Source organism: Lactuca serriola, chromosome 4 (genome assembly GCF_051521515.1).
Source record: "Lactuca serriola cultivar US96UC23 chromosome 4, Lser_US96UC23_V15, whole genome shotgun sequence".
NCBI classification, from domain to species: Eukaryota; Viridiplantae; Streptophyta; class Magnoliopsida; order Asterales; family Asteraceae; genus Lactuca; species Lactuca serriola.
Window position 1 is genome coordinate 265,026,767 of NC_136411.1, and position 72,089 is coordinate 265,098,855.

The 72,089-nt window shown below is 38.8% G+C and overlaps 1 pseudogene; it reads left to right on the plus strand.

Annotated features, from left to right (window-relative positions):
* Positions 1-40,906: 40,906 nt before the first annotated feature.
* On the plus strand, positions 40,907-41,024 carry LOC145049174 (5S ribosomal RNA; annotated as a pseudogene).
* Positions 41,025-72,089: the final 31,065 nt, after the last annotated feature.

The window sequence follows — 72,089 nt, forward strand, 5'->3', positions numbered from 1 at the left end:
TCAACCTGGATGGAGAATGTCGGATAGCAAGAACTTTGCATACTATCCCTAGATGTATGAAGGATCACGATAAAACACGAGCATATGAGTAAAATAAATACTCTCCGGTCATAAGTAGTCGGTTGATTCTGTTGCTGAAAACTGCTCGAACAAGTACCATAGTAACAAATAAGAACTCCACGTGAAAAATCTCCGCTTTGCTGAGAAATACTAATGTACCCAAACTACGGTGCTGGAACTCTAGAAGCGACTTCAATAAAAAAAAAGTCCACTTGCTCAAGACACATGGTTCGTCAACCGAAGATCAAGAGCAACAAGTCATAAAAGGTCTTCGTAGAGTGAATATTGCAAAACAATTTTTTTTGATCAGACGCAACTGCGGTGCCAAGTTCGCGAAGAGAAATATGATGTCCGACTGCGGATGGAGGGTCATTGTTTCTAAGACACTGATCCAAGGAATGCTGGTTAACGAACCTTGATTAAAGGGAAATCCTCATGGAAAGAATAATAAAATTCTTCCAATATACTCAACAAAAAGTAATCCATCGTTATGATCGGAGCTTGAATAAATATCCAATAATAAACACTTTTTGTAGTGGTAAAAATTGGTGTTAACAAAAATAATTGGTTTAAAAAAATAATTGGTACTAATAAAAATAATTGGTGTTTAAAAAAATAATGGTTTTAAATAAAAGAAACGAGTGTAAAAAAACATAATAAAAAGGCTGAAGAAAAATTGTGGAGAAAAAAAACGAATGAGAAAAAAAAATGGTTACAAAAATAAGGGTTGAAAAAAATTAGGCTGAGGAGGGCTAATGATAGGAGGGTTGAGAGGAGGTGGTGAGGAGTGCTACAGTGAGAGGAGGAAGGATAAGGTGGGCCGCGGTGAGAGGGTTGGATGAGAAGAGGTCTGGTTGGGGTAGCGAGGAGTATGAGGCGAAGAGAGGGTAGGTTGCAGTGGGGATGGAGTTGAGACTGAAGACCGAAGTCTTTGGTGAGTTAGGCGGAATTAAGGAAGGTGTGAGGTCTGCAATGAAGGTGGGTAGATTGTGAAGTCAGGGTAGAGAGGATGGTAAAGATGCGAGGAGGCGGGTATGTGGCATGCTTGGTAAGGACAAACACGGAAAGCTGGTTTGCGGTATGTGAGGGACCATAGTGTTATGTGAGGCTAGCAGTTAGTAGTCTAGTATGTACCATAACTACTTGGTTTGGCATAGTCTTCAGTCGGATCTTGGTCCTCGGTACTGAGCTCCGAGGATGAGAGGGGTGACGACGAAAAAGGCCATTTTTCATGAAATTTTGATACCGTAGAGGCTATATCTTCGTGTTAATTTATGGAAATGATTTCTAAATCATGTGGGGATCAGGTGGGGTGTTGGGAAGAGGAAAAAGTGGCAGAAAGTATGAGAGAGAATGCAAAAATTAAGGATAAGGTGTGGGTTTCAAGTAAAAGTATGAGTGTAGATTGCTTGTCACATGGGAATTGTCAGGAAAGTATGGGTAAAGTAATAGATGGTGGAGTACCCTTTGATTAAAAAATAATAAAAGGACATAGCTTCTTTTTAAAAGGTCCTCGAAGATATCTATCATTCATTAACCAACTTCAAAGAAACAACATGAATATCATACCTTCGGTGATTTCTCATGTGAAGATAATGAATTCAAAAGAATAAGTTGATGATCTCTTCAAGAAAAATCTTCTCCATCTTCATAATACCCAAGATATTGTGTCTTTTCCATAACATAAATATGCTTGGACCAAAATTTCTTCAACTGATTTAGACCACAAATATCATCTTTCTTCTTCTTTTTCTTCAACAACAAAATAAGATCTTCTTAAACCCGAATTTTTAGCAGAAATATGAACGAGACAGCAACAACATTTATTCTTGAAAGCTTGAAAAAGCTTTGAATCAACACTTCAAAAATCGAAAACTCATCATAAAAAAATTTCTGGTTGCGAACCCACAAATTCTTGTATGAAAATCGAAAAGTACAAGATGAAAGTAGTTGATAGGGAGTCGTTCCATTAAAATAATCGCTTAGATCTTCAATCTAGTTCTGATACCAATTGTTGAGTAAAAATAGGTTTTAATCTTTGAATGATAATAAGATAAGTGTGAAATTAATGGATCTTTTTAATAAAAATTAACAATAACTAGATTGTGGAATAATAAGGAAGAGATATAACAACAAGTTTACTTAAAATATAAGAAAGTAAATAACACTTTAGTTGAATCATAACAAGGATTACATTCAGGTTAGAAAGTGATGAACAACTAAATATGAAAGATAATCTTGATAAAGAGACTTCTGTATTAATTTAACAATTTACACAAAGAAAAGATATCGGAAGTGGAGAGCCCTAATAGATTGATCAACACGATCATCTATTTATAGGAAAAAACAGTACACATTAAATAATAAAATAAGAGTAGCTTGGGCGGCCCTATTGCCCATGACTGATTTGTACAGTCTACTAAGAAATGTCAGTATAAAGTTGATCATTTTTTTATCACTGAAAAGACAGAACAAAATCTTTAGGCTCAAGTGGACTTTTCCTCTTCAGTATACAACAACATACAAGGCACTTCGGTAAGCCTAAGATGTCGCATCTGAATGCAGTCAAACAAATATTCAGATACCACAAAGGATCTAAAGCTTTAAGGATCTGATATCAACTATAGGAACCCATTTGTACGAAAGACTAGGTGCGGAATAAAAGGATCTTGATATTTAATGATTACAAAAATATAAATGAAGAACATAAGATGAGTAATTGAATGATATAATAGAAAGATAGGTTACAATATGAAGAACGAAGAACACCTTGGTGGGAGAGAGCCCAACCGAGAGTTTCTATCTGACTAAACAAAAGACTACATATTTGGTGCACACTAAATAAAATGACCACTCCTTCACTATTTATAGAGAGAGGCAAGTTACAATACAATAAAGGGTAATAAAATAACCTAACTTATCACTCATAATTTGTAGAGCATTTCCATACTCCAACAAAAACTATCACATCTAAGATCATAAAGGGTATGAATTCTCAAACTTGGTACCCCAATCAACTTTCAAGAAGTTAATCAAAGAAATCCTCAAGATATAAACAAAAACAGTTAAAGATATTAAATTCGAAGGAAAAAATCTAAGTCAAATTTCAATAAAGTCTTGCGCCACCAAAGATTTAAATTTGGCACAAGAGAAGAACCTATATGATGTGATATATGATACTTTCAAAATAGTGAAAGCATAGGTGTCGTGCCCTTTGGGTGAGCTAACTATTTCAACTATAGTTGATTTGCCATGTAAGAGTCTATAAGGATGGGTTGAGCTCGATAATTATGGTAAACTTAAAAAGAAATAAAATTTTAAAATATGATATATCTATGAAAAATGTAAATTAAGTATACTATTTATTTAATTTTATGGCTGGTTTACCGGTCTACACCGTTAAACACTTCTCCGACTTTGTGTTCTATGATTACACTAGAGGTATTTATATTGGTGTTCAGGTCCATGATTCCATTGGAGCTTCATAGATGTGTATTCTGATCATGAGAAAGAAAAGAGTGACATGATTGTAGAGCTTGGAACTTTGATTTTAATTCGTTTGAAAAAAAAATCGACGGGAAGTCTAATAATTACATATATATTCTAAAGATTGTAACTTTAACTTAAACGCTTATTGGTTAAAAAAAAATTAAAATTTCGATTCTTTTTTCAATTAAGCATCACATTAATCCCTATTAAATACCCTACACTTAGGTTTTGCTTGCCCTCAAGCAAACATAGAGTCATAAAAGTTCAAAACCTCAACGTATTTTAGCAAAACTCCAAGAAACTAGACTCAATTTTTTAAACATAAAAATCCTAAAATACTCGAAATTGTAATGAATACAATCTTTTGGCTAAAGCCTTATTTCTTCATGAATATTTTTTATACTTTTAGTTTTCACTTGTTTTTAGACATAGTACTATTATGAAACCCATGACCTTCGATGAAGTCCACGTAACAATTTTTTTTCCAATTGATCCCGAACTAGTTGGCGTGTCGTCGCTAGATGTAAACATCTCATGGGGGTATTGACCGAAGTTCAAAGGTCACATATTGGTTTCGTTCCTACTAATAACATATATTTTAAAGCTTGGAACTTTAACTTTAACCCTTATTGGTTCGAAAAAACATAAAAAATTTGACTATTTTTTCAATTAAGCATCACATCAGTACCTATACCCTATAATTCAATTATACAATGCCTTGATTGTGTAAATAAACATTTAAGCATAAAATAAAAGAGAGAATAAGAATGAACTCCTTTTCGGTATGTAGTAGTGAGATCGAAACCGTGTTGATATGTTGTTGTCTGTTTTGTAAACCGGAACTCGAACTTCATTGTTGAATTGATTTAATCGGCATATGCTTTTCTTTAAAGCTTATAGTATGTTGGGGCAGACTCTTCATTGCATCGTGAAATGGTAGTTATTGTGTTATGATAAGTCTTTATTTGGACTTCTTTATCACAATTTTAAGTAAGCATTGCAGTGCGGGTTTTCAAGTCTCATGTCACAAAATCGAACAATGCAATTTCTTTATTGCGAATGTTGAATCAATCTGGAATATCATCATCTTCACGAATTCCAGTCTCTTGAATAATCCTTGTCCCTAAAATAATTATGCAACAAATTTTCCACCAACTCCACACTTAAAATTTTGACATGCCTTTAACCTTAAATGTCTTAGCATCAAAGGAATAGTCGAAAAACATGAATGCAATGCAGAGAAATATAAAGTAAAGGCTCCATAATCATAAATAAATACACTTGAGAAAAATAGATTACTTACAAATACTGGAAAATACTAATAAAAAGAAATTTCAAAAATAAAGGTCGGGTTGCCTCCTACCAAGCACTTATTTTTTGCTTGAGTCATGAGTCGGACTCCTCCCTCTATTTTTCTTTCTTCACTTTATAGGGTGCTTTCTTCCATTCCAATCTCTTCCTCTTGCAACTAGCTACTCTTTTCTTGTAACCTTCCCTAGCACTTTCTTTTCTCGAGTTCAACTTGGATTCAGTTACCTCTTTCCTCTTCCGTTTCTCTTTCTCTTTTCCAATGTTTTTTTTCTTTCAAGACTTGAGTGCTTTCAACTTATGGCATTTGGATATAGAATCCATAATCTTGTGTACGTGGTTCATCAATTCCGGGTGAAAAAATTTAACTTTAAGGATTCTTTTTGATTTCGTCCTTCATGACCTTTTCAAGTACTAGCAAATCTCGTTTGCTATCTGTAGTGACTTGAAGTTCTTCATCTACCCACTTGGTTTCTTCTTGATATTCTTCTTCTAAATAAAATGGGATGATTTCAACATCCAAAAATTGATCATCCCCTTTGTTTAAGCAGTAAGTGAAAAATACTCATGCTTTTTTCTATGTCTACTCCGTTATTTCATCAACTTGAAAGATAAGCATCACTCAAGAAATATTCCATTAGGTGTTCATCTGGTTTGTCTATATGCTCATCTTGTGTATTTTCCTTCTTTGGGATTTCCTTGATTCAATTTCCTCTTCTATTTTAACTTCAAAATCAAAAAATTGATTTTCGATATTAAATTCAAAATCGTTACTGCTCGCGAAGCTATACGCCTTTAGATCGCGACACGAGTTATCCTCATGTTCGATTGAAACTTTCAGATTGTCAATGACTTGCAGCACAGTATTGATAGCATTATAACATGATTTATCGTTGCCCCATTGTTCCACAAATTTATTGTATTCTTTATCCATTAACCGTATTAGTTCTTCAAATCTTTCATTGTCCTATAGCTCTTCATCTTCAAAGGTATCAACATGAAAAAATTCATGTTTTCTTTTCACAATCTTTGAATCATCCACACCAAAAGTAATCTCCTTGGTATCAAATCAGAGTGTAAGTTTGGATTCATAATATAATTGACACTTCTAAGTCCTCCTCCATCTCTATGATCACGAAATCAATAAGAACAATAAAAGATCCTATCTTGACCAACACATTTTTTTTGATATTACCCTTTTTATATGTAATAGTCTTGTTTGTTATATGACTTGACATTTTTGTATGCTCCAACTCCAATACTCCCAATTTTGAAAAGAAAGAGTATGACATTAAATTCACCCTAGCTCCCGAATCAGTTAATTCATGCACTTTCATGTCTCCAAACTCGCATGGAAGCAAAAGGCTAGCTAGATGATTAGATCTTCCATCTTTTTTGGAATTTCATTCGATACATCAACCAAATTTTGCTTGTTAACCACCTTAACTGACAACTTTTCCAAAATATTTTGATTATTTTTCAAAACTTTGAGGAATTTGGCATAATTCGACATTTTTATGAGTACTTCTAGAAGAGGAATATAGCTTGATTTCAGACCAATTTGCTCCATGAACTTCTTTTGTTCTTATTCCAACTTATTTTTTACTTTTCTCTTAGGATAAGGAAAAGGTGGGAGGAAATTATTCACTTATCTTTTTCCTATGCTAGGTGTTTTGCGGTGCATTTATGTGATGTTTATTTATGTTCAAAATATTATTTGTGTGTGAAAACTACATTTAACAATCAAAACAAAATATCAACATAAATGTTAAACAACACAAACATGTTATAAACATATGTGCATAAACAAACCGTCCAGTGACATTTTTGTAAGCCATTCCAAAAATAAAAAGTCCATTCCTAAGTGGAAATTAAGGGACCAAAACTTCTAGTGATATTATTTTTGAAGCTCCCACTTGCGAAAACATCCAATGCTTGGAAGAAGTTTAAAAACTCATTCAAACGTATTATTCCAGTAGCTTGCAACACTTCCCAAAAAAAGGTTGCCTTAAGACCTGCACCTTCAAGGATTCTGATGCAACACTTCCCAATAGCTACACTTTATCAAAAAGGCTGCATTGTCCATGACTATTTTATATAGCAAAAATCACCCATTTCTGATCTTCAGTATGGCTCTATCTTCATTTTTTGTTACATTTTATAAAAAGTAAATTATTTCTAAAACTATTATGTTACTTAAAAAAATACACAAAATGAAAACTATCCATTTAATTATTAGATGCCACATTAATAAATAAATATTACAACTATTTTAACAAATCAATACAAACATATCCATAAAATGTGACAACCCAAAAATTTCCTTTCGGTAAAACCATCAACTACAATTGAAGTCAAATCTGTATCAACTAACTATTAAACTTTTGGGATAAGTTTTGAGTGTTTTAAGGTTAGTGCTCCAGAGGATATCAGGAGAGAGGATACACTAGGGTTTAATATGTTGCAATAAGTGCCCAAACCTTCAAGAGTTTGGAATATTACAGTCCAAAAATGGTATTCGGACCAAAAACCCTCAAGGCTATATAAAGAAAATTTAGCCATTTTGGATTCATTTGTTACATTTCTAGCTAGAGAAAAGTCGATTTTCTCTCTCAAGGATCTTCACCCGATCACCCCCAACTGTGAGTACTTCAACCTAGAGTGTATATAAGTGTGTTATATGCTTTCATAACATGAAAATCAAGCCAAAACAACAAGATTTGGGAGTCTACCGCCCAAGAACATCTTGGAGAGTAAACTCCTTTATAAGTGCCAAAGTGTGCCCAATGTCCCTCCAAGCCTTGGGACTAAACCTAGAGACTACCATTACTTGTTTTAGACCCCCACAAAATTAAGCAACAAGGCAAGAAGTGAGTTCACGGCCAAGGAAGTTCTTGGGCCGTGAACTCCATTTTAGGGTGCCAAAATGCCCTAAATGCCTTCCATAAGCCAAGAGACAAGCATAGCCCTTTACCATGATGTGTATAGGACCCAAAAAAATCAAAATATCATCACCCATAAGTGTTTACGGCCGCAAACACATGACCAAATGGCCCATGGGCCGTAAACTCAAGATAGAGGTGTTTTGATGCGCAAACACTTCCAAGGGCTTAGGCATGAATTTAGAATGCTTCTTTATGACCTTTAGGACCCTCATAAGTATATTTGGCCATGAGTTTATGTTAGTAAACTCATTTGGGCCGTGAACACCCCAAAAGTGCCAAAAGAAGTGGTCTTTCTCATCCTAGGGTAGAGCTAATGTCCCTAAATCACCCCCTAGACTTCAAACTAGCACTAACCCATGAGTAACCATGAGTTTACGGCCGTAAACTCACTTGGGCCGTGAACTCATGGTAGTAAACTCATGTGAGTGCCTTTATACCTTCCTATGTTGAATCACATGTGATTCCAACACTTGGTCAAGGTGTTTCCTAGTCCCGGAAGGTGTTTCCTTTCATATAGTTGTTATAAACACTATATTCATGTCAATATGTGTCCTTATATGTCATTTAGGACTATTGTGTCTCGGGACTTCATTCGTGGAACTTCTCATCCTTACATGCATACCCGTTTGAATCACCCACATCAGGTGAGTTCATACCCCGTAATGAATCTTTTAACTATTTTAATTGTTTTAAGGGGGGGGGGGATACAAGTTGAACACAATGATAATTGTGTAAATGTTTATTATAAACATCTTTCAAAATGTTACTTATGTTATTTATAAGTTGTTAAAACATTTCAAAACTCTTTTAAAGGTTATGTTACTTTATAGTTATACAATACTCCATTTATAAAGTATAAGCATAACGTTGTAGATAAATGAGTCTTTTCAATAACAGTCCAGTTAGAGCATTAGTAAACTATTATAGGTATAGTTTAAGAGAATGCTATTCATTACTTCTAGTACAATGAAGCATATACAGAACAGAACAGAACAGAACAAACAGTGAAGAGAATCAAACAATACCAGAACAGAACATAACAAACAATTAAATTGCTATAGCATGATAACACGCAGACAGGATCTAACTTTAATGTGAAATACACGGCTTGCATGGATTTGCTCGGGTCGCGTATGGTTCCCTCAATCTCCATACATGAGAACGGGTTAGTAGGGGTTCCAGCTTTCACATTGTTATCGTAATAAAACACACATATGTTTTTAGGTTGATAGTACCTCCGTATGTCATTATAAACGACATCAGGGTACTCATTTCTCCCATTACTTTCATAAAGTGCCGGTAACACTTGAAGGTTAATCTATTCTCTATTCATTATAGGTTATAAACTAGGGAGAATGTACTTTACAGTTGACAAAGGAACAGTAGAGTCTTGGTAGAAGACTGCTTTCATAACAGTAGATTCTTGGTAGAAGACTGCTTTCATAACAGTAGAGTCTTGGTAGAAGACTGCTTTCAAAACAGTAGGGTCTTGGTAGAAGACTGCTTTCAAAACAATCGAGTCTTGGTAGAAGGCTACTTTTAAAAAGTTAGAACCATGATGCTAACCTTATGATTTCGTAATGTATACACTATAGGATACATATATGTTAAGTAGATTCCGACAGCTAATAGGATGTGTGTTCTTCGTTGTACGTCCTGTTCCCATTGGATGTGGGTTTACACCGAGGTCACCCAATCTATTATCTACCCAAATCTATATATATTTATGCTTAGTATACATTAAGTCATCATAAGGGTACCAGGTATGGATCAGGTCATAGGACCCAGAGTCAATGCACAGTTTTTCTAGTACAAAACTTTCGTGTCAAAGTCAGTACTTTTGATATACAAAACTAGCGATTTCCCAGTTAAGGGATTAATCCATTTTATTAAGCCAGTACAGTTTTAAAGACTTTAAGTGAGTTAACTCTATAATACCTTAGTTTATACACCATGTTTATATATAAGACTAGTATCCGATAGCTAGTAGGATGTGTGCCCTTCACTGTACGTCCTGTTCCCGTTGGATGTGGGCTTACACCGAGGTCACCCAATCTACTATCTACCCGATATCAAATTATATATAGCAGTATAAACAAAGCTATTATAAAAGTAACCACCATAGTCAATATTTTATTATAAGAAATATAGATTTTCTTAAAAGGAACTCTCCATTAGATATAAAGGAACCATTACAAATAACTCCATGAGTAACAAGTGAATACACCAAGGTTATATATGACAACGATCTAACAACCAATGGAATATGTGTTATCCGCCTTACTTACTGTACCTCGTCGGGTTGTAGGTTGAGGGCAGATGCGCATAATCGATTGTTTGTTTACTCCAAGTATATATAACTTGTACCCACTTATTACGCATAGAAAGGCTTGTAGTGTCATTTTACTCAACTCCCATTTTAAGTAGGAAATATATGATTTTCTAGAGGAACAGGCAAACTTTACAAAACAACACCTTACAACTTGCAATACTTTACATATACATTTTCAACCACATTTTTACAGCTTACTCACATCACTAAAATCTTATGAACTCACTAGCTTAATTGCTGATCAACTCCTTCAAATAACTTGTATTCTCAGGAGACTATTAGACAGGTGCTCGTGTTGGGGATTCAGAAGATGGAGCATTATAGCTTCAAGTCTTGTTTTGTTATTTGTTTAACTTCTAAGTTTTGTGAATACATAGATTGTAAACACTTTCTTTCTAAATGAAATGGTTGTTCATTACTTGCTTACCATATACATATCTTGTGATACTTGACATGACGTCCTCCACCCCCGAACGTTTCCGCCGTTCCGGTTTTGGGGTGTGACATAAAAGGTCTATGGCGAGTTTATGCACATCATACACACACACACACACACACACACACATATATATATATATATATATATATATATATATATATATATATATATACATACATATATATATATATATATATATATACACACACACACACACAAACACTTAAAATTATATAAAAAATGCTTTATTTTTCTAAGAGAACTTTTATTACTAAAAAGATGCATGTATGCTTGTAGCCATAAAAATAACAATTATAAACATTTTAAATTTTTCATAGAAAATATATATGATTTTTCTTGCAAAAAGAAAACCATGTTTTCTAGAAACAAAGATAATATAAACTTATCAAATAGTCTAACCACACTTACAAAAATGGCTATGATACCAATTATTGTGTTTTTATTAAAATATAGTCTAATTTTAGTGACAAAACTGACATAATTAACAATGAAAGCATTTTAGAGTTTGAATAAACTAAAATCATTTTAACCAACCAAGGATCGTGTAACGCCCCGATCCTCAGGTATTAATTAATTAAGAATTTTTGGACGAAGCTCTACTCGACGAGTTGGTCGACCTACTCGTCGAGTAGGAGCGGGGTGAGAACACGTGTTTAGTGACCTACTCGGCGAGTCCACTATTGGGACTCGGCGAGTAGGAGCTGGCAGATGAAACCCTAAATCCCGGGGTTTTCACCCCTATTTAAAGGAGCCTCAGCCTCCTTTGGGCCTCCTTACAGTCTTTGAGAGCCCTTAAAACCCTAATTCGTGTGTGTGTGCCTTGGTGTGGGTTTGAAGCTTGGAAAAGAGGATCTTGGAGGAAGGAAACTAAGAGTGCAAAGGAAATTGAAGCAAGAAAGGAGTGGGAAGTGGGTTTTGCCTCAGCTAGCATCGTTTGAAGGTATCAAAGTGCCATTCTTACTTCCTTTTCTTCCTTTTTGTTGAGTTCTAGGGCTTTTTATGGATTTTCAAGTTGGGATGTTGAGCTATGGGCTAGATCTGAAGTTGTAACTTCAGATCTGGACCCTCCTTGGATGCTAGAGTCATAAAGTTGCTGTATTGGTTGTGGTTGAAGTCCCTCTTGGACTAGAAGCTCCATTAAGAACTTAAAATAGACATTTGGAGCCTTTATAGCCATGCATGCACATAAAGTTTGCAACTTTACGTAGTAAGTATGCCCTAGAAGCCTGGATCTGTGATTTGGAGCCGCTGCATGGCTCAAAACAAGTCTGTATGGAAAGAGGACTGGATGGGCTCGACGAGTCGCAAGTATGACTCGACGAGTTACATGAAGATGGTCATTGAACTCGGCGAGTTGGATGAACAACTCGGCGAGTCCGATGAAGATCGCCATAAAACTCGACGAGTTGAAGAACAACTCGGCGAGTCGGATGGCTTTTCCCTAGGATATGCATGCATGTGTACCCATCGAGTGGCAAGGAGGAAACTCGACGGGTGGCCTTAAGGATTGATCAGGATTTGAAGGAACTCGATGAGTCACTCCGATGACTCAGTGAGTTGGAATGTGTTCCATGGACTCGGCGAGTTAAGGTCAACATGGACTGTTGACCTTGACTAAGGATTTTGTCCTTGATCAGGAATCACTAAGAGGTTATGGGTGTCTCATAAGAGTAAGACTTATGAGTATATTGTGCTATGGTTATAGGTGGTGGAACCGGTGTCAAGTGATCCGATAGTTCGAGTTTGCATTTCGAATCGACATCTGCAAGGTGAGTTATCCTCACTATATCGATAGGGTCTACGGCACCAAGGCCGGCCCTTTATGATTTACATCCTGGTTTAGGATGGTTGCTTTGTTATTGCCATGTTAGATTTCATCCTGGTTTGGGATGGGTGTTATGTGATTTCTATGTTAGAATTCATCCTATTTAGGATGGTTGTTTTGCTAGAGATCAGTTAGATCGGTTGTCATGGTATGCTACATATGATTCTGATCTGTTAGATCGAAATTAGGATAGATAATATGTTATGCTTTTATGATATGTAAGGATTGGTATGTTAGTGACCTGTTAGGTCGATTCTCTAGTTATGAGTGAAACTCTATGATTGATGGTAAATGAGATAGATATGTTTGCTATGTGTATGTGCTAGTATATGATAGTATGCGTACATGAATAGTTGCTGGTTGGTTGGGTTGAGGTGGTCCTGCTTTTTGCTGAAGGCCAACACACCCTCTGAGTGGTCCGGGGAGACTGTAGGCCCACGCGGCGGACCATTCATGCCAAAGGCTCGGGATAGATTCAGATAGACTGTAGGCCCAGTAGGGAGGAGCAGTCTGGCCGATGGCCCAATATGTATGTTGTTTGATTGATCGTTATGGCTATGGTTTCTGCCAGTGTGCTATTGGTATTTTGGGGGTAGCTCATTAAGCCCTCGGGCTTATAGTTTTTAGTTTATTGTTTCAGGTACTTCAGGAGAGCGAGGGAAGGCAAAGGTGTGACCGTACCGCTCCTCATCCTCATGATCTATTTTGGGACACTCTGATGATAAATGAATTGGAAATGTTTTGTAAAAACAATTACTATTTGACTCTTTTGTTAGTATTATAAGTTTAAATTTTGCGTAAATTTTATGGGTGTTACAGATCGTGTTGTAAAACTTAGAAATATTAAAACAAAAAACAAAGGAAAGAAGAAGTTTACAACCTTTGAAGGCTTTGGTTCCTTTTGATAATTTGGAAGTTGATGAGGATGGCATTGAAAATCCAAGTAGAAGTCCTCTATAATGTATCCATCAAAGCAAGAGTAGAAATACTAGTTGATGCTAATCTGTCACTTGTAAAATGTTGTTCTTCAGCTTTAAGACATATCCTAAATATGATTAAAGAGAAGAAACATTTAGGCCATTATCCTGCATCGAATTACAAGAAAGGAGAATGGAAGAATGAAGCCAAAAGCTACGGTTTTCGCAGAACTAAATGAGAAAAGAAAGCAATCAAAAAAATCCACATAGATCACTTGTAAGTCCCACTTTATATTCCATCCAATGTATAAAAATGTGAAGACCATAAAGCGAAGGCGTAATGCTTTCTTACAAGCATGAGACTAAGTAATAAAAAAAATACAAAAGCAATCCCGCCCCATACTGTAAAACCCCATTTTCACCTTAGAGTATAAACAACCAATCACACAAATAGGTGTCTTTAATAGAAGACTATTTAGGATAAATAATCTTGAAGAAAGTCGTAGTAATCGCAAAACCGAGAGTGTGCGTATATATAACGTCCAAATATGAAATCGTCAGAGGAAGTTATGATTTTTAGAAGATTCAAAAGTGTACGACGCAGAAACCGAAATTGAGATCGATCGATTGTCAGGAAAAACAATTTAAACGGGAGTTGAAGATCTCGTCTATATGATTACGTTGATATAAAGACAGTCGGGAATGTAATTATATGAGAGAGTTATGATTTTTATTTAGGCTTTAACAGTCTAAGCCTGTTAAAAATATAACTTCAAAAATAAAGTCAAAATTAGTCGACGGAGTCTAAATGAAAGCTATAAATCTCGTCGACAGCTACACGTGGATATAAAGCCTATAGAAAATAGAGCTCGTACGGAGAAGATATGAATTTTTGAAGAAATTGGAAACTCTCGTGAGTAATACAAAAAATATGTGTGGCATGCACTGACACTCCCCCGGATATCTGCTACGTGTCACCACCCAGACGACGCCATATCAGCACTTCCGACCAATTACACGGCACACACTCAACCTTGTGTGCGGCTTCACACGACCATGTGCGCGGCGCAAACCGTAAAATTAGCTATAAATAAGCGACGAATTTCATTCATTTCTTTCATTCCTTTCCTCTTGAACCTCTCTGGAACTACTTTGTATCTCTCGATCTTTTTCTCTCTAATTTTACCGAATACATTAGCAGATGCTCTAAGGTAAAAAGCCGAGCACATAGAAGTGCTTGTTATCGGGGTCCTGCCCGCGACTTTTCAGTTTTTTTCGTCAGAAACTCTTTGTAAGTTAGGCTACACTTACTCTACTTTATGTGTAACTTATAGTATCATTCATAGTCATTGTTATGAATGTTGAAATAATATTTATCAGTAATTCTAGATATAATTTTTATTGATCTACTTAGAAGAGAGGTGTCTAGAATGGTCACATTGGCTTGGTTGGGTTTCAAAAAGGCTATATGCAGAAATGGTTCCGCCTCCCACCTGTCCATCCTGGCTAATCCTTATTTGATAAAATTTTTGGTATTTCATTGGGATTAGTGAAAGATCTAGCTTTCATTACTAGACCATCATAGAATTTAATAGAATAAAGTATTATAGGTTAATACTTGTTAAACGCGTTACCGATTCACCAAATTGTCAATAAGACTCACCCATATAACTTTCAATCTTCTGAGTCATTGTCATGGTGAGTTATCTTAAAATAACATGTAGCATAATATATATATATATATATATATATATATATATATATATATATATCAATGTATTTTAGGATAGAGAACGAGTACAATAGAGCTAGTAGTACAATCTCTATGATTAAGTGTGAACAACTAGAGCGGTAAGTATAAATATGCATGTATTAGTAGAATTGTAACATCCCAAGTTCCAAAGCAAGAGATCGGGGGTGTAATGTGTAAATGGAGGTTTGGACTCGGCGAGTTGGAAAGGAAACTCGGCGAGTCGATTCGCGTGTGGATCGCGTGAATAAGTGACCCGACTCGGCGAGTCGGCAGCTAGACTCGGCGAGTCGGTGCTGGAATAAAAAACCCTAATTTTTAGGGTTTGCACCCTATATAAGGAACCTTAAGCCCCACCCCAGCCTCTTTAGCATTCCCTTTGTAACGCCCCAATTCTTAGGTATTGTTTAAAGAAGATTTATGGGGTAAAGCTCTACTCGACGAGTTGGTTGACCTACTCGTCGAGTAGGTGCGGGGTGGGAACGCGTATTAAGTGACCTACTCGACGAGTCCATATTAGGACTCGGCGCGTAGGAGCTGGCAATTGAAACCCTAAACTCTGGGGTTTACACCCCTATTTAAGGGAAACTTAACCTCCCTTGGGCCTCTTTACAGTTTTAGAGAGTCCTTAAAACCCTAATACGTGTGTGTGTGCCATTGGGTGATTGAAGCTTGAAAAGAGGATTTTTGAGGGGGAAGGCTTAGAAGAGAAGGATATTGGAGTAAGTGGAGTGTGGGAATCAGCTCTTATCTCAATTGCCATCTTCTGGAGGTAACTAAACCGACTTTTTCCTTGTGAATCCCTTCTATTGGTTGAGTTCTAGGGTTCCTGGTGAAATATTAAGTTGAAAGGATGAGCTATGGGCTAGATCCGAGGTTGTAACTTCAGATCTGGACCCTCCTTGGATTCTAGAATCATAAAGTTGTTGTATTGGTTGTGATTGAGGTCCCTCTTGGACTTGAAGCTCCATTAAGAACTTGAAATAGACATTTAGAGCTTTTATAGCCATACATGCACGTAATTTGCAACTTTACGTGATAAGTATGTCCTAGAAGCTTGGATCTGTGATTTGGAGCCGCTGCATGGCTGAAATCAAGTCTGTATGGAAAAAGGACTGAATGTACTCGGTGAGTCGCAAGGTTGACTTGGCGAGTCACATGAAGATGGTCGTGACCTCGACGAGTTGGATGAACATCACCATAAAACTCGGCGAGTCCGATGAAGATCACCATAAAACTCGACGAGTTGAAGAACAACTCGACGAGTCGGATGAGTTTTCCCTAGGATATGTATGTGTGCATATCCGTCGAGTTGCAAGGAGGGAACTCAACAGATGGCTTGAAAGTTTGATCAGAAATCGATGGAACTCGACAAGTCACCCAATGGCTCGGCGAGTGGGATGTGCTTCAAGGCACTCGGCGAGTAGCCGAGGGTACTCGACGAGTTGGGGTCAACATGGACTGTTGACCTTGACTGAGGACTTTGACTTTGACCAGGGGTTGACTGGTGGGTTATGGAGTACCTTAGAAGGTTAAGGACTTATGGATATATTGTATTATGGTGTTAGGTGGTGGAGCCTATGTCAAGTGATCCGATAGTTGAAGTTTATCTTCCGAGTCGACATCTGCGAGGTGAGTTATCCTCACTATATCGATGGGGTCTACGGCGCCAACGCCGGCCCTTTATGATTTACATCTTGGTTTAGGATGGTTGCTATGTTAGATTTCATCCTAGTTTAGGATGCTTGCTATGCTAGAGACCTGTTAGATCGAGATCAGGATAGATATGATGTTATGCTTTTATGATCCATAAGGATTGGTATGTAGTGACCTGCTAGGTCGGTACTCTAGTTATGAGAGGATTCTATAGTTGATGATCAGTGTGACAGATATGTTGATGTTTGTATATGCCAGTATCTGATAGTTATGCGCACATGGTTAATTGCTTGTTGGTTGGGTTGAGGTGGTCCTGCTTTGTGCTGAAGGCCAACATACCCTACGAGTGGTCCGGGGAGACTACAGGCCCACGAGGCGGACCAGTCATGCCGAAGGCTCGGGATAGATTTAGATAGACTGCAGGCCCGGTAGGGCGGTCCAGTCAGGCCGATGGCCCAGTATGCACGATTGTTTGATCGATTATTACTGATATGGTATTGTCAGTGTGGTATTGGTATTTTGGGGGTAGCTCACTATGCCCTTGGGCTTACAGTTTCCAGTTATTGTTTCAGGTACTTCTGGAGATCATGGCAAGGAAAAGGCGTGACCGTACCACTCCTCATCCTTATGTTATGATTTTGGGACACTCTGATGGATATTGATTTGAAAACATTTTGTAAACAATACTATTTGAATTTTATTTATGATTTAAATGTTTGAATTTGGCGTGAAATTTATGGATGTTACAAGTTGGTATCAGAGCCTTGGTTTGAGTGAATTGGAGGAGCACTCGTATGAATCCAGTCTCAAATCAAGGAGATTTTTGGAAGTAAGTTTTAAAAATGGTTTTCAAAAGAAAGGATGGAGGATGTAGAGGGTACGATCAGCCGGAGCCTGTAAGTAAACCCCAAAATGCCATACAGTTATTTGATATTCTGATACGTTATAACAACATGCTAGTGCTAGGCTAGGGATCTTCAGGAATCGCATGATAGATTTGCCTGATTGTATGATCCCTAATAGCCTAGGGTTTCTTGTATATGGGATTGACATCATAACTGTAGATGTTTAGTGTATGCATCATGGCTAGCTATTTATAGTTAAGATCTTATAGCCTGAGAATGTCTGATTCGACCTTAGGGTGGGATTGGATATTTGAAAGTGTATCGGGTCCAGTGTTATGTGCGGCTAGCATACACTAGCGCTGCAGGGGCTGATGGAATTCCATGGAGGTGTGAGTTGTGCAGAGCCGTGGGATCAGATGTGAGATAGACGATGTCCCCTAGTAGTGAGGGTTGAGTGCGCATTATGTTGAGTATAGTTTTAGGGCGTTGTGGTGATACTTGAGACAAATATGGGTAGGTGTGGAAGGTAGTATGGGCCCGTACTACTGGAAGCACAAGGCCCATACACGTAGCAAGGAAGTCACAACCCCTAGGATTTGTGGGTTTTGGTCTCCCGATACTATGTTATTCATCTAATGATTTATATATTTTAGTATGGTGGTGACGAGACGTGTTGCTTCTGGATCCGGATCAGGATCAAGATCGGGGTCGGGAGACGGAGGGTTGGAGGTGTCGGTAGCACCTGAGCCCATGGTACATATAGGTACCGATGAGTTAGATGCCAGGATCCGGGAGATCATGCACGACGAGGTCGCTACGGCTTTCCGAGCGCAGCTACCAGAGATGTTTGGGTCAATCAAGACCATGATGGTCGAGTATTTTGATGAGCGATATGCAGCTCTAGCAAAGACAGCAGCCGCTGCAGCCACTTCGGCTGTAACAGCAGCAGGGGCTGGAGGAGGAGCGGACAGGGCTTTCCATTACCGGGACTTCGATAATACGAAGCCCTGACATTTGATGGTACCCAAGATGCGATCAGGGCTATGCGGTGGTTGTCTGACGTGGAGGTCTGTTTCTTCACGTGCTCATGTCCTGTTGACCAGAAGGTCAGGTGTGCCCTGAACCTGCTTAGGCTCGGGGCAAAGGATTGGTGGAGGTTGACAACAGGTTCATATACTGATGATCAGTGGGCCGCTATTACTTGTGAGCAGTTCTGGGATATGTTTCGTACCCGCTACGTTCCACGCATGGAACGGGAGCGGCTTGCTCAGGAGTTTTTGACATTGAGGCAGGATGTGGAGACTGTGATGGAGATTACTCGGATGTTCACTGAGAGGGCTATGTTTTGACCGGAGTTTGCGTCAGAGCAGTCTCAGATGAACCGTTATCTGAGTATACTTAAGACGGATATACGACAGTTTGTGGCTACACATCGTTGTGAGACCCTCCTGGATCTACAGGAAGCCGCGAGGCGGCGTGAGCTAGTGATAGAGCTGCAACTGAAGGAGCAAAGTTAGGAACCGGCACAGTCTCAGTCGGTGCCTAAGCGGTCTAAGACCGCTGATACTTGGTTTGGGAGTCAATAGAGCCGCACTTGTGGAAAGTGTGGCAGGGGTCATTCGGGAGTTTGTCGAGCAGGAGGTAGATGCCACAAATGTGGCAAGGAGGGGCACTATGCCAGGGACTGCCGTCAGTCTGCCCCTCCAGCAGATATGAGGATTTGTTACCATTGTTATCAGGTTGGTCATGTGAAGACCAACTGTTCGCAGCTCGTTGCCAAGCCGGCGTTAGGTTCCGCGCCAGCTACTGTGAGGATTGGAGATGGGAGGCCAGTTAAGGTGGAGCCTCCGAAGGCTCAGGGTCGCGCCTTCCAGCTCACGGCCAAGGAGGCCAAGGCAGCACCAGATGTGGTTACTGGTACGTTTCTTTTCTCTGTCTCATTTATTGTATTGGTGTTGTGCTTATTGATTGTACCTGTGGTTAGGTATGCTCTTAGTGAATACTTTGCCCGCTTTGGTATTATTTGACTCGGGGGCGAGTCGGTCATTTGTATCCCAGACCTTCTCTAAAGGGTTCAGTGTGCTGATAGATGATCTTGAGTGTCCATTGCGAGTTTTGATCGTCAACGAGCACGGGGTTTCTGCTTCTTCGGTCTACCGGGGGTGCGAGTTGGAGATTTTCGGGGTGTCTTTCCCGATAAATTTGATTCCTATCCCCACGGGGGATGTATGCGTGATTGTAGGGATACATTGGCTTAGCCATTATGGCGCCATGATCGACTGTGAGGGACAGCGGGTGGTGGTTCGAACCCCAAATTGGGGAGAACTGGTAGTATATGGCGAGGGCACTAGGTCGGGATCAGGGTTTTGTTCGGCGGCCAGAGCTCGACAGTATATTCAGCACAGGTGTGTCGGTTATTTGGTGTATGTGGTAGATACACGGGTCAGAGAATAGCTCTCAGTTTCAGAGGTACCTGTGGTTAGAGAGTTTGCTGATGTGTTTCCGGAGGAGTTACCTGGAGTGCCTCCGTTGAGGCAGGTTGAGTTTAGGATTGATCTAGTGCCAGGTGCGACCCCTATCGCCAAGGCGCCGTACCGTTTGGCACCGCCAGAGATGCAGGAGCTGTTATCTCAGTTGCAGGAGCTGCTGGGTAAGAAGTTTATTCGTCCGAGTAGCTTACCCTGGGGAGTACCGATCCTTTTCGTCAGGAAGAAGGACGGTTCGCACAGGATGTGCATTGACTATAGGGAGTTGAACAAGTTAACGGTGAAGAACCGTTATCCGTTCCTGAGGATAGACAATCTTTTCAATCAGCTGCAGGGTGCATCTTGGTTTTCCAAGATTGATTTGAGATCAGGATACCACGAGGTCAGGGTGAGGGAGGAAGATGTGGAGAAGACCGCGTTCCGGACTCGTTATGGTCATTACGAGTTCCTGGTGATGCCGTTTGGGCTCACCAACACGCGAACGGTGTTCATGGATCTGATGAACCGAGTCTGCGTATCAATGCCCGATCGCTTGGTCATTGTGTTTATAGATGATATCTTGGTATATTCCAAGACCCGAGAGCAGCATGAGGAGCATATCAGGGAGTTGTTGGAGGTTTTGCGACGAGAACGACTTTATGCCAAGTTCTCGAAGTGTGAGTTTTGGTTGCGAGAGATTCAGTTCCTCGAACATCTCGTTAACCAGGATGGGATTTTGGTCGATCCGGCCAAGGTGGAGGCGGTTATGCAGTGGGAGACTCCGAGATCTCCCTTAGACATCAGGAGTTTCTTGGGTTTAGCAGGGTATTATTGGAGATTCATTCGTGATTTCTCCAAGGTTTTCGTACCCCTAACTCGTCTAACGAGGAAGGGAGTGGATTTCTGGTGGGGCCCTGAGCAGCAGAGGGAGTTTGAGACCCTCCGACAACGGTTATGCGAGGCGCCAATGTTGACACTCCCCGAGGGAGTGGAGGATTTCGTGGTATATTGTGATGCGTCCATCACAGGCTTAAGGGCAGTCCTCATGCAGAGGGGACGAGTGATAGCTTATGCATTACGACAGTTAAAGCCGCATGAGACGAGATACCCCACGCACGATCTTGAGTTGGGAGCGGTGGTCTTCGCTCTCAAGATTTGGAGGCACTATCTGTACGGGGTCTGTTGTACCATATACACGGATCACAAGAGTTTGAGGCACATTATGGATCAGCCAAACCTGAATATGAGGCAACGCAGGTGGCTGGATGTATTCAAGGACTATGATTGTGAGATCGTTTACCATCCTGGTAAAGCGAACGTGGTTGTGGATACTCTGAGCCGCAAGTCAGGTGGGTCCTCGACCCCAGCCAGGTGTATGAGGATAGCAGTGGATTCCCCGCTGGTGGGTCTGGTTAGGGATGCTCAGATTGAGGGTATGAGGCCAGAGAACTGGAAGTTGGAGAAGATTAAGGGCGAAAGCACCCAGTTTGTTCAGGATAGCTGCGGTTTGTTGACCTGTTACGGTTGGGTTTGGGTTCCGATGACCGGAGGGGTCCGACAGACAGTGATGGCGGAGGCTCATAAGTCTCGCTTCTCTATTCATCTGGGAGCCACCAAGATGTACCATGATCTGAGTTCGAGTTATTGGTTGCCTGGCATGAAGCGAGATATCGCTTGGTTTGTTGAGAGGTGCTTGACCTGTAGGATGGTCAACGTCGAGCACCAGAGACCGCATGGTAAGTTGCAGCCCCTGGAGATTCCCATGTGGAAATGGGAACGGATCACGATGGATTTCATCACGAAGTTGCCAAAGACGGAAAAGGGTTTCGATGCTATATGGGTCATCGTGGATCGATTGACCAAGAGTGCCCATTTCCTAGCTATACGAGAGAGCTCGTCGGCGGAGAAGTTGGCCGACCTATATGTCCGCGAGTTTGTCTCTCTCCATGGGGTTCCAGTTTCCATAGTTTCCGATCGGGATGTCCGATCTACTTCCCGTTTTTGGCAGATGTTCCACAAGGAACTAGGTATGAGGCTGCATTTCAGTACATCGTTCCATCCGCAGATTGATGGGCAGAGCGAGCGGACCATTCAGAACGTCAAAGATATGTTGAGGGTGTGCGTCATTGATTTCGGTGGGAGTTGGGATTCCCACCTACCGCTTGTAGAGTTTGCCTACAACAACAGCTTTCATTCCATTATTGGCGCTCCGCCTTTCAAGCTGTTGTATGGGCGGAAGTGTAGGACCCCAGTCTGCTTAGGCGAGATTGGGCACGGGGTGATGGGTCGGACAGAGGTAGTTCTGCAAACTACCGAGATGACACAGCAGATTAGACAGCGACTGCAGACCGCTCAGAGTTGGCAGAAAAGTTATGCCGACCGACATCGATCTGAGCTGGAATTTCAGGTGGGTGACATGGTTCTCCTGAAGGTCTCACCCTGGAAGGGAGTGATCCGCTTCAGGAAGAGGGGAAAATTGGGTCCTCGTTACCTCGGGCCATTCAGGATTGTTGCCAGGGTTGGCAAGGTGGCTTATAGGCTAGAGCTTCCGGAGGAGCTCAGCCGGATCCACAACACATTCCATGTTTCGCAATTGAGAAAATGCGTTATGGACCAGGAGGCAGTGGTAGCATTGGATGACATTTAGATCGATGAGCGCCTGAACTATGTGGAGAAGCCTGTGGCTATCTTAGAAAGGAAGAGGAAGATTCTACGGAAAAAGGAAATACCTTTGGTAAAGGTACAGTGGGAACATCGGAGGGGATCCGAGTAGACATGGGAGCCGGAAGCGGAGATGCACGAGCATTACCCGACATTGTTTATTCCAGCAGACTTCGGGGGCGAAGTCTAGTTCAAGTGGGGGAGAGTTGTGATGCCCTAATTCTCAGGTATTGTTTAAAGAAGATTTATGGGTTAAAGCTCTACTCAATGAGTTTGTTGACCTACTCGTCGAGTAGGTGCGGGGTGGGAACGCGTATTAAGTGACCTACTCGACGAGTCCATATTGGGACTCGACGAGTAGGAGCTGGCAGTTGAAACCCTAAACTCTGGGGTTTGCACCCCTATTTAAGGGAAACTTAGTCTCCCTTGGGCCTCTTTACAGTTTTAGAGAGTCCTTAAAACCCTAATACGTCTGTGTGTGTGTGCAATTGGATGATTGAAGCTTGAAAAGAGGATTTTGGAGGGGGAAGGCTTACAAGAGAAGGATATTGGAGTAAGTGGAGTGCGGGAATCAAATCTTATCTCAGTTGCCATCTTCTGGAGGTAACCAAACCGACTTTTTCCTTGTGAATCCCTTCTATTGGTTGAGTTCTAGGGTTTTTGGTGAAATATTACGTTGAAAGGATGAGCTATGGGCTATATCTGAGGTTGTAACTTAAGATCTGGACCCTCCTTGGATTCTAGAATCATAAAGTTGTTGTATTGGTTGTGATTGAGGTCCCTCTTGGACTTGAAGCTCCATTAAAAACTTGAAATAGACATTTAGAGCCTTTATAGCCATACATGCATGTAAAGTTTGCAACTTTACGTGATAAGTATGTCCTAGAAGCTTGGATCTGTGATTTGGAGTCGCGACATGGATCAAATCAAGTCTGTATGGAAAGAGGACTGAATGGACTTGGTGAGTCGCAAGGTTGACTTGGCGAGTCACATGAAGATGGTCGTGAACTCGACGATTTGGATGAACAAATCGGCGAGTCCGATGAAGATCACCATAAAACTCGACGAGTTGAAGAACAACTCGGTGAGTCGGATGAGTTTTCCCTAGGATATGTATGCGTGCGTATCCGTCGAGTTGCAAGGAGGGAACTAGACAGATGGCCTGAAAGTTTGATCGGAAATTGATGGAACTCGACGAGTCACCCAATGACTCGGCGAGTGGTATGTGCTTCAAGGCACTCGGCGAGTAGCCGAGGGTACTCAACGAGTTAGGGTCAACATGGACTGTTGACCTTAACTGAGGACTTTGACTTTGACCAGGGGTTGACTGGTGGGTTATGGAGTACCTTAGAAGGTTAAGGACTTATGGATATATTGTATTATGGTCATAGGTGGTGGAGCCTATGTCAAGTGATCCGATAGTTGAAGTTTATCTTCCGAGTCGACATCTGCGAGGTGAGTTATCCTCACTATATCGATGGGGTCTACGGCGCCAAGGCCGGCCCTTTATGAGTTACATCCTGGTTTAGGATGGTTGCTATGTTATTGCTAAATGTTAGATTTCATCCTGGTTTAGGATGGTTGCTATGCTAGAGACCTGTTAGATCGGGATCAGGATAGATAGGATGTTATTTTTTTATGATCCGTAAGGATTGGTATGTAGTGACCTGCTAGGTCGGTACTCTAGTTACGAGAGGATTCTATAGTTGATGATCAGTGTGACAGATATGTTGATGTTTGTATATGCCAGTATGTGATAGTTATGCACACATGGTTAATTGCTTGTTGGTTGGGTTGAGGGGGTCCTGCTTTGTGCTGAAGGCCAACATACCCTACGAGCGGTCCGGGGAGACTACAGGCCCACGAGGCGGACTAGTCATGCCAAAGTCTCGGGATAGATTTAGATAGACTGCAGGCCTAGTAGGGCGGTCTAGTCAGGCCGATGGCCCAGTATGCATGATTGTTTGATCGATTATTACTGATATGGTATTGTCAGTGTGGTATTGGTATTTTGGGGGTAGCTCACTAAGCCCTTGGGCCTACAGTTTCCAGTTATTGTTTCAGGTACTTCGGGAGATCGTGGCAAGGCAAAGGCATGACCGTACCGCTCCTCATCCTTATGTTATGATTTTGGGACACGCTTATGGATATTGATTTGAAAACATTTTGTAAACAATACTATTTGACTTTTATTTGTGATTTAAAAGTTTGAATTTGGCGTGAAATTTATGGATGTTACACCCTTTGACGTCCATATGATTTCCCCATCGATTTCAAACCCTAATTTGAGAGTGACAAGGATTTAAATGTGTCTTGGTGCTTGGAGAAGAAGGATACTTGAAGCAAGAGTTGGTGGGATCATAGAGGAGCGAAGTGGATCTGATTTCCTTGCTTGTTGGCATCGGATTGAAGGTAAAAAGTTGTTGCCTTGACTTTGTTGTGCTTAGATTGTTCATGGATGAAGTTTTAGGGCCAAATTTTCATATATATGAGTCTCTTTTTGAGTATTGGGTTCAGATCTGAGGTTGCTACTACAGATCTAGGCTGGTCTTGACTCATGAATCTGGAAAGTGATAGCTTTGGGGCTTGATTGAGAGTGTCGTTGACTTAAACCTTCATTTTAGCTTGATTAGAGCTTGTTGAGCCTTGCATGCAAGTAAAGTTGGAAACTTTACGTGTGAATCTGGCCCTAGGAGTCCAGATCTATATATTGGAAGCAATGGAATGGCCTGTGATCGTCTGAATGAAGATGTCACATGTGGACTCGGCGAGTTTGTTGAAGATTTCCTTGTACTCAGCGAGTTTGTTCTTAGACTCGGCAAGTCTGGTCATGGAACCCTAACCTTTTCTGGTTAAGCCGTGAATCGGTGAGTCGAGGGACGACTCGGTGAGTTAAGCAAGATGGGACGCAAAGATTGTTGAAATCGACGAGTCTTGGGGCGACTCGGCGAGTTGAGTCGTGATAGGGGAGTTTCTGAGTATGGGAACTTGACGAGTCAACGGGTTGACTCGGCGAGTAAGGTCAAGTAGGAAGGTTGACTTTGACTGAGGACTTTGACTTTGACCAAGGGTTGACCAGTTTAACTTCGAAGGGTATTTTGGTAATTATTGGTATTTATTGGATTTGGTTAATTGGTAGTGTTCAGTGGTGGAGTTCGTGTCGGTGGTCGGAGCAGCGAGATCTTATCTCTTCAGTCAGCTATAGCAGGTGAGTTATCCTCACTATATCGACAGGGTCTAAGGCACCAAGGCCGGCCCTTTATCGGATGGGAATCCGGGTAGTTGTTTGTTATGTTATTGCTTTGCTATGTCCGCATCCTGGTAGCTAGGATAGTATATGTTAGAGACCTGGTTAAGGTCAGTATCCTGGTATATAGGATGATGCTATGTTAGTGACCGGTTAGGTTGGTATCCTGGTTAGGATGATGTTATGATATGTAATCTTCTAGATCGGTTGATTAGGTGTGAATTGCTATATGATTATATGTTTATGTGCACATGGTTGTTGGACTGGGGTTGGGTTGAGGCGGGTCCTGCTTTGTGCTGTAGGCCAACATTCCCAGGGTGGACCGGTTAGACCGAAGGCCAGACGAGCGGTCCGGATTGGCTGAAGGCCCCAAGAGGGCGGACCAGACGTGTCGAGGCTCGGAGAGTGGACCAGACAGGCTGAAGGCCCGGTGCGGGCGGACCAATCATACTGTAGACTCAGAGAGTGGACCAGGTGGACTGAAGGCCCGGTGCGGGCGGACCAGTCATACTATAGACTCAGAGAGAGAGTGGACCGGGTGGACTGAAGGCCTGGTGCAGGCGGACCAGTCACACTGTAGACTCGATATGCATGGTTGTTCTGTTATGTTCACGATATGATATGATATGTGTATGGTATTGTGGTTGGTATTTTGGGGGTAACTCACTAAGCTTTCGCACTTACAGTTTCAGTGTATTGTTTCAGGTACTTCAGGAGATGGTGGCAAGGCGAAGGCGTGATCGTACTGCTCCTCAGTTTTATGTTGACGTTGGGATACTCTGATAATAAATGAATTGAAAACCTTTTTGTACTAACTTACTGAATATGGGTTGTTTTGAAAAGTTTAAATTGGTTGTAAATTTTTGGATGTTACAAGTTGGTATCAGAGCCTTGGTTTGAGTGAATTGGAGGAACATTCATGTGAATCCAGTCTCAAATGATTAAGGAAGGTTTATTAATTTTAGTTCTGAACATTTCTGGTTTTTGTATGTTAACGGAAACTTTCAGAAGAAAACAAGCGTATGATTAATGGGATACTCAAGGAAGTAATTAATGCATGTCAATTTAATTGATATTAGAGTATGATACAACGATCAGGAAAATTTGACCTTTTATAGGTCTAGGGTAGATCAATGAAAATGAGAAAATTTGACAGCATTCCGGCCTCCGAATTGTGTACTCATAATTCGTCGGGTTTACATTTATACAAGAAAAGGTAACACCAACACTTAGCCGATAGATATAAATATAGCATCAGAAGTATGCGTTCTACTCCGGGCGGGTAGGATGTTGCGGACCATGGAAGGTAGTTGTGGAAGTCTTACCTCGGGCTACCTGACGTTCAGCCTCGATGATACGCCTCTCCATTGCGGCTTGTTGCTCACGGAACTCCCTTACTTCAGCTCTAGCAGCAGTAATGTCTTTCTGAAGGGAAAATGTGTGCTCTATTTTCCGATCGTGTTCTTCATCCAGACGTCGAAGACGTACTGCAGTGACAGCAGCGGTGGCCCCAATGTCCAGGAGTTGGCTGGCATTTGCTCTTGTTTGCTCGCTTTGGTTGGCAACGCAACAAACCATGACAGGGAGTGCCCTGTCAGCTGAACCCCTGTTGCGGAGGTTATAAAATCTTCACGTCATGTCGTAGGGTGGGCATTGCCCTTGTTCCCTGGTCCATTGCTTCGGATCCATAGCCCAACGGGGCGTCGGGCCCTGAAAGTCTCGTTGGGGAATTGCTGCTTCTCGGGGAGGGTTGTAGACCTCAGGCTCCGAGTCTGTGCTCCCACCATCTCCTTCCTCTTCTGGTCCTTTGTTTGGGTCTTCCTCAGGATCCTCTTCGTATTCCTCTTCTGGTTCTTCCTCAGGAATTTCCTCTTCGGAATCCTCTTCTGGGTCGTCCTCAATCCAACCACCATTTCCTTGGTTGGGATAGTAGGGGTCCCCGAGAATGTGAAATCCTGCCATTTTGTCTGGTCGAGAAGTAGAGGTAAGAAAACTTGGGAGAAAAAAAGTAATTTTTGATAAGAAAATATTTATTTGACGATTTCCTAATTTGAACTAAATATTGAGGTTTGCACGATTTCTATAGCTCTTATGGTTCTATAAAATACTCCTATAGTATTTCAAATTTGTAAGTTTGATTTTAATAATTTCTTTGGTAAGTTTTCGACTTGTTACTCACTACGACCATTCCTCGACATATGCTGGTCACATCCAGGATAATAATAGTTGATCAGGCTATATTTATTCTCGATTTGATTACATATCCCGAGGCCTAGTCATAGTGTCGCAACTTGCCTTAATACTTTTATAAAATTTTGCTATGATACGAGACCGATGCATGTGTGTACTTATACTTTTATAAAAAAATGCATATCACTTTAATTTATTAAAAGTATCGTTTATGAAAACGTTTTGTCAGAGGGTTTTTGGTCCCTTTGCATTTATAGTTTGTATATCTTATGTGGTTCGATATACTTAGTTCACTATAAACAATGCTCTGATACCAATCTGTCACACCCCCAAACCAGAATGGCGGAAACATTCGGGGGTGGGTGACTTCACATAGTATCATAACAGTTGAATATTGTAAAGAAAGTAAACACAACCATCATATATATAACAAAAACTTACATTGTTGCGTGTAATACATGTTTCAAAAGGATATTACAAATATGATGATTTAAAATGTTTTGATAATAGACGCCTTAGCGTTCCTTCTCCAAAAGTTGATGGTTACCTGTATTACTGATTCCCTGAGAAATACAAGTAGTTTTGAAAAATGTCAACAATTAAGTTGGTGAGTTCATAAGTGTTTTTGTACTGAAATTTGTATGTATTTTAGTAAAAATAACTGAACGTGTTTTCCAAAAAATCAAATATTTTATTTCCATAGTTTGAAAAAGTTCCAAAGGCTGGAGTGCAATAGTATCTTTCGTGCTCAAATGATGAAAGTAAATTTATACTCAAAATAATGTATTTACTGAACGCATTCAAGATTCTCATAAATCAAACTTATTTAATACTTTCGTGTGACTTTTATAACCATGCTATTCACCCAGACTACATGTAACAACGTTCTTCAGGCGTTGTAGTGTTATGATGTTTGTCACCCCAGACCTGTCGGTCTAACTGTAGCTAACAGTTTAAGTGCGAGATTGTCAGTCCCGTATAGATCTATACACAAGTATCACGGTCTCCCTCCAAGAGATTATGGTTTATAATACAGGGCTTGAAATGCGTACTTGAGAGTACGTTGAAGCTGAATGTCTCACAACACTTAGTATTAATAGATTTATGAAAGAAAAGTCTATATTTCATGTAGATGAAAGTATTTCATTTTCACAATATTTACGTAAAGATGTAATGAATAACTTGTAAACTATACCCATTATAGTTTTTCTGAAAGTGTGTACCATTTGATGATAAAAACTCGATGTAATAATAACTCTGTATATAGATTATATGTTGATATTGAAGTTATTTAACATTTATAAAAAAATGTAGGTGGTGTATTTGGATCTGTATAAAATGATAAGTTTTTCTCGTATTGCACTTGTATTTCCCCCGCTAAAATATGAAAAGATGTGTAAAGAAAGTAGGGGTATGAACTCACTTGGAAAGTGTGACGATTCGAAGAAAGCGAGCTTTTTCTTGAGCGGCACTTCGACCGGAAAGTGGCGAGATTCTCGGGAATCTCGGGGCTTCGGACCTTCGTCGGGGCTGAGGTATGAAACCGGGGTGTCGGGGTCGTCTCGGGATGCTAAACGGGAAGTAAAAGTGAGAGAGAAGAGAGAAATGGGCAAGGAAAGTCGGAGGTCTCGCAAGGTATTTATAGGTGGGCTGCCAGGCTTCGTACGCTGGGCGTACTCCTCGTACGTTGGGTGTACCTCGTACGCCAGGCGTACCCTCGTACGCGGGGCGTATGTCAGCGATGACGTCTCCGGTCTCTTGTCTTCGGATGGGACTGCCGTAGAGGGTGTAGGGGCGACGTGGCCAGTCTGAGTCCATGCATCACGTACGCTGGGCGTACTCCTTCAGATAAGCCTCGAAGTGTGTGCCAAAAACTTCAAAAATGCGTAACTTTCGCATACGAGCTCCATTTTTGACGTTCTTTATATCCACGTGTAGGTGAGAATATACTCTACAACTTTCATTTAGACTTTGTCGACTGATTTTGACTTTAATATTTAATATTTTATTTTAAATAGGCCAGGACAGGATAATCTCATTAAAATTCCATAATTTCTTTATCTGATGTCTGTTTTTGTCTGTCTTTTTACCAATGTACTAGTATTGTAGAGACCTTCCACTCTCGTTTAGGTTGCATCGGCTAAAAATCGCTCAATCTTTATCCCGAGTTTTTAGCTGTCTACTGCTGTTCCGAAACTTAGAAAAATCGTAACTTCTTCATACGAAGTCAGATTTGAGCGTTCTTTTTATGCATGCTCACGGTTTAACGTAATCTACGACTTTCATTTAGGTGTCTAGGGCTAAAAGGTATTTTATTGAGGTTTCACTTTTTACGTTTATCAGTGTTTTACTAGGTGTGTCGTGGATTTTTGATTGGTCATAACTTCTTCGTTATAACTCGGATTTGAGTGTTCTTTATATTTTTGGAAACCTTGGCACGATATCTAACACATTATGCATCCCAATTTAGATTTTAGAACACTTCATTTTGACGTTGATTTCTTTGATTCTAAATAGTTCAATATATTTGACTTTTTGAATGTTACATTGGTTTGAAAAATATCGGGTTGTCACACATACTCTTGTAAATTCGGCCATGATGTCAGAAGACAAAAGTTGGAGTGTTTTACACTTAACCCATAACTAACTAGTTACATTTTAAGAAAATGGTTACTCTAAGTGCCTAAAAAGTTGTACACAACATTTATATTCATACCATATGATATTATGATAGTTTTTGGTCTATTTTATTATTATATAATAATTCGATTTTAGCTCTATGAAATCCTTTGAGTTTAGTTTTTTGGTTCAAACAAGTAAATTCTTATTAAATTATAGGGATAATGACTTAAAAAGGTAATATATTTTTTGATTTGTTAAACTTATTAAACTGTACACATTTTGTCATTATGACCTGTTACTCTAGGTTAGTCGTGGAAAATAACTTAATAGGGTAATATATTTATCATTTTGTACACATTTAGTCCTTATTATTTTTGTGCACATTTAGTTCTTAATATTTTTTGTTTCAAAATAAGTTTTTATTGTTTTTGTACTCATTCAATACTTATGAATGATTTCTTTAGGTTTTTCTCACGACATCTTACGTGGGACAATCATTGATGAGACGTTTCAGGTTGTTAATATAAATTTCCATCGCGATCTCGACTGCTTGGTTGCGTAGGTCTTGTGGTTTGGTTTAGGTCTTTTGTTCTGAACGTTGAAACTTCTTTATACGATATCAAATTTTAACGATCTTTATATCCGCATGGTCATTTTTTTAGTCTATCACAACTTTCGTTAAGATTACTCTCGTTCAAATGTAATATATTTATACTTACGATTTTATAAAAAAAATATTAATACATGCATTGAAAAAAAACGTATGGATATAAAGATCGTAAGTAAAAATATATTACTTTTTGACGAGAGTAATCTAAACGAAAGTTGTACTAGACTAAAATACGAAGACATGGATATAAAGATCGTTAACATCTGAGATTGTATGAAGAAGTTATGACGTTCATAACACATAACCTAAGCAACCAAATAGTTGAGATCACGATGGACATAAGCATCAAAAGCCTCAAACACCTCATTAATGATTGTCTCACGTAAGATGTCTTGAGAAAAAACATAAGAAATTATTCATAAGTACTAAATGAGTACAAAAACAAGAATGACTTATTTTGCAATATATATATATATATATATATATATATATATATATATATATATATATATATATATATATATATATATATATATATATATATATATATATATATTAAGGACTACACGTGTACAAAAATATTAAGGACTAAATGTGTACAAAAGTGAGAAATATATTAACTTATTAAGTCATTTTTACTGGATAACCTGGAGTAGCCGTTCATAAGGACTGAATGTGTACAGTTTAAAAAGTTGAAGAGGTAAATGTGGACGAAAAATAAACCTAATGATCAAATGTAATAAAATCGAAAAATATATTACATTTTCAATTCATTATCCCTAAATGATACACGAGGTTATATTTGTCTTCCTTTTTTGGCTTTAAACTAATTCATATCGAATTTTGTCTTCTTAACCAAATTAATATCCAAACAATGTTCTTGTAGTTTGCTTTCTTTGTTATTATATTATGTTTTGAATCTGTTTTCTGATTATTATTTGTTTTGTCCACTCATCCTATTGCTAGCCGTTCATGCTAATGTAATATCCTAAAAAGTAATATTTCTAGCAACATGATACTGGACAAATGAAGAATGAGACTAACCTATCAACATCCATTTTACGTATTATCTAAACGGTTGGTAGGATTACATTAAGCAACCTTAATATAAAATATTACTAAAAATTGATAAAAAAAAAATGTATAAAAAAGACTAAACTGCACAAATGGTGCCTATGGTTTGCTTAAAATTGTCATTTTTGTCCAAAAATGCTTGGACTCGCACCAGAGGTCTAAAGTTTTCCTTTTTGTTGCTTGTTTAGTCCAATATATTCTGATTTTTTTCAAAATGACGGATTTGCATCTGTTAATATGATTTTTTTCCTTAATTGTTTTTTCTGATTTTCAGATTTGAAAAAAAATAAAAAATAAAATTAAATCTCTCTCTCTCTCTCTCTCTCTCTCTCTCTCTCTCTCTCTCTCTCTCTCTCTCTCTCTCTCTCCAAAACAAAACACCAAGAATAAAAAAACACCTAGAACAAATTGTTGAACTCGTCGATTTTTGATGGAGATGGAGAAAAGAGAATAAAAAATCATATCTACGGTTAGTCTTCTCCATCTGTTATCAGATATCTTCGTCTTCTCCATCTGTTTTCATATCTGTTTGTATTCTTCATCATTGTTAGGATCGGGTTACAGCATGTGACAACCCGAAATTTTCCATCCAGTACAGTCAAATACTTCAATAAATGTCAAACTTAGTGCTATTATCTTTATCACAATTAGGGGTTTATTTGCGTGTTCTGAGCCTTGTACACTTAAGGAATAAGTGTCGGGGTTTATCTGCTAAATCGATAGCTCAAAGATCAAGTCTGGAACACCTTGGCTAGGAGTTGATGGCCACCACATAGGAGTTTATGGCCGTAAACTCCATGTAGGCCGTAAACTCCTCCTATAAGGTCAAGTTTTGGCCACTTTGTTCATTCCTTTCCTCCTCTTGGCCCAAATCCTCTCAAGTAGCATCCCGATCTTTGTCCCCGATCTTCAAAACTCGTAAGCTTATTGTCTTAACTAGTTTTTATCTTGCTTAAACTAGTAATCTTACATGATTTCATCCGTGAAATCATTCCATTTTGTAGATCTACAAGTTCCACCAAAAACACCAAGAACACACACTCGTGTTCTTGGCCAAAACCGACCATTCAAGCTCCTAGATCGTAAGTACTCTTGATGCAACTCATTGTACACTAGGTTTATCATACTTAGAGCTTAGAAAACATAAGAAATCATGGGATTCAAGGAGTTTACGGCCAAAGCAAGTTCTTGGGCCGTAAACCCCTTTTAAGGGTGCAAATGACACCCTAACACTTTAGTGAGCCTTGGATATTAGCATAGAACCTTACACCATTGAGTTAAGGACTTCATTTCACGAAATGGTACTCCTTACAATGAGTTTATGGCCGGAAACTCATGGGGGAGTGGTCCCGGGGCCGTAAACACCATACAAGGTCATTTTAGGACCTTAAACCCACCCAAACACTTGTTTAAAGCTTTGGAGCACTTAACCACTTAAGGCCTTGGAGTTTTAAGCCCCTTTTGGTGACCAATTGAGAGTTTACGGCCAGCAGTAAACTCCCCTTGGCCGTAAACTCCAACAAACATGGTCATTGGACCATAAACTCCCGTATGAGGCTTTGCACTCCTTCGTTGCAACCCGATAGCCTCCTAACACTTGACCAAAGTGTTGTCCTCGCATTAGGATGTTTATACATGTTTAATTAGTGTTATAATCACCAATTGTTTATATACATATGCCTTCATATGTAATTAGGATCATTGTGTGTGTCTAAGTCTTCACTTGACACCAAGCACTTGTCAGACACTTCCTTCCGATCGGCTCACTGTAGGTGAGTTCATACCCCTTGAATTGACCTTTTAAATATTTCTAAATGGTTTTAAATGCTTTATGGTGGGATACAAGTTGAAACATGCTAGTTATTATATCAATCACCTGTGATTAATAACTAACATGCAAATGGATTTACTATGCGTTAACTGTTTTACCAAATCGATTGCTTCAAATGTTTTTCTTAAACATTTGTATATGTTTAAAACTCTTTGTTAAACTGTTTATTATACGTTGTATGTTTCCTTTCAAACTCTTTTACAATTGTGTTTCAAACAAAGGTTTCTTTATACTTAAACTGTTCTATCAAACAAATAATTTCAAACTGTTTTATAAACTGACAGGAAGTCGATCTTTTCTTAGATATTAATCTTTTTCAAAGGTTTTACAAAACTTGTTTTATGACTTTAGATTATCAAATGCATGCCCATATATGTATAGTTATATAAGTAATGTTTAAAGGACTTAGGAAGGCTAACTCACTCTGTTTCCTTTTCCTCGTTGGGATGTGGCTATGTGGTATCGGTTATCCATCCGAATGTCATCTAAATATTAGTTATATATCATGTATACATATATAGACATAAAAGTTTTCCTTTCAGTCAGTTCAGTACCTTTGGGTAGCAAAGGTATACTTCAGGTTATACACGTACATTATTAGTAACTATTATAGGTATAGTTAGGAGATACTACTTACCATTCCAAGTACAAGGAATCATCACAAGAGTCAGTTCATTCATGAGTCTATACTAATATATTACATGTTACATGAGTACTTTTACATAGATTTGCTTACATGAGTACATTTACATAGATACGTTTACATGAGCACGTTTACATAGATACGCTTACATGAGTTCGTTTACATAAATACGCTTACATAGATACCTTGTTAAAAGCATGCCTGTATATGTATAGTTACATAAGTAATGTTTAAAGGACTTAGGAAGGCTAACCCATTTTATTTCCTTTTCCTCGTTGGGATGTGGTCTGGTAGGGTATCGGGTATATGTCCGAAGGTCGTCTAAATATTAGTTATATATCATGTGTACATATACGGACATAATAGTTCTAGTCAGTCATTCCAGTACCTTTGGGTAGCAAAGGTATACGTTCATATATCCCTAGTAAGCTATTATAGGTATAGTTTGGGCTTATATATGATTTGGTAATAAATATGGATTTCGACCTAACGATTCGTTGCGGAAGTCACCTTTAGTTCCAAATGTAGAATAGGGACTACCAATCATATTATTATTTACTTATAGCGGGTCTCGTGAGAAGACTACTTACTTACTAAGACGGGACTAACCATTCCGACACCCAACTGTTAGCAACAGAGGTAATGAACATCTACGGATGTCTACGGTTGATACCATTATAGGTATACTTTAAGGGACTAACTATTCCTACACCCAGCTGTTAGCTATAGAGGTAAATGTACATCTACGGATGTCTTTAGTTAACACTGTTAGTTATCCTAGTACGAAAGGATAATACTTAGGTTATTTATATTATTATTACCTTTATCTTGTGAGTCATTCACATAACCTATGAGGTGAATTATATTTGATTATCCTACTACCTAAGGATACAATGTCTTATATTAATAATAATAGTAGTACGGTCAGGTCTTGGTAGAAAACTACTTTCAAAACAATCGAGTCTTGGTAGAAGACTACTTTCAAAACAATCGAGTCTTGGTAGAAGGCTACTTTCAAAACAGTTAGGTCTTGGTAGAAGATTACATCTATACTAATAGGAATCATAGTGTAACACCCAAAGTTTGGAAAGCCAAGAAAAGAAAGAAAACCCCAATTTTAAGGGGAGACTCGGCGAGTCCAAGGAGGGACTCGGCGAGTCCGAGCGGGATCCGGGTTGAGGTGTAAGCGACCGACTCGGCGAGTCGGCCAAGGTGACTCGGCGAGTCAGGTCTGAGCAAGGAAAACCCTAAATCCGGGACTTAGAGCTTATTTAAACGTCTCATTCTCTCCCCTAGGGTTCCTTTATTTCCTCTCTAGCACATATCACTAAACCCTAGCCGCCATAATCGTTTTGGAGCAAGATCTACCTTTAGTGAAGCTTTTGGAGCTTGAGAGAGAAGTTAGTCTTTGTGGAGCAAGATGGGAGCCTTGGATCCAGAGTTGGTGGAACATTTCTGAGCATTTAAAGGTAATAAATCGTTACCTTCCCTCTTTTGTTTAATAGATCAACCTTGGCTATGTGATTTGGGGATTTTATGCTATGCTTAAGAACTATTTCGAGTTAGAAGCCTAGATCTGAAGTTGCTACTTCAGATCTAAGTGTATCTTGGCCTAGAAAGTCATGAAGCATCTGTTCTTGGGTTGATAGTGAAGCCTCTTTGTCTTAAACCCTAGTTTGGATTGTTTTAAGCCTAGATCTCTTGATCTACACGTAAAGTTTGCCACTTTACGTGGGGGATAGGCCTTAGAAGTATGGATCTATGAGTTGGAAGCCCTGTGTGGCTCGAAAAGTCACTGCATGGATTAAGGACTGAATAGACTCGGCGAGTCCTTCGAGTGGACTCGGCGAGTAGCTTGAAGATGAGGAGGAACTCGACGAGTGGGATGAACAGCTCGTCGAGTCGGATGAAGTTAGGCATGAACTCGGCGAGTTGGAAGAACAACTCGACGAGTTGGTTGATGATTGCCTTGGGCTTGGCGAGTCTATTCTTGGACTCGGCGAGTCGGGTCGCGAAACCCCCCAAACCCTTCGAGTTGAAACTCGAATCAGTGAGTCGGATTGAGACTCAGCGAGTTAGACAGGTCAGGACTCGGGAATAGTTGACCCGACGAGTCATGGACTGACTCGGCGAGTCGAATCGCGAATAGAAAGATCTTGAGCATATGAACTCGACAAGTTATTAGGTGGACTCGGCGAGTAGGGTTGACCTGGAAGGTTGACTTTGACCAGGATTTTGACCTTGACTAGAGTTGACCTAGTTGACCTTTGGAGGTCAGTTGGACTAAGTGTTATATTGACATTGGTAGCTCGAGGAGCTAGTGGAGCAGCAGTTCAGAGTCAGAGGTCAGGTAGCAGTCAAAAGGATTAGCAGCATCAGTTCAGCAGTCTCAGGTGAGTTTCCTTCCAGTAGGAACGGGTCTAAGGCCACAATGCCGACCCGTTTAGCTAGTAGCAGTTTCCGGATTTTGATCTGATGCAGTATTTAGTATGTTTGATGCCTTCGTGGCTCGGACATGAATTATGTGTTATGTGTTCCGGGCCACGGCCCGATGTAGTATGCAGTATATGTGTGTTCATGCTAGTTGATATGTTTATGCTATGTTCTATTCAGTTAGCCCGGACTTCGGTCCGATGCAGGGGACAAGGTCCCAGTTAGTCCGGACTTCGGTCCGATGCAAGGGGCAAGGCCCCAGTTAGCCCGGACTTCAGTCCGATGCAGGGGACAAGGTCCCAGTTAGTCCGGACTTCGGTCCGATGCAGGGGCAAGGCCCCAGTTAGTCCGGACTACGGTCCGATGCAGGGGGCAAGGCCCCAGTTAGCCCGGACTTCGGTCCGATGCAGGGGACAAGGTCCCAGTTAGTCCAGACTTCGGTCCGATGCAGGGAGAAAGGCCCCAGTTAGCCCGGACTTCAGTCCGATGCAGTGGGCAAGGCCCAGTATGTGCTTTATATGTTATTGTATGGTATGTGGTAGATTGGGGGAGCTCACTAAGCTTCGTGCTTACGGTTTTTCAGTTTTGGTTTCAGGTACTCAGTTTTCAAAGGAGGAGCTCGGGAAGATTGCAGTGCACACACCATAGTCAGTTAACCTGGGAAAGTTTGACTCTGATAATGATAATATGTTTTGAATTAATACTCGAAAAATATGTTATGACTTATGATGCAGTTTTTATAAATATAATTTAGTAATGTTTTTAAAGAAATTTTTAGTTGTGATTTTTGGGTCGTTACACATAGGGATTTATAGGGTTTTTCAAACGCTTTCAATTACTTACAAATATTTCCACACTTATATGAACTTTCTTTCAAAACAATGTCAAGTCTTTCATTACAAGTTTTACAAATCAAAGACACATTAATACTTATGAATTCACCAGCTTTTTGGCTGATACTCGCTTTCAAAATAACTTGTATTCTCAGGTCACAAATAGACAGGTACGATGACTAGGTTTTGTGAAGACGGAGTAGTCCAGACTCGTCTTATATTCTGATTATTCATTTTATTGTTGTATATTATGAAAGAACACACTTGTAATTAAAAATTACTATTAATGCAATGGATGATGTTGTTGCTTGTTTACTACTTTGCATTGTTGCGATACTTTACATGACGTCCTCCGCCCCAGAACGTTTCCGCCGTTCTTGGTTTTAGGGTGTGACAGATTGGTATCAGAGCGTTGTTTATAGTGAATTAAGTATGTCAACCCATAAAAGATATACTAACTATAAATACAATGGGGTTAAAAAAATACTCTGACCAAGAGTTTATACTTTTAAATAATAAAATATTTAACAAAGTATACGTGCCTTCATTCATACTAAAATCCGTGTCACAACGACAAGAACAAAAGTATTACGATTGTTGAATATCACAGGTAAGCTCGGGGATGTATGGTCAGCCTTGGAAGTGGCATAGCCTGATCAACTATGTTGTTCCAAGGAGTGATTAGCACATGCCCAAGAATGGTTGTGATGTGTCAACAAGTATAAAAACTTACCAACACTACTACAATGAGAACATTATAACAGAACCTAGGTCTAAAATACCATAGGGGTGTTTTGTGTTACTATAATTACTTACTTGAGAACTAAAAAGTATCTTCATTACTAAGTTGATAGTTGCTAAGTGGATAGACTAAGGTTATATGTAACTAGGATGCTATAGATTTAGAATCTATGAAATTTTTGCTTGACCCCGGTTCCTTGTGAATTTGGAGTTAAGGTCACTTATTCAAAGGCCTATCCTATTTTGATTACATATAATTGGTATGCACTTTACAAATAGTGATGTAACTAATGAAGATTTTATAATAATTATCTAGATAGTTCATCTAATAATTATGTTCTTACCCCAATTCTCGCGTAGATAACATGGCTGGACTCCATCCCCACGGCAACCCGTATCTACCGAACGAAGTCATTGCTGGATGGTTTGGAGAAGAACCAGAGAATGATCATCCGATCCCTTTGAATGATCACCATGATGAAGAACTTTCGGATGGTGCTAACTCCGAACTTGAAGTTGAGGACCTTCCCCAAGTAGCTCCCATTCCAAATCCTAGCCCTCGTCCGACTTTTCATGGTCCGACGCCTCCCTGGGTAGAATGCTTGGAAACATGGAGCCAAGGACAGGATCAACCCATGCCATTTAATGGAGACCGAAGGTTTTATGACCTGAGCAATGGGGACTCAGCAGACAGAGTCTTGCCAATCCTGGTCCACAGAGTGGCCCGAAATGAGGTTCAAGGTAGGACAGCCCTACATCAAATCACAGAAGTTGTCGCCAATGGGAGAATGCATACCCTCCGCACCATTCGTCTGGAAGATGCTCGTGAGAGATCTGGGAGAGACCATGAAACCCTGCTTCAAGCACTGGCTGAATCACGAGCCGAAGTCATAGAACTCCGAATACGCCAGAGGGTGTATGAAAGACACCTAATTGATGTGGAACGTCAACTGGGTGAACTAAGGATTCACCAGAGGGATGACCATCACCAGTAGCAGATGCCCTACTTTCTTTCCCTGTTGAAAGGAATCATTTTTCCTATCTATGTCCTATGTAGCATTTTTCTATGAAACTGCCTTGAACTGTAGGTACTTTTAGTTAGGCCTTTATGCGGCCAAATCTTTGCTACTCCGGATATGATGTAAGACCTTCTACAAGGTCAAATTTTTTCCTAAACTTGTTACATCTTAAACATCGATGATATTGACAGTCGGCTAACTTTCGTGTCACTTGTTGTTCAATTACCCTTCATCGTACCTTCATTGGAGTCGATCTGAAACTTGCTATAGTCAAGTCATTGGACTATAGTAATTTAACTACGGAGACATCTCCAAGTCTCTTTCAGTGGTTGGATCATATTATCCACCAACCTATAGTACCTCGGCGCGAACGATAAACGTCTTGAGACCATTCTACAAACTTACTTCTATTCCTTACTAAGGACTGCATCATAGGGATGTAGGTCAGACCTTCGTAAACATACTTCCATTCCGTACTAGGACCGCATCATAGGGATGTAGCTCAAACCTTCGAGATCATACTCTTACTTTTTCACTGAACGATCGACGTACATCCAGGGTCAATAGTAGCCTTTACTAGGAAATCTTAGTTCATCGAAAAAGATTCGTAAGAAGATTATTATTATGACTTTCCTCGCTTATACATTCCCAAGTTATATATAACGAAGACCTGGTAGACAATAGAATGTGAGATTTCTAACTTAGCTTCTTTTCCTCGTTGGGATGTGGGACTAGAGTAGAATCACACATTTTATTATCCGCCCCATCTTGGTTATATCATAACGTGTATAAGCTAGGTTTTCATGTATAATAACTCCTCTCTTGGCCTGAATCAAAATGATACAAGAACCGTCCGGACAGTTTAACGACTACTCAGCAATAGAATGAAAAGACCAAGCTTCTCACCTTTGGGAGCTTTGGTCTTATTCTTCAAGAAGACAGAATCCAGGGGGTGCGATCATACTAGCACTAATGCACCGGATCCCATCAGAACTCCGCAGTTAAGCGTGCATGGGCGAGAGTAGTACTAGTATGGGTAACATTTGGGAAGTCCTCGTGGTGCAGACCTCAACAGGACTTCCATTGGAAATCATCACTCTCTGCTTCGCATAGATGAATCAAGTGACCAACCGCAAGGAACGATGTACCTTTCAGAAATGAACCTAAGATCTGAATATCACCAGTTACAAGTGTTAGTGAAGGGTGTCCCGAGGACAATCTTCCAAACTCGATGCGGACACTGCGATTCGGTAGTGATACCCCTCGGATACGACGAATACACCCATAGTATTCATGAACGTAATGAATAGGGTACGCCATTCTTGCATGGATCAGTTCGTCATTGTCCTTGTAAATGACTTATTTATCTACTCTCGTAGTAAGAAAGGGCAAGGAAACATCCACGACTTAAGCTACCCTGTGAACTTAGTAATGTATATTTCTCCCTTCACGTCTCAAACTTGAAAACGTACCTTTTCGTCAGGACTCTCGTAATCCCACTCGACGAGATCGAGACCAACGAGAGCCTCGCCTTCGTGGAAGAACCGTAGTGACCATCGACCGAGAGGTCAAACGGATGAAGCAACGCCGCCTCCCATTGGTGAAGGTTCGTTGGGATACCAACCGAGGACCCGAATTCACTTATGAGCATGAGAACCAATCGATTAGGAAGTATCCCCACCTCCTTGCTCAATTATTCATGCCTACTCTTTTACCTAAATTCTAATTTCGGGACGAAATTCCCTCTAACAGGGGGGATGATGTGACAACCCGAAAATTTCCATCCAGTACAGTCAAACACTTAATTAAAAGTCAAACTCAATGCTATTATCTTTAGCACAATTAGGGGTTTATTTGCGCGTTCTGAGCCTTGTACACTTAAGGAATAAGTGTCGGGGTTTATCTGCTAAATCGATAGCTCAAAGATCAAGTCTGGAACACCTTGACCAATATTTCATGGCCACCACATAGGAGTTTACGGCCGTAAACTCCATGAGGGCCGTAAACTCCTCCTATAAGGTCAAGTTCTGGCCAGTTTGTTCATTCCTTTCCTCCTCTTGGCCCAAATCCTCTCAAGTAGCATCCCGATCTTCGTCCCAGATCTTTAAAACTCGTAAGCTTATTGTCTTAACTAGTTTTTATCTTGCTTAAACTAGTAATCTTACATGATTTCATCCGTGAAATGATTCCATTTTGTAGATCTTTAAGTTCCACCAAAACACCAAGAACACACACTCGTGTTCTTGGCCAAAACCAACCATTCAAGCTGCTAGATCGTAAGTACTCTTGATCCAACTCATTGTACACTAGGTTTATCATACTTAGAGCTTAGAAAACATAAGAAATCATGGGATTCAAGGAGTTTACGGCCAAGGCATGTTCTTGGGCTGTAAACCCCTTTTAAGGGTGCAAATGACACCCTAACACTTTAGTGAGCCTTGGATATTAGCATAGAACCTTACACCATTGAGTTAAGGACTTCATTTCACGAAATGGTACTCCTTACAATGATTTTACGGCCGTAAACTCATGGGGGAGTGGTCCCGGGGCCGTAAACACCATACAAGGTCATTTTAGGACCTTAAACCCACCCAAACACTTGTTTAAAGCTTTGGAGCACTTAACCACTTAAGGCCTTGGAGTTTTAAGCCCCTTTTGGTGACCAATTGAGAGTTTACGGCCAGGAGTAAACTCCCCTTGGCCGTAAACTCCAACAAACATGGTCATTAGACCATAAACTCCCGTATGAGGCTTTGCACTCCTTCGTTGCAACCCGATAGCCTCCTAACACTTGACCAAAGTGTTGTCCTCGCATTAGGATGGTTATACATGTTTAATTAGTGTTATAATCACCAATTGTTTATATACATATGCCTTCATATGTAATTAGTATCATTGTGTGTGTCTAAGTCTTCACTTGACACCAAGCACTTGTCCGACACTTCCTTCCGATCGGCTCACTGCAGGTGAGTTCATACCCCTTGAATTGACCTTTTAAATGTTTCTAAATGGTTTTAAATGCTTTATGGGGGATACAAGTTGAAACATGCTAGTTATTATATCAATCACATGTGATTAATAACTAACATGCAAATGGATTTACTATACGTTAACTGTTTTACCAAACCGATTGCTTCAAATGTTTTTCTTAAACATTTTTATATGTTTAAAACTCTTTATTAAACTGTTTATTATACGTTGTATGTTTCCTTTCAAGCTCTTTTACAATTGTGTTTCAAACAAAGGTTTCTTTATACTTAAACTGTTCTATCAAACAAATACTTTCAAACCGCTTTATAAACTGACAGCAAGTCGATATTTTCTTAGATATTAATCTTTTTCAAAGGTTTTACAAAACTTCTTTTATGCTTTTATATTATCAAATGCATGCCCATATATGTATAGTTATATAAGTAATGTTTAAAGGACTTAGGAAGGCTAACTCACTCTGTTTCCTTTTCCTCGTTGGGATGTGGCTATGGGGTATCGGTTATCCGTCCGAATGTCATCTAAATATTAGTTATATATCATGTATACATATGTAGACATAAAAGTTTTCCTTTCAGTCAGTTCAGTACCTTTGGGTAGCAAAGGTATACTTCAGGTTATACACGTACATTATTAGTAACTATTATAGGTATAGTTAGGAGTACTACTTACCATTCCAAGTACAAGGAATCATCACAAGAGTCAGTTCATTCATGAGTCTATACTAATATATTACATGTTACATGAGTACGTTTACATAGATTCACTTACATGAGTACGTTTACATAGATACATTTACATGAGCACGTTTACATAGATACGCTTACATGAGTTCGTTTACATAAATACGCTTACATAGATACCTTGTTAAAAGCATGCATGTATATGTGTATTTATATAAGTAATGTTTAAAGGACTTAGGAAGGCTAACTTGCTTTATTTCCTTTTCCTCGTTGCGATTCGTTGTGGAAGTCACCTTTATTTCCAAATGTAGAATAGGGACTACCAATCATATTATTATTTACTTACAGCGGGTCTCATGAGAAGACTACTTACTTACTAAGACGGGACTAACCATTCCGGCACCCAACTGTTAGCAACAGAGGTAATGAACATCTACGGATGTCTATGGTTGATACCATTATAGGTATACTTGAAGGGACTAACTATTCCTACACCCAGCTGTTAGCTACAGAGGTAAATGTACATCTACAGATGTCTTCAGTTAACACTGTTAGTTATCCTAGTACCAAAGGATAATACTTAAGTTATTTATATTATTATTACCTTTATCTTGTGAGTCATTCACATAACCTATGAGGTGAATTATATTTGAGTATCCTAGTACCCAAGGATACAATGTCTTATATTAATAATAATAGTAGTACGGTCGGGTCTTGGTAGAAGACTACTTTCAAAACAATCGAGTCTTGGTAGAAGACTACTTTCAAAACAGTCGAGTCTTGGTAAAAGGCTACTTTCAAAACAGTTAGGTCTTGGTAGAAGATTTCATCTATACTAATAGGAATCATAGGGATTTCTAGGGTTTTTCAAACGCTTTCAATTACTTACAAACATTTCCACACTTATACGAACTTTCTTTCAAAACAATGTCAAGTCTTTCATTACAAGTTTTACAAATCAAAGACACATTAATACTTATGAATTCACCAGCTTTTTGGCTGATACTCGCTTTCAAAATAACTTGTATTCTCAGGTCACAAATAGACAGGTACGACGACTAGGTTTTGTGAAGACGGAGCAGTCTAGACTCGTCTTATATTATGATTATTCATTTTATTGTTGTATATTATGAAAGAAGACACTTGTAATTAAAAATTACTATTAATGCAATGGATGATGTTGTTGCTTGTTTACTACTTTGCATTGTTGTGATACTTTACATGATGTCCTCCGCCCCAGAACGTTTCCGCCGTTCTTGGTTTTGGGGTGTGACATAGCACCACCCCTTTCTCGGTTCATCTTCTCCATCTGTGGCTCGATTTTCACTGTCACCGAAAAACCCACCCCAACCACACCCTCCAGTACCACGGTAAATCTTCAACATATGGTCTATACACCACAATCAACCACCAAACGCAATCAACGACCACCACATCTGGTACCACTGTTGAAGTTCGCTTAGGGCACGCTGTTACAAGAGCATGCCGATCCTTGGACTCAAGATAACAAACCACTGATTGCCAATGCCGAAGTTGTGAAATCCCTAATTTATTTTGTAAAAACTGCGACTGTTAATTGGAGCTATTCATACATTGGGATTTCCGATCGAAGCTCCCGCAACAAAAACCTGACCCTAAAGTTTCAGGCGGCGACACATAGATCGAAGCTAGGGTTTAAGATTAATTGAAGAACATGTGCAACGTTTTTCATTTTGATTTTGGAGATTTTGCTTCAATTGAATGTGGACTCATGGATTTGGTTTAATCCTTTTTCACTTCTATCACCGACCCTTTCATTTTTGGTGTATCATCTGGTTTAGATGTCGATAAATGGAACAATCTTGGAATTTGGTGCCTGAACAAGACGAGTGTTAGGATTGAGGCAGAGTTTTCGGACTTATGGTCTCCACAGGTAGTGATGGTGATTGTAGTGTTGGGGCAGCGGTGGTGCTATTGAAATGGTGAAGACGTCTATTGTGGTGGGGCTCTCCTCATGGTCGAAATGGCTGCTTTGGAGCAGAGAATTTCATGGTGGTAGAGGTATTCACGATGGTGCGTGGTGGTAGTTGTAGGTTTGAAGAGTTCTTGAGAGCCATGAAGAACAAATGAGAGAGAGAGAGAGAGAGAGAGAGAGAGAGAGAGATTTATTTTTTATTTTTTTAAATTTGAAAATCAGAAAAAAAAAAAAAAACATTTAAGAAAAAAAAAAGAAAATCATATTAACAGGGGAAAATCCATCATTTTGAAAAAAATCAAAACAGATTGGATTAAACAAGCAACAAAAAAAAAATAAATAAATAAATAAATAAAATAATAAAAAAAAAATAAAAACTTTAGACATTTGTGCTAGTCCAAACTTTTTTGAACCAAAATGACAATTTTGAACAAACCATTTTTAGAGTTTATTCTATAAAAAATATGTGAAGGACGGCAAGACTTATATAGTTGAATAAAAGCCCAAGTTTTGACCCAGATTGTAAATAACTTCCAAATTCCCAAATTACAAAAACATAGAGCCAAACAAAGGGACAAATGACTACGAAAGTAGATCGAACTCGACATCTCGTTTATAAAAAGACTTATCCAAATATAAGAAAAATGATAATGGAATAAACAAAGATTGAAGATGGAAGAACGAATTGGATGTATATGATAATAAAACAATCGAGATAATGAAATAATTGTTAGAATATCTCCAAGTTAATACTTTTTTTACACTAAATTTATTGTTGGGTCTATTTAGACCAACACAATTTGACGTATACAAAATATGTTTCTTGCTTTAATAATTTTATTGGTTGGAAATGAATCGTTATTTATATCAAATCTCCATCTATTTATTTTAATAAAAAAAATAGATTTATTCTTTTGTTGTCATGTGTAATCCTATTAGATCTTTTAGTTAATATCATATTACTTGTCAATCTATTGATTTTTTATTTTAAATTTTGAATTTTGAATTTTCCATTCTAATTACATTAAGTTAATAATATTAAAATAAAAATTAAAATATAGTTAATACAAATTATAAGGAGGTATAATTTTATGTATTTATTAAAATCAATAATTATAATTTTATATAACTAAAAAAATATCTTTTAATTAATAATTTATTTAAAATAATTGATTAATAATTTTGAGTTTTAAATATGAAAGTTTAATTAATTTTGTAACCGTGGTTCTCACGGGTTATATAACTAGTATGTCATTATATATAATATTAATAGCCGTGAGGCTTATTAAGAGTAATGGGTAAAACTATAAGTCATTGGCCTCCTACTCCACCAAGTTGCTCCATTTCCTGCTAAGAGAAAAAGGTAAGGTCTTTCTTACATGCATAATTGATACAATAAACAAATGAAAAAACAATCCTATGTCATCACCTAGTAAATTTTGGCCATGATGGCAAGTATACAAAAAAAGATGTCTCTTTTACTTTACCAATAAATAACTAGTTAGAAGTTAACTAAATTGTTATTCTAATTGCTCAAAAAAGTTGTTGGAAACTATTATTTTCATAAAATAATGTTTTCCAATAAAATACAATTGTTGATATTTCTTAATAATCAAAATTATCTAATAAATAATCAATTACTAGTAACTTTTTATAAGGTGTGGCCGTATAGGATCATATGTTATTAGCAATACAATTCTATAATGACTCTTGGACATACACGATATTTCATAACATTGAACTAATTTTTGTTCATTCACATGAAAAAATAGTCGATGTTTTTACCAAAGCACTTGATTCTACAAAACATAAATAGATTTTTAGAGATGTTAGAAATGATGAATCTAGAACCTCGATTCTTCTTGAACAGATAACTGCGGTGATGATTTTCAAAAAGTCATCGCAACTAACACACACACACACACACACACACACACATATATATATATATATATATATATATATATATATATATATAGACACACACACACACTTCAGTTGTCTTGATTGATTTATTTAAACACTTGTGTTTTTATCATGAATTAGATGAATCTTTGGTTCGCCAAAGGAGATTTTCAAAAAAATTGAAGTACTTATATTTGTCCAAGTTCTTTAGCTTATCCCTTTAAATGTTTAACTATTGAGCACATATTTCATATATTATATCTCAGTAAATTCTCACTCCCTAAAGTTTATTTATATTTTGTGTACTCTCGGCGTTATTTTATTATATCTAACCTTTCATCTAAGTGAAGCTCATCATCAAATGCATTTTCTCTGGATATTTTCCCAAGGATGATTTGAATGGAATTAGGTTTTTACTGGTTAACAACTCAACCACAATTCTTACTAAAGAAAATTTCATCAATGTAATTTGTCTTCAAGCACCTTCAGTTACTGAATTCAAAAACCCCTCCAACAATGAAGTTTCTAGTGTTCTTTACAAAATAGGGTAATAATCCAAACTTAAAGGAGTTGTTGATTTCCACAAAAGTAAGTTACCTACAGTGTGGAATTTCGTATGCCATCACATCATTTCATACTTGTCTGGTAGAACAGGCTAAACCGATGAAATAAGCAAACTATTCCTGGATACTCTTTGGAGCATGTTCTCCGAATAACAAATGGCTTAAGGACAATCCTATGGAAGACTTTCTATAGTATGTTGGAAAAGGGACTCCTTACAAAAGTCTTACAAAGGTTACATCTATGATGTTGTGGACAATCTACGTAAGCTTTTCCATAATGAAGTTGGAGTATATGTTGGTAACAATCTTGATATCTTCTCTCCTTGCACGATGAAAATTTATACTCTTCCCAAAGATCAAACTTATTCTAGACCTATTAGACAAGCTTCCCTAAGCTATGTTACAAGACATAGAAATGACTGACGTTGCCATAGCTCAACCATGGGCTACGAACGATGTAGAGCTATATCGTTCTTCCCTGACAATCCATACTTATAAGACAACAAACAAATATAATTTCGAGAGAATACCAAAAAGATAGAAAACCATTGTGAAAAAAATAAACCAACATTTAAGAAAGCAAAGAGTTCACCCCCAAAAATGTCTAGTGATTCTGAATCACAAACTATGTTTGAGTTAGGAAGTTGAAGCTCTTATCCCAACAAGCTAAAAAGAGATCCACACTAGGCACTAGAGCTTCTCGAAAAGCTATGAACGACATTGGATCAGATGTTGGATCATCCGAAAGAACCCCAACCGACCACTCAGGTGATGGAGGTGCACTTGTATCACTGTCGAATGGAAATGAAGCCCAATCAAGGTTTAAAATGAACCTTGATGTCGGTAAAAGTCCTAAGGTCTCAAGGAGAAATCATGTACAATTTGTTTCCCCTTGAGGCCATGTCCTCCTTCTTTCATACCAAAACACTTAATGCACTGCAAAGTTCTTTTTTAATGATCTTTGCCAAAAGAGAACTGAGGCCAAATTTGGTTTCAGACCAAGGAGATTAATGAAGTCCTGGAATCCTACTCTATCTGCATTACGGGAAAATGATTTAGGCATAGGGAGTACTTTGGTGTGAGGATCTATGAACTTGAGGTACAACCTGATGGTTGCCGGTTCTAAAAATCTTTCAAGTGACAGTTGGTCCAGGTACAAACCCAAGTCTGCATAAGAGGCTGCAAAGTTTGCAAAATTAAAAAAAAAAAAAAAACATGTGTGGGAGAAAACCAAAGCTACATCCATACAAAAATTTCTTGCAAACTTAAAATAAGAGAAAGACAAAGTTGCAAAGTACTTGGCAAGTATTGTCCTAACTGTGCATATAGTTCACACCATTCAAAGAAATTAAGAATGATGGATATGGAGGAAAATTTGATGAGAAGAGCCAATGAAGGTCAAGATGCTCAAGATGGAGGTGTCAATGAACCAAGCAACGAAGGTTCAAATAGAGAAGAAGTAGAGATAAGCAAAGAGCTAGTTTTTGGCTTTGATTTTAGCGATTGTGAAGACAAAAAGGTACACGATGTACACGTGTACCTTTCATAAGAATACTCTAGTGATTCTCATCATTCTACCAACAGATCAAAAGTTCCTCTACCGTAGAAGAACAAAACAAAGCCATTGGTATCAAGGGTAGAAATCATGGCTCTGAGTGGTTTTTTTTCAAGAAACTCCTCCCAAATCCCCTCCAAAAACAAAGACTCCTCCTAATTCCCCTCCATAAAATGAAGCTCATTGTCCTTATCCAGTAAAAACAAAAAACGAAGATGAAGAAAGCTTTTATTCTTCAGCAAAAGCAGAACATTCTCCAGCTACAAAATATATGAAAAGAGCTTGGAGAGATGCCACGCATCAAGAGGATATATTTGGAAGGTTTGGTGTATATATTTTCATGTATGAAACCCCTATTCAATCAAATTTTCGACTGGTTAACAAAGATTATGTCCCACATTTTTCTTATGTAAATCCAAATGAAAATACTTACTCGGGCATTCCTCTTTCTCCAAATGACGAATTCTTCAAAGTTTTCGATGATCTTGATCATTCACTTATTGAGGCCAGAAGACTTCCTCTCGAAATTGATCATTTGTGTAAGTTTCATAGCAAACACGAAATATATGTAAATGAGATTTGCTCAAGTGAAAGGTCCCATTATGCAAAAACCTACAAACCAAGATCCTTCATGAGAGCACTTTTTATCAGTATAATCTTATGCACAAAGGTGTAGAGTGTGATCGTACCCAAGCATACTTTTCTTACATGAACCCATACAAAGTATTTTTCATTACGAGAGTATTTAGTTTAAATATTGAGAAACACCACAACTTCAAACTAGCATATTCCAGTGTATAAGATTTTCTTAAATCACCTGATTCTAACTTCGCATCCATTGATGCTGAAATTCACCTAATATTATCCAATCATGTGGATTTACCCCTACTCAAGCCTGACATGCTCACAAACGAAGGAATTCAGGAGCTTAAGCGTGGAGTCACAAACTTCAAAGAATTTGATGTTATCGTTCTCCTAGGAAAGTATGTTGAAAAGAACTTCCTGCATCCTCAATCCGTAGATGCTCAGACATGCAACTACATGGAGTTTTAAGTGTTATGGGTCAATCAAACTATACTAAAAATGAAGTGAAGGATGTTGTGTGGCAAAGAACTGAATGGATCTGAGGAAGTTTTGGAAATTTATGATCAAGTTCCTCAAACTTGTGAAATAAAGAGTTAGATGCGAGGTCCCTTAGGGGAAATTGTGGAAACATGAAGTGACCCTAAACAACTAAGGAAAATATATACTTGTTTTTTGGATGTTATGTGAAGAATGAGGTCTGGGTGATGCGAAGATCAAATGTGAAGATGATACAAAGTTCACAAGCCCTTTGTCGTTTTTTTTACCAAAGAATAATGTACTTTTTGTTACTTTTCAAAACATATATTTTAAGTAGATTATGTTTGTTAAGAATGACTGGTATGGCCGTCTATATGCCATACCTTATCATGGTTTGATCTGTATGTTGTACTTTAATTTTATATAAATAGAGGGATTTTGTGATGTTCAAAAGTGTGTATGTTATATCTATTGGATTAGGTGAAGCATATAACTAGAATTAGTATATAGTTGAACTGATAGTAGCATAGTCCTTTTTGGTTACCCTCAAAACTAGCAACTGGACATGATGACTTTTGGAGAGAGAGAGAGATAGTTTATTATTTGATTAATAGATTGAAATAGATAATTTTTTAATATATTATGGAAATAATATATTAATTAGAAATAGTAATATTTAGTTAATATTTAATCAGAAAGTAACTAGAATTAATTTGGTGATTAAAAGAATTAATCAGAAGTGTAGGGACTGAAGTGTAATTGTTCAATAGTTGAGCAGGAGGCATTCTAGAGCCATCATATAGGCATGGACGGTTTCAAGGAGCCTTAGGGTTTCTCTCCATGTGGATAATTAGGAAACTGGATAATTACTAGGTTCAAGATAATATTGGATTTGGACTTATCTAGGGTTTCTTGACTGCACTATAAATTGACCCTTAGGGTTATGATTTTCAGCCACTCATTCCTTTGAAGAGATTGCTGAAAATTCTAAGCTCCCCTATCCTCTCTCCATCTTCATCCTCTTTCTAATTTTGGGTGTGAACCACTAGAGGCACGACATTTGTGGTGCTTTCTCTCAAGGCTTCAACCAAAGGGAGATATATGAGTTGCGGTTTTACAAATTAGTTGTGCATTGATAATATGTAAACTCATTAGTAACTTGATGTTATAAAATGTATTGTTGTGCATGATTGGGTGAGTAGATATTACAAGCATATAAGTTAAAGTTTATCTGTTCCTTTTTCCCTAATGGAAAAAAGCAATATCATTGGGCCCCTCGATGATTTGGAATTGACTTATAGCATCGGGCCCGACCATGACTTGATTGATGTGTTCGAGTTATATTTCTATGTCATTACAAATCAGAAATCGGGAACAAAGTATTAGACAATGAGATTGATTATGTTCCATATCTCATGTCTGAATGATATCTTGCAGAACGAAGGATTATATGATCGCTTATCTTAGAATACATGACTCACTAGGTCAGAGCTCGACATCGGTTTTTGAGAGCTACAATTTGCTGATCAGTTTAGAAGTTATACTGACAATTATAGTTATTAGACTTATCCAAGTGAGTGACTGTTGGATTACGTGTCTAATCCCATAACTATAATCAGTATATACTTGAATTGATAGTAGCATAGTCCCTTTGGGTTGCCATCAAAACTAGCAATCGGACATGATGACTTTTGGAGAGAGAGATAGATTTATTAGTTTATTAATAAAATGAAATAAATAATTTGTTAATACATTATGGAAATAGTATATTAATTATAAATAGTAATATTTAGTTAATATTTAATCAGAAACTAATTGGAATTAATATGGTGATTAAAAGAATTAATTAGAAGTGTAAGGACTTAAGTGCAATTGTTCAATAGTTGAGCAAAAGGCATTCTAGAACCATCCTATAGGCATGGACGGTTTCAAGGAGCCTTAGGGTTTCTAGAATTATCCATGTGGACAATTAGGAAACTGGATAATTACCCCACTCAATATAATATTGGATTTCGGCTTATTTAGTGTTTCTTGATTGCATTATAAATAGACCCTTAGGGTTATGATTTTCGGCTACTCATTCCTTTGAAGAGATAGCCAAAAATTCTAAGCTCCCCTCTCCTCTCTCCATATTCATCTTCCTACTAGTGTTGGGTGTGAACCACTAGAGACACACCATTTGTGGTGCTTTCTCTCAAGGCTTCAACAATACAAGGATCTTTGTTAATTGTCAATAACAATCAAGGAATGTTTCTTCAACCCTAGTTAGTATTTTCAAAATATACTAGGTAACTTAGGGTTTCTTATTTTTTTTCACACTTATATATTCAATAGAGAAAAAATAGATCTTTATTAGGGTTGCATGCACACTTAGGGTTTAAGTAAGTTGTTATACTCAAAACGCATCAATATCTTGTAATAGAAAACATATGTGAAGTACAAGTCTTATTTTTCCATCTCTTACTTATGTTGTTCATCATTTATTACCTTCAAGCTTCATCAAGATTCAACTAAGTATTCCATTACTTTCTTTATGTTTATTTCATAACTGTTTTTCTTATATTTTTGTAGAACTATTACAACATTGTTCATATTTAATTATTACCGAGCTAATCAATATCCATTAAGATTAACTTTTATTCTGGAACATAATCTTATATCGCTAAGTTCTTCTCTTAATAATTGGATTTATTAATCTTGTCTAAATTCGTAATTTGAGAATAGTTCTCATTTATTAAAATAAAGATTGCGCGTTTGATAAATATCTTCCTGAGTCTCCTCCATTCACTACATCATTAGCTATAGGAATGAGAAAATGTCAAGTGTATTTTGTACATTGACAAATTTAAGCAACATGGAATTCTATTAAGTTGGGAGTTAACTATCGTAACATAGTGAACTAGTTGACTTGTACATGTAATTAGTTCATATTGATTTTGATATGAACAACTTGGAATATTCATCATGCAATTGCATGGCTTATTGAGGACTTCTAATCCTAACATGACCTTGTATTGAAATTATAAGTTGAATGCTCTTATATTTGCTATCAAGAATGGAAGTGTGAGGAAGAAGAAATCCAATTGCCCATGTTAAATGGCGGTTGGATTTGGTACACCTAACTTCGTCCCCAAAAGCCAAGGAAAAAAGGAAGGATTTTTCTGATAGATATTATTATAGGTTATTTGTTTCCAAAAAAGAAAAAGACTAAGAAAGCATAGATGCCCAGTGTATTTGACAGAGCTGAAAAGTTAAAATCCAGAGAATATGCACAGTCAAATATAAAAAAATTCATAATGCCATTGGAATATTACATCCAACCCTTGAGTATAGTACTCAAGAAAAGTACATACATGTTCAAGAATATGTTACTATCCTTAGGATCATAAATACAACTCATTCTCCTAAATGTTTAGTCTATGGCCTTATGATTGAAATTGTTTACACAATGATTCATGAGATGGTTTTAACTTATTTAAATGTAAAACATTTTATATGTTTTCTATTTAGAAGCAAGTCATGAAATCTATGAAACTATTGTTGTAACAATAATTCAACGTTGTTTCAAATACATCTAAAAGTTTGGATGAAATGTATTTGGGGAATCATCTTGTTGGTCATATAAATGAAAAGTGGATTACCAAATATGAGCTGGATAGGATTTTTGAAATCATTTGACACAAGTCTTATAGTAAATGAAAATCTTGTTTATTAAGATAGATGATGAATACAACACTTTTGATGTGAATATCTGTTGGAATTAGTTCCAATTAATGGACCGTTCAGATTAACCACTATACATGGTGTAACGACTCGAAAATCTTTTTGTTGTCGACATTAGCTTTCCATTACTCAAATACCTATTGTTGCCTTTGATTTTAATTTTATGATGTTAAAATGAAATATATTAAATAAAAATAATATTATTTAATATCTAAAAGAACTAATCAATAATTAAGAGAAATAGAATTTAATTATATTGATTTATCAAATAATTAGGGTAAATAAAAGTTTTTAAAAAGGTATTAATAGAATTGAGGGATGGAAAGTCATCAATAGAAACTTGAAATGTCATGTATTTAGGGTTAGGGTGTGTGATGACAAAGGATCTGATTGTGCAGGGACAAGGTTCGAAAACTCAAACCTTGAATTAATGCTTAAGATCAATGTTTGCTACTAAATCAAAGTTCCAGTCAAGTGTGGTAAACCAGTCAAGTATGAAGTAAGAGATTCAACAAAGTGTTCAAGCCATAAATGAAGAATGAAGATAATGATCAGAGTAAGGACAATAAATAAACAAGAAGAACGTTTTAATAATAGATTTGGAAGAGAGGTGTAAGAGAAATAACTTCAAACAATACTATTTTTGGAGAACAGCTACGCTATGTCCCTAAGGAAGGGTTCAGTGGACTGTGAAGAAGACGATCCCTTGGAGGATTTCTTTTTGGCGATGGTTTTGGGGATTTTGGAAACAGTTTGAGCAATTTTGAGGGCGGTTTGAGTGATTTTGGAGGGACATGAGGATGCCTGTTACATGAGGTTGAAAGCTTCAAGAACACTGATGAGAGAAAGAAGAAGAATACTTTTGGCTCTTTTATCCACGTAAAGGGTAAAAGGAGGTATGAGAGGGGTTTATATAGGTTAGGAAAACGTGTCGGGTTGAAAGGTAATGATGATATCCGGATAAGGGAACGGATCGCATTAATTATGTTTTCGTTTTCGTCTAACTTGACCTGTAATGGAAAAGGATCTTATTGGCTCATAGCGAAAAATAGAAACCGTGGTTTGGGTGATGTGATGTTCAATTTTTAGGGGTGCGTGCAATGTGGTGCAAGTTTCAAGGGTGAGAGGATAGGTATCGTCAAAAAGTAACCGTTAGGAAAACATTTCACCTTAGAAACTTTTGGACTTCATTTGATTTCAGAACCATAGGGTTCCAGAGTGATTCAAAAATGATTTTCAAACATGACGGGTTAAAAATTCAGAGTATGATAAGGTTCCGAGATTGATTCCGGAATGAAGTGTTTAGACAAAAGGATCCGGAATAAGTTTTTGAAAATTCCAAAGTCAACAGTCTGGAGATGTGGAGTGAGTTTTGAAAATATTTCTGGAGTGAAGTTTTGAAAAACTTCCAGAATGGAATTTAAAAAAACTTCCGGAGTGAAATTTGAAAATTCCGAGATCGAATTCAAAAAACTTTTGGGATGAAATTTTAAGGAGCGTCCATAGTGACTTTTAAAAAGAGTTTAATATCATTCCAGACTTGAATTCCAGGATGATCTTATGAAGTCAGTTCCGAGGTGAGATTGATACCAATGTGACTAAATTGGTATTGGACTTCATGTGATGAGATGAGTTGTACAATCTTAAAACTACAAAATATGATCAGACAAAAAGACACGTAAAATGATCCTATTTATTCCGAGAGGTGATAGTTCCGAGATGAAATGAAATTTGACTTTGAAATCTTTTACTATTTAGTGTTTCCATCAGAGAGTGCATACCTCTTGAAAGAACTGGGGATCAGGCCTCATCATACCCATTTTGTTCAGAAAACCATTAAATTTGGTCTCGTCTAATGCCTTCATAAAGATATCAGCAATTTCATCATTAGATGGAACAAAAATAAGTTCAATGTCACCATTTAAAACACGGTCTTTAATAAAATGGTACTGTATATCGATGTGCTTCGTCATAGAGTGCTGAATTAGATTGTGCAAGATTGCAATAGTACTTTGAGAATCACAATAGATTGGAATTTGTTGAAACAGGTAACCATAATCCAAAAGCTGAGATTTGATCCAAAGAATTTAAGATATGCAGCTAGCAGCAACAATGTATTCCGCTTCGGCTGTTGAAAGTGCAATGCAGTTCTGTTTCTTGGATGACCAGCTGACCAATCTACCTTCGAAAAATTGACAGCCACCTGATGTGCTTTTTTCTGTCCAATTGAAGACCGCCATAGTTCGAATCAGAATATGCTTGAAAGAGGAAACTCTCATTTACTGGGCACTAGATTCCGAGATTCTTTGTACCTTTGAGGTATCAAAATATTTGCTTAACAGCCAATAGATGAGACATCTTTGGATTGACTTGAAATCTGGCACATAAACATGTTGAAAACATGATGTCCGGAAGACATGCTGTGAGATAGAGTAGGGATCCGATCATTCCTCTATACTTCTTGCCATCAACTGTTACACCTAGAAGGTCCGAAAAGATCTTTTGTCCGAATCCCATAGGTACCATGGCTGAGGTACGTGTGTCTATTGAGTATTTTTTTGAGGAGTTCCAAAATGTACTTCTCTTGGTGAATGAAAATTCCTTTGTTAGTCTATTTGACTTAGAGACCTAGGAAGAAGCTGACTTCCCGATTCATACTCATTTGAAATCTACTGACGATTAACTTAGCACAATCAGCAACCATTGATGAATCTGTGTATCTAAAAATGATGTCGTCAACATAAATTTGGACAAGCATGAGATGTTTTCCATTTATCCTTTAGAACAGAGTAGGATTGAGAATATCTCTTTGAGAATCTGAACGCTTGAGAAAGTCGGTGAGAGTCTCGTACCATGCGCGGGGAGCTTGCTTGAGGCCATAAACTGTTTTCCAGAGTTTGTAGCGTTAGTTCGGATATGAGAGATTAACAAAACCAGGAGGTTGTTGAAGATACACTTCAGTATCAAGTTCACCATTTAGAAAAGCACTTTTAACATCCATCTGGTAAACCTTAAGCCTTTGTGAGCAGCATAAGCAAGAAAGATTCTGATGCCTTCAAGACGTGCAACAGGAGCAAAGGTTTCATCGTAGTCAATCCCTTCGATCAGTGTGAATCCTTTAACCACTAATCTTGCTTTATTTCGAATAATGACTCCTGCATCGTCTAGTTTGTTCCAAAACACCCATCTTGTACCAACAATGGGATGATTATGAGGAGGTGGGACGAGAGTCTAAACTTCATTTTTATCGAATTCTGCCAATTCTTCTTGCATGATTGTAATCCAATCGGCATGTTCTAGTGCTTCTTTGATGGATTTCGGTTCAACCATTGAGATAAATTCTGAAAAATGACATTAATTTTGAATACTTGTGGCAGAACGAGTTTGTACACCGACATTTGGGTTTCTAGTAACTTTCTTCGGAGGATGATCCTTAGTCCAAATATGTATTCTTGGAAGCTCTTGTCCAGCAGATGACCCAATATCAACAATGGGGTTGTGCTGCTCCCTCTGAATAGTTTGAACTTGTGGATGATGCTCCCCTTGAACTTCTGAATCAGATAGATTAATGTCATCATCAAGTGGGAAATCGAAGAAATTTTCATCATCATCATTGTTGATAGAATTAGAGTTGAATTTAGCAGTTGCATCTCGGAATCCATCCACATTTGATTCAAAGGAAGGTTGACCATTCTCCCCCTCAACCTGAGAAGGTTGAAACAGTTCAGAATCAAATGGAGGAAGACTGGGTGTCGGACCGGAAACATTTTGGGAGACCGGGGCTTCAATTGAGGAGGTGTGTCTTGTTTGAGATTCGAATCAAGAGTTGTTCTGAGGGTCTGAACAAGATTTCAAAGTCAAATTCATGGATTGTCTGCTGGTTCGGACATCCTGGCGCTAGCGCATTGGAATCCATGATGTGAGTTGTAACATGGGTTGGGCCAGAATTCCGACCGAAATTTTCATCGAAGGTAACGTCAAAACTTTCTTCCAGAGCATGAGTTCATCGATTAAGAACTCGATAAGCCTTTGATTTAGCAGAGTATCCAAGAAAGATGGCTTCATCAGCTTTGGGTTCGAACTTGGCTTCCGACCGTTCATGGTTTCACATGGTGTTTTGTTGAGGTGTCGATTGATGATACTTCTATTTTGAGTAAAGCATGCAGTAGAAATAGCTTCAGCCCAAAGATAGAGTGGAATGAAAAGTTAAGCATGGATCGAGTAGCTTCAGCAAGTGTTCTGTTGCGACGTTCGACTACATCGTTTTGTTGTGGAGTGTATGGAGCTGAAAAGTTGTGGTCAATACCTTTCTTGGTGAGGAAGTTCTCAATGGTGGAATTAGTGAATTCCGAACCATTGTCACTTCGAATTCGCCTCACTGGTAGTTTGATAAGAACTTCAATTCCTTTGAAAAAGTTGATGACTTCGGAGGCTGTTTCTGATTTGATCCTTAGGAAGAAGACCCATGTGAACCTAGTAAAGTCATCCACAATCACAAGAATGTACTTTTTGTGATGCAAACTCTCTACTATTGAGGGTCCACACAGATCAATGTGTAGAAGTTCTAGCGGTTCAGAGATGGATTTTTCAATAATGACTGGATGACCCTTCTTCGATTGCTTTCCACACTCACACACATCACATAAATTATTGTTTTCGAACTTGAGGAGTGCCAGGCCTCTTACCATCTCACCAGAAATAAGATCATTCATATATCTAAAGTTTAGGTGAGCAAGCCTCCTGTGCCATAGCCAACTGACGTCAGGAACTGCTTTTGAAAGTAAGCAAAGTTGGGGCTTGCCGATGATCATGTTGGCGTCAAGAGGATACATGTTCTTGTTGCGATTTGACTTGATAAAACATTCCTTCTAGTCTTCTGACATGGCATAGTTGTGTTTCTTGCAGAATTCAACTCGTCGATTTGCATCAGTGAGCTGAGCCACACTTATCAAATTGTGCTTCAAGTCAGCTACATATGCCACGTTTGAAATGGAGAATTCTCCATTTGTAAGGATGCCATAACCTCTAATTTGAGAATTGGAGTTGTTGCCATACGTCATGTAGCCAACATTTGGTGAAAGTTTGAGATCTCGCAGAAAGTCCTTCTACCCCGTCATGTGCATGGAGCAAGCATTATCAATATATCATATTGTTTCTTACTCCGAAGCACAAAGTGCCTGCAAAATTAGTGAGTTGTGGAATTTTTAGGCTCCGAGTTAGGTTTTGGGACAAAGGCACGAGTCTTAGGTTTCGGTTGTGGTTTTTGAGAAACAAATGGTTTAGAAGGTTTGTTCTGAGATACTTTAGGAAACATACAGTAGGTCCTTGTTCTTTCATCTATCCAATAATCATACACAATAATATTATGGTTCGGAACAACGTTTCTTAAACAAGGAACTTCCGGAGTAGTGGTGCCTTCTGGAGTGACAGTTTCATCAATAGGATTTTTTATTTTCCAAATAGTTTTTTGTTTTGAGGATTTTTGTGAAATTGTTTTCTTGGAAATTCTTTTTTCTTCGATGGTACACTTGATTATCAAAGCGATTCAGGTTTAAAAATTATACCATCTGCTTTTGCTATAAAAATGGATGAAACAGTCTGAGGTGAGTTAGTTCGAGTGGATTGAGTATTTGCAATGAAATTATTCGAGGTATGACTATCCACATTCTTTTGTTCTACTGGATTAGGAGGGTTGGATGTTCTTTTGATATCTTAGTAGGTGCTAAGGTGTTGTGACTCTTCTTTGGTGAATAGACAGTCCGAGATACACTCTGTTTGGTGTTTTCAAGAAATCTAGAATTTTGTCTTGATCTAACTTCCTTTTGTGAGCATTCTAGGCTTCTACCTTAGGATCAACAACATCTTTCCTATTCTGCAATGGTTTATTTTTGGAATGAGGTGAAGATTTGGAAGTTTGTCCAATAGTGGGGTTGTCAAAGACATGTTTTATTGGCACAAGTTTGGTTTTGGAGACCACTTGTAAGTTGGATTCACATGAATCAGATGAGTTATCAACATCACTTTCTAAAGATGCCCAAACAAACTCAAAGAATTCAGGTCTAGTTGTCTCCAGAATTTTCTCCTCAACAACACAGTTATTGGGAGGACAGTGGTTCGGAATTTGAAATATTGCAAATGGATTACTAGAGTGAGGTTCTGAGGTCCGATCCAGGTCTAGGTTTGCCAGAGGCGGAAGAGGCATGGAATCGGGACATTTGACAACTATGGGCTTAAACTCAGGAATTAGAGATGCAAATTGTTCAGAAGTCTTAGGAAGGGGTAACAATGGCGACACAGGGGTATCTGAATGTTTATTGTTCGGAACGTCTCCCATAAAGTCTCAGGAAGTGGTAACAATGGTGACACAGAGCTTAAGATTTGGAAGTTTGACAACTATGGGCTTAGCTGAAGTCCCATAGAAATTGGTCAAGGACTCTTCTTACTAGAGATAGAGGGCCTGCAGTAAGTTCATGCAGGGTTTGTGCAACATTTGATTCATGACCTTGAAGTTCGTCAAAGAGTTGGTAGAGTTTGAAACGAACATGGTTTCTAGCATGACATCCTTGGGCCTAATCTCCAAAGGAAAGAATGCTGCTGAAGAAGAAGAAGATTTAGATCTTTCTGAATATGATCTACCAAGTGAAGATTATGCTTTGATGGTGTCAAATCCCAAGAAGTTCATCAGAAGAAGGTTCCTAGCTAATAAGAACCAAAACTGGCAGGGAAGCTACAGTGCCGAGAAAGCGAAAGAGGAACCAAAGAGTGTTTCTCAGACCGAAGAACCAAAGAAGGAGGTAAAACTTGGTGGTGACTCAGGTTTTAATTGTCACTACTATGGAGGCAAAAATCACTTCTCCAAAGATTGTATGTTGAGAAAGATGTTAGAAAAGAATGAAGATGATGATAAGGAAGCGAACTTCATACGACGATTGGAGGAAATCAAGAAGAAGAAAGCTGGATCTAATAACACTATGAATGCTCTTATTGTGCAGGGAAATACTGTTGACGATGAGTTTGGCGGTGTTGAAGTTTGGTCCACAGATTCTGAAGATGAAGAAGTGAGGAAGCCCACTCATGGCAAGGCTTTGTTGGTGAAAGAAGAGGACGTTGTAGGATAGTGTCTAATGGTGACCTCTGGGGTGTCACAAATGAGAGGCTATACCACTGATGGGGGACTAGACAAAGCGAAAGAGCAAGAAGATACGTGTTTTGCAGTGAAACATGTTAGTGAGCAGATCAACGAATGCAATGAGTTGATCAAGAAGGTAAAATCTACTCTTGTTTTCTTTACAAATCCCCATCACAAGCTATGAAAAAGAACTAAAGGGATTAAAATCTAAATTTTCTAGTATAATTGGTACTTTAACTAAAACTCGTGTCACAAACTCTAACCTAACCGATCAAATCAGCATGGTATCATCGAAGAGTGAGGAGAGGCGTATGTGGATTGAGCAAAAGGAGAAGGAGTTGATTAAGTCTGGGGATGAAATAATTTATTTGCAAAGAGATAATTTAAAGCTTTTAAAATAACGTAATGTTTTTTGTTTGATTGCTAAACAATTATATTACAAAATTACTCAATTGCATCTTGATTGTGATATAGGAAAGAAGATACATCGTATGATTTTACCCTTCCTTGAGTTAAAGGAGGATGAAATTGATGCCGAAGCATATAACTGTGAAACCGTTGTTTCTTCTGATGATATATCTCCCGCTTACAAATTTGGTCTTGACAAAATAGAGTCCTTCATAAAGTCAAAAGACCATAAGGACATGCTCTGTCACACCCCGAAACCAAGGATGGCGGAAACGTTCGGGGGTGGACGACTTCATGTATAGCATGATAACAACAATTGCAATAGTGATTTAAGCAAACAAAACCAACATATATATATATATATATATATATATATATATATATAATTGAAAGAGTTACATCATTGTATGAATTACATGTTTCCAAATCAATTACAACATGTTGACAAAATGTGAAATGTTTGACGCCTTAACATCCCATCCTTAAAAGCACTTGGTTACCTGTTTAGTGATTTCCTGAGAATACAAGTTGTTTGAAAAAGTGTCAACACAAAGGGTTTTGAACTGATAAAATCCTCGTTCCTTGTAAAAGTATTGTTTGATCCAGAAAAATCCAATATTTTCTTTAAAATGTGAAATGTAGTCTTACATCCAAAGACCGAAATGTATAAGTAACTTTCCTTACATATAGTAAATAATGCAAGTTTAAATCAACATAAACTCGGTTGATTTCAAGGAAATCCCCGTAAATCCTATGTTTGTTAATACTTAATGTGAGTTATTATAACCATGCTATGACCTAGATGGCCAGAAACGACGTTCTTCAGGCGTCGAAATGTTATGACATTTGTCACCCCAGACCTGCCAGTCTCACTGTTGCATGCAGCTAAGGTGTGGGTTTGTCAAACTCAATGTAGATCTATATACAACTATCACGCTCTCCCTCTAGGAGACTCTGGTTACAATGCAGGACTTATTGGTAAAGTGAAGCGAATGTCTCACAAAAGTCATTAACGAATTTACGTGTAATGTAATGAAAATCCCGTTTGTATAAATGTACCCTTTTTGTAATGAGTGGGTTATGTAATGTATCATAAACCATACCTATTATAGTTTGTCAAAACATGGGTAGTTATAATAATGTACATAAACTATACTTAACATAGTTTATCCAAATGTTTGTATGTAATGGATGTACTTTGATTATAACAATTTGTTATTTTCTATGCTTTATATAGTAAAGATCCATTTGTTAACTGATGTATGTCTATATACTAAGACAAAATGTCATATGTTTCAATAACAATTAATCACATAAATGTATACACCTTGCTTAACATGTTACAAGGTGAAATGAAATTGATAGCATTTTTCTGTTGTTAACATTTTCTATTACTGTTCTTAGAAAATTTGTATAAAAATCATCACAAGTCCAAATCAGACTTTGTAAATTCTGAGAGTTTGTAAAATGAGTCCAGTTTGTTCATAAATTTTCTCATGATTTATAGTGACCTCCAACTTAGGTGAAAAGGTCCATGTTCACAGACTGGTCCGGATTGGCCCTTGAAATGATAGGCAGCTTTGTAAAAATCACCATAAAATGTAGAAACATCGTATGGTGATGTGAAAGTAGCCATTTTAAAGCTAAGAACTTGATCTATTTGAACCTAATACATTTTTGAAAAATAAAATGTTTAGGGTAACCAAAACAGTCCGTGAATGGAGTTAAACTTTTCTGATGAAAGTTGTTGGATAAGTTTAGTTATGTTCTAGGTGTTTTAACTCGTATTCCCCCCCCCCCCCCCAACCTTAAAAACTTAAGGAAACATGAAAATGTAGGGGTATGAACTTACCTTAAATGGTTTCATTAGATGAGTGTTGGAGATGAGAAGTGTTCAACTCAAGAACACTTGAAGATGCCTAGAAGATTTTCGAGAATCTAACACCAAAGTGATGGAATTTGTGTAAGCAATCTATGATTGGAGTAGAATGAAGTGTAATTATCACAAGGAGGATGAATTATACTTACCAAGAGTGTAAGAAAGCTTGATGATCAGCCTTGGAATCCCGAAATTGAGGGAAAAAGTTTGAGAGAAAAGTTGAGTTTGATCTTTGGTGAAATGAGAGCAAGTGAGTGAGAATGAGGAGAGAGGATGAGTTGTTCCAGCTCTTAGGACGTGGGAGAGGCTGAAAATTGAGTGGGAAAGGACTATGAAGTGACTAGGGATGGTGGGGAGGACAATGGTTGGTCATGGAGTGGGTATGGGGGTGGTAGCTTGTGTCAAACCTTATGGAAGAGTCAACACTCCACCACAAAATCTTATTTAATGGATTTTATTCTTAAATAAGGATTTTCTTAAAAATATGCTAAATTTATGAATATTTGGGACCTTATATGTCAAAATATAAGTTTGGGTGAAAATCCCCCGTTAAAATAATTAAAAACGGGCTTAAAACGGAGTCGGGGTCGAAAACCGAGTAGAAAAGAGGAGAATCCGAAGTCTGGCGAGGGTTGGGTCATCAGCAGCCTAAATCCGGAGTCGCATTGCTCGCATGACTGCGGTCCGAGCTACTACTGCAGGCGGCTTCATCCGAAGGAAGACCGAAGGCGAGGTGGCTACGGGCTTGACAGCTGCGGCTCCGGGCTTCGGCTCGGTGGCTGCGGCTGGATGGCTCGGTTCAGGCTGCTTCCGGTCCAAGAGGGTTCGGCCCTATATAGGGGGTTTCGGGTCTTTTAGGGTATTTTACCCGTTCTAACCTCGTTTTAAGCGATTTTTGACCCGGTTAAGGGTCGGGATGGCCCAAATAATTAGAATAAATCAAAAGGGGTTTTGAGAGAGATTTGGGAGAGATTCCACATTCTTGGAGAGATTTTGGAGAGATTTGACATACTTGGAGAGATTTCACATTCTTTGAGAGATTTGGGAGAGATTTGACAATAGAGTGAAAGAGATTAAGAGAGGCTTCCTTTGTGACCTTTTTGAGTCTTTGGCATGGCAACGCAAGGTCCGCAAGCCCCGTTAAGCCATGTTTAAGAATCTTACACACTCCAGATGAGTATGCAACATTGTTTTATCGGTTTGGTTCATTGTTTAGCAATATCAAGGAAAAGGAAAATTAAACACACAAATTTTCCAAATGAGGTTCTCTCATTAAAGTAACGAGTTGTACAGTAATTTCATAACGTAAAGCCTAATATACAAGGGTTAATTGAGTCGACCAGTTTGACTCGTTGACTTTGTTTGACTTTGACTTGACCCGAAATTGATTATTGTCACATCATCCCCCTGTTAGAGGGAATTTCGTCCCGAAATTTACATTCTGACTAGGATTTCAAGAGTTTTGGAAGAGATGCGGGTATTTTTGTTTCATTTGATCTTCGCGTTCCCAGGTGAACTCAGGTCCTCGTTTAGCGTTCCAACGGACCTTCACGATGGGAATACGACTTTGTTTTGTTCGCTTGATCTCTCGATCCATGATTTCGACTGGTTCCTCCACGAAGTAGAGGTTTTCGTTAACTTCGATTTCATTGAGTGGTATTACAAGCGTTTCGTCAGACAGACACTTCTTTAAGTTCGATACGTGAAATGTGGGATGTACGTTATTAAGTTCTTGTAGTAATCGGAGTTTGTACGCCATGGGACCAATCCTGGAAAGGATTTCAAACGGTCTGATGTACCTCGGGTTTTGATTTCCCACGTTTACCGAAACGTATCATTCCTTTCCAAGGGAAACTTTCAGTAGTACCTGATCTTCGACCTGGAATTCCAAGGGTTTGCGTCGTTTATCCGTGTAACTCTTTTGCCGATCTCGGGATGCTTTCATTCTTTCCCGAATTTGAACAATCTTTTATATGGTTTCCCTTATGATTTCAGGACCAGTGAGGGTGCTGTTAGAGACTTGCCCTCTAGCTAGCTGTGTATCCCCCACTTCAGCCCAAAACAGGGGTGATCTGCACTTGCGGCCATAGAGAGCTTCGAATTGGGCGACTTTAATACTAGTGTGATAGCTGTTATTATAGGAGAATTCGATAAGCGGTAAATTGGTATCCCATGCCTTACCAAACTCTATCACATAGGCTCTCAACATGTCTTCCAATGTTTGTATGATTCGCTCGCTCTGCCCGTTGATTTGTGGATGGTAGGCCGTACTCTTGTCAAGTTTAGTCCCCAGAGACTTCTGCAAGGACTGCCAAAATCATGATGTAAATCTACTATCTCTATCCAAGATAATGGATATGGGAACACCATGTAGTCGCACAATCTCTTTGATGTATGTCCGAGTCAACTTCTCCATTTTGTCAGTTTCCTTTATTGACAGGAAGTGCGCTGATTTGGTCAATCGGTCTACGATTACCCAAATGGTATCAAGCCCGCCCGATGTCTTAGGAAGCTTGGTTTTGAAGTCCATGATTATCCGTTCCCACTTACACTTGGGTATATCCGGCTGTTGTAGTAGCCCTGATGGTTTCTGGTATTCAACCTTGACTTTGGCGCAAGTCAGACACTTGCCCACATAGGTAGCAATCTTAGCTTTCATGTTCGGCCACCAGTATAACTTCTTGAGGTCTAGATACATCTTATCTGACCCGGGATGGATGGAGTATCGAGTCTTGTGTGCTTCATTCATGACAACGTCTCGGAATCCACCGAACTTCGGTGTCCAAATCCGGTTCATGAGATAACGTGCTCCATCATCCTTGACTTTTAAGTTTTTATCCATTCCTCTTAATGCCTCACCTGCCATATTTTCTGGTTTCAAAGCTTCTAGTTGAGCTTCCTTGATCTGTGTGGTCAGGTGTGAATGGATTGTCATCGTTAAGGATTTTACTCGGCGACCCGAATATTCCTTTCTGCTTAGGGCATCGGCCACTACATTTGCCTTGCCCGGATGATAACGAATTTCACACTCGTAGTCATTCGGCAACTCTACCCATCTCCTCTATCGCATATTGAGCTCTTTCTAACTGAGGATATGTTGAAGACTTTTGTGATCGGTGAAGATAGTGCATTTTTTTCGTAGAGGTAACGTCTCTAGATCTTTAAAGCGAACACTACTGCTCCCAGTTCAAGGTTGTGCATGGTATAATTAACTTCGTGCGTCTTAAGCTTTCTTGACGCATAAGCGATGACTTTCCCTCTTTACATGAGCACACATATGAGACCTTGATTCAAAGCGTCGCAGTACACAACGAAGTCTTTGGTCCCCTCTGGGAGAGACAAGATCGGTGCGCTGCATAGGGCTTGCTTCAATGTTTGGAAGGCAGCTTCTTGTTTATTTTCCTACTTGAACACTACCCCTTTTTGAGTCAAGGTGGAGAGTGGTTTAGCGATCTTGGAGAAGTTCTGTATGAATCTTCGGTAATAGCCAGCGAGCCCTAGGAATTGTCGGATTTCCGTCGGCGTTGTCGGTGCTGACCAGTTCTCAATTGCCTTGATTTTGGAGGGATCCACATGTATCCCTTTCTCACTTACCACATGACCGAGGAAATCCACTTCTCTAATCCAAAATTCACACTTAGACAATTTGGCATAAAGCTTCTCATCTCTTAGTGTCTCCAACACTTGTCGTAGGTGCAGGCGGTGCTCCTTCTCGCTCCGAGAGTAGACCAAAATGTCGTCGATGAATACGATCACGAATTTGTCTAAGTAGGGTCGGCACACCCGATTCATCAGGTCCATGAACACCGCATGTGTGTTTGTTAATCCGAAGGGCATTACTACTAACTCGTAGTGCCCATAGCGAGTTCTGAATGCAGTCTTGGGGATATCTTCCTCTTGAACTCGTAGTTGATGATAACCCGACTTCAGGTAGATCTTTGAGAAGTAGCTTGCTCCTTGTAGTTGGTCGAAGACGTCGTCGATTCGAGGTAAGGGATATCGGTTCTTGACGGTGAGTTTATTTAGCTCCCGATAATCGATGCACATGCGAAACGATCCGTCTTTCTTCTTTACAAACAGAGCTGGTGCTCCCCAAGGTGAAAGGCTTGGTCTGATGAACCCTTTGCTTAGCAGTTCGTTCAGTTGACCGGACAGTTCTTGCATTTCTGCTGGCGCTAGACGGTATGGAGCTTTGGCAATGGGGGTAGCTCCGGGAACCAAGTCAATTCGGAATTCGACTTGTCGAGCGAGTGGTACACCTGGAAGATCCTCTGGGAACGCATCAGGGAAGTTGCACACCTCTGGGATGTCTTTGATGTTCTTCACTTCTTGTTTCTTGTCTACTACGTGGGCTAAGAAGGCATGGTACTCCTTTTGGAGATACTTTTGAGCTTTGACGCAAGAGATGATTTGTAAATTTGCACTGGGTTTATCACCATAGATGAGAAGGGTTTCGCCAGTTGGCAGGTTAAGGCAAACGATCCTTTCGTAACATAGAATGTCGGCACGATGAGAACTTAACCAATCCATACCAATGATTATGTCGAAACTTTTTATGGTGACCGGCATCAGGTCGATTTTTAATGAATGGTTGTCTAGAGTGAGGGTACACCCTGAGTATATATCACTAGTGCACTCTACTTTCCATTTTCCATTTCTACTACGTATGTATCTTCTAGTGATTGTGGGTTTTGTTCAAGTAATTGTTTATATTGGTGGCTCACAAAACTCCTCTCCGCTCCTCTATCAAATAGTACGCACGCATAAGATTTATTGAGGAGAAACGTACCGGTAACCACTATAGGGTCCTTGACTGCTTCCCCATGTCCTATTTCCAGGACTCTTCCCACTCCACCAGTATTAGGGGCTCATTCTTTGGGGCAGTTTCTCTTGTAGTGTCATGTTTCACCACATCCATAGCAAGTTTGGCTTGCCCCTGCATTGGCAACTTGGTTGATGGGTCGCGCTTGTTCCTTACAGAAACGGGCAGTGTGCCCCTTCCTGTTGCGGTTGTTGCAATGCATTTCCCGACAAGCACCAGTGTGGTGAAAGTTGCACTTGTTACACTTGGGGAGGATTCCAACATATTGCTTTGGTTGTGCTGGAGTGGTAGCAGTAGTGGCAGCACAGACAGCAACATTCTGTTGCTTCTTAGCGGGGTCCGGTGCCGGTTGGCTCTTCTTGTTGTTCCAGAATTTTGTTTTGTTGTTCCCTCCTCTTGACTAATCGTGGGTAGTGGTTATAGTGTTATGACTGGCTCGGTGGTCAATGAGTTGTTGTGCCAGTTCCTTGGCACTGTCAATAGTAGTTGGCCTTGAAGCCAAAACACTACTTTGAACTTGAGGAGACAGTCCCCAAAGGTATCGCTCCACCTTCTTCTCCTCTGGAGTGACCATTGTTGGGCAGAGGAGAGCCAAGTCATGAAATCGGGTGGTGTATGTTTCAAGGTCGGAGCCCGACATCTTGAGGTTCCAGAGTTCTTGTTCCTACTTTTGAACCTCGTCTCTCGGGCAGTACTCCTTCATCATCAAAGCTTTCAAGTCTTCCCTGCTTATGGAGTTAGCCACCGCGAGAGTGAGTGACTTAACTCGACTGTTCCACCAAGTGAGCGCCCTACCAGTGAAAGTGAAGGCTGCATATTTGACTTTGCTTGCCTCAGGGCAAGCACACACTTCGAAGACCACTTCGGTCCTTTCGAACCATTGCATTAGTGTGATGACTCCCCCGGTTCCATTGAAAAAGTAGGGTTTGCCATTTGTGAAGTCTTTATAGGAACATTCTCTCGAACGCCCTTGGCTATCCCCTTGAGTAGAGATGTTAATACCGCTCCCTGTCCTCCTGGCACCGTCAGTGCTGATTTGGGACATAGCAGCTGCCACTGTGGCTGTAACCGCAGCCTGGAACATAACGGGATCATACTGGTGAGGCGGCGGGGGTGAATTTGTTTGCGTTCTCTCAGTGCGTCTAGCAGATCTACGAGGTGGCATTTTTCTGTCATAGAATTTTCAAAGATGAAAGGGACATAAGTCATTTAGTAATTGGATATAAGTCGAGTGTCGTGAAATTAGTTCATTGGTTTCCAAGTATAGTATTTCTCGACTTCTATATGTTTGTATTAGAAAGTAATTCATAGAAAAAGTTTATGCAATTAAACTTATGAATTAAATAGCGGTGACTCAACGGAGTCATGTGTTCGGTTCCCTGTCTGACCCACTCCTAAGATTCGCTCGACGTGCCCCAATTATGGGTAATTAAAATTTTAATAAGCTGTTGATACTAATGAGTCTGCCCTAAGTCCACAACCAAACAAGGAACATGTCCTAAGGTGGACTCACCATTTCTAGGTCGATTACTTCTTTAATTACACATAACACTGAGGTACACTTAAAAATCTTAGAGTTATCAGTTGTAAATTGTTTGTAATACTACATAGTAAAATCTCATGTCAACATCAAATGAAGTAAAATTCATGCCAAATTCATTGATAAACTTTTAGTACATATTGTTTTGAGGAAAATTTGATCTCATAGGGGTCCACATTACATCAAAGTAAAAGAAAATTTTGGCAGCACAAAAGCCCTTTGACTAGTGTAATCACTTAATCGCGGGGTCAATCTATTCGCAAGAAAGAGTAGTACCAACGCATACTCGAAATCCTAGTTTTATAACAAAACATGACCAACGCAAACACTACTCGCGGCGGGTGGCATCTGGTCCCTGGTGGTCCAAAGAGGAGGTCGAGGCTCCCTGAAGCTCCGCAATCCGGCGCTCGGCCGCGATAACTCTCTCCTCGAGAGTTGTGTGCCTCTCCTGGTACTACCTTACCTCCGCTCGAGTAGTGGTAAGGTCCTCGATAAGTTGGTCCACTGGATAGAAGTCCCTCTCCAAATCCCTGGTGCGTACATCGGTGGTTGTCGTTACAGCGTTGAGATTCCGAACTTGATCTGCCATTTCCCTACTCTGGTTCCCCAAATTCGTGATATGCTGGACCATGACGGGGAGGGCTCTGTCAGCCGGTCCCCCATGGCTGAGGTTGTCGTAACCACGTTGGTCGCCATATGGTGACCGTTGGCGTTGTTGTTGGCTCCACCTCTCGATCATTGTTGCCCAACGGGGCTCAGGCCCGTTGCGGCCGAAGCGGTTCGCAGGCACCCTGGTGATGTAAGGAGGGTTGAAGACTTCCTCCTCTAGTTCCTCTTCTTCTTCTTCCTCTTCCGATTCTTCTTTTTTATCCTCCATTTCCTCTTCCTCCTCGGGTTCTTCTTCTTCATCAATCTCCTCTGGGTCCTCCTCAGGATCCTCCTTAATCAGTTCTTCGGGCTCTTCTTTAATCCAACCGACATTTCCTTGATTGGGAAAGTATGGGTCTCTTGGTAGATGAAATACTGCCATGTCGTCTATACGAGAATAGAGGTGTAAGAAGCGTGTAACGGATAATAATGATGTTGCGCTATAGCAACATAAAAGACTCTATAGTATTTTAAGTGTATAGATTTGATTCTTAGAGTGTTCAGTATAGGGTGTCGTTAGGTGGTTAGATTTGTTGCCCACTATGACTATCCCCTAGTATGTGTAAGTCACTTCTCGGGCATATATAGTTGATCAGGCTATATCCCTCCCAGAATTTATTCACATATACTAAGGCATACTCATAATGTACAACTCCTCTTCTTTTACTCTAGGTTCACCTAGTTACGACGCTATGCGTGTATGTAATGCATGTAAGTATACTTCAATCAAGAAAACTATTTATTTTCTAAAAGTATAACCAATTGAAAAAAAAATGTTTCAAATCAGAGACTTTTAGTCCCATATGTGTTTATAGTTTGTATATCTTATGCGGTTTGATATACTTAATTCACTATAAACCGTGCTCTGATACCAATCTGTCACACCCCCAAACCAAGGATGATGGAAACGTACGGGGGTGGAGGACTTCATGTATAGCATCATAACAACAATTGCAATAGTGATTTAAGCAAACACAACCAACATATATATAATTGAAAGATTTACATCATTGTATGAATTACATGTTTCCAAATCAATTACAATATGTTGACAAAATGTGAAATGTTTGACGCCTTAACATCCCATCCTCAAAAGCACTTGGTTACCTATTTAGTGATTTCCTGAGAATACAAGTTGTTTGAAAAAGTGTCAACACAAAGGTTGGTGAGTTCATAAGTTTTTGTTTTGAACTGATAAAAGCCTCGTTCCTTGTAAAAGTATTGTTTGATCCAGAAAAATCCAATATTTTCCTTAAAATGTGAAATGTAGTCTT